Source organism: Dendrobates tinctorius, unplaced genomic scaffold (assembly GCF_039654945.1).
Source record: "Dendrobates tinctorius isolate UK_male_01 unplaced genomic scaffold, ASM3965494v1 ptg000250l, whole genome shotgun sequence".
Taxonomy (NCBI): Eukaryota; Metazoa; Chordata; class Amphibia; order Anura; family Dendrobatidae; genus Dendrobates; species Dendrobates tinctorius.
Genome location: NW_027361917.1, coordinates 45,346,032 through 45,418,120, shown reverse-complemented (window position 1 = coordinate 45,418,120; position 72,089 = coordinate 45,346,032).

Sequence of the window (72,089 nt, the reverse complement as noted above, 5' to 3'; positions counted from 1 at the left end):
ATTGTGACACGTCAGTGTTCCATTTAAAGAACAAGAGCCCATTGTGACATATCAGTGTTCCATTTAAAGAACAGGTGCACAATGGGACACTTCAGTTTTCCATTTAAAGAAAAAAAGACCATTGTGACACATCAGTGTTCCATATAAAGAACAAGAGCCCATTGTGACACATCAGTGGTCCATTTAAAGAACAAGAGCCCATTGTGACACCTCAGTGTTCCCTTTAATGAACAAGGGCCCATTGTGACACATCAGTGTTCCATTTAAAGAACAAGAGCCCATTGTGACACATGAGCATTCCATTTATTAAACAAGAGCCCATTGTGACACATGAGCGTTCCATTTAATAAACAAGAGTCCATTGTGACACCTCGGTTTTCCATATAAAAGCCAGAGCCCATTGTGACACGTCAGTGTTCCATTTAAATAACAAGAGCCCATTGTGACACATCAGTGTTCCATTTAATAAACAAGAGCCCATTGTGACACATCAGTGTTCCATTTAAAGAATAAGAGCCCATTGTGACACATGAGCGTTCCATTTAATAAACAAGAGCCCATTGTGACACCTCCATTTTCCATATAAAATCCAGAGCCCATTGTGACACGTCAGTGTTCCATTTAAAGTACAAGAGCCCATTGTGACACATCAGTGTTGCATATAAAAGCCAGAGCCCATTGTGACACATCAGTGTTCCATTTAAAGAACAAGAGCACAATGGGACACTTCAGTTTTCCATTTAATGAAAAAAAGTCTATTTTGACACCTCAGTGTTCCATACAAACAACAAGAGCCCTTTGAAACACATCAGTGTTCCATTTAAAGAACAAAAGCCCATTATAATACATTAATGTTTCATTTAAAGAAAAAGAGCCCATTTTGACACATCAGTGTTACATATAAAGAGCAAGAGCCCATTGTGACACATCAGTGTTCCATATAAAACCCAGAGCCCACTGTGACACGTCAGTGTTCCATTTAAAGAAAAAAGCCCATTGTGACACATTAGTGTTCCATATAAAAGCCAGAGCATATTGTGACACATCAGTGTTCCATTTAACGAAAAAGAGCCCATTGTGACACACCAATGTTCCATATAAACAACAAGAGCCCATTGTGACACATCAGTGGTCCATTTAAAGAACAAGAGCCCATTGTGACACATCAGTGTTCCATATAAAAGTCAGAGCTCATTGTGACACTTCAGTGTTCCATTTAACGAAAAAGAGCCCATTGTAACACCTCATTGTTCCATTTAAAGAAAAAGAGCCCATTGTGACACCTCAGTGTTCCATACAGACGACAAGAGCCCATTGTGACACATCAGTGTTCCATTTAAAGAACAAGGGCCCATTGTGACACCTCAGTGTTCCATACAAAAGTCAGAGCCCATTGTGACACATCAGTGTTCCATTTAAAGAACAAGAGCCCATTGTGACACCTCATTGTTCCATACAAACAACAAGAGCCCATTGTGACACATCAGTGTTCCATTTAAAGAACAAGAGTCCATTGTGACACATCAGTGTTCCATATAAAAGCAAGAGCATATTGTGACACATCAGTGTTCCATTTAACAAAAAAGAGCCCATTGTGACACATCAGTGTTCCATATAAAAGCCAGAGCCCATTGTGACACGTTAGTGTTCCATTTAAAGAACAAGAGCCCATTGTGAAACATCAGTGTTTCATTTAAAGAACAAGAGCCCATTGTGACACATGAGCGTTCCATTTAATAAACAAGAGCCCATTGTGACATATCCGTGTTCCATATAAAAACCAGAGCCCATTGTGACACGTCAGTGTTCCATTTAAAGAACAAGAGCCCATTGTGACACATCAGTGTTCCATTTAAAAAAGCCAGAGCCCATTGTGACACTTCAGTGTTCCATTTTAAGAACAAGAGTATATTGTGATACATCGGTGTTTCATTTAAAGGAAAAGAACCCATTATGACACCTCAGTGTTCCATACAAACAACAAGAGCCCATTGAAATACATCAGTGTTCCATTTAAAGAACAAAATCCCATTATGATACATCAGTGTTTCATTTAAAGAAAAAGAGCCCATTTTGACACCTCAGTGTTCCATACAGACAACAAGAGCCCATTGTAACACCTCATTGTTCCATTTAAAGAAAAAGAGCCCATTGTGACACCTCAGTGTTCCATACAGACAACAAGAGCCCATTGTGACACATCAGTGTTCCATTTAAAGAACAAGGGCCCATTGTGACACCTCAGTGTTCCATACAAAAGTCAGAGCCCATTGTGACACATCAGTGTTCCATTTAAAGAACAAGAGCCCATTGTGACACCTCATTGTTCCATACAAACAACAAGAGCCCATTGTGACACATCAGTGTTCCATTTCAAGAACAAGAGCCCATTGTGACACATCAGTGTTCCATATAAAAGCCAGAGCATATTGTGACACATCAGTGTTCCATTTAACGAAAAAGAGCCCATTGTGACACATCAGTGTTCCATATTAAAAACAAGAGCCCATTGTGACACATCAGTGGTCCATTTAAAGAACAAGAGCCCATTGTGACACATCAGTGTTTCATATAAAAGCCAGAGCCCTTTGTGACACGTTAGTGTTCCATTTATAGAACAAGAGCCCATTGTGAAACATCAGTGTTTCATTTAAAGAACAAGAGCCCATTGTGACACATGAGCGTTCCATTTAATAAACAAGAGCCCATTGTGACACATCCGTGTTCCATATAAAATCCAGAGCCCATTGTGACACGTCAGTGTTCCATTTAAAGAACAAGAGCCCATTGTGACACATCAGTGTTCCATTTAAAAAAGCCAGAGCCCATTGTGACACATCAGTGTTCCATTTAAAGAACAAGAGTATATTGTTATACATCGGTGTTTCATTTAAAGAAAAAGAACCCATTATAACACCTCAGTGTTCCATACAAACAACAAGAGCCCATTGAAACACATCAGTGTTCCATTTAAAGAACAAAATCCCATTATGATACATCAGTGTTTCATTTAAAGAAAAAGAGCCCATTTTGACACATCAGTGTTACATATAAAGAACAAGAGCCCATTGTGACACATCATTGTTCCAATCAAAGAACAAGAGCCCATTGTGACACATCAGTGTTCCATTTAACGAAAAAGAGCCCATTGTGACACATCAGTGTTCTATATAAAGAACAAGAGCCCATTGTGACACATCAGGGTTCCATACAAACAACAAGAGCCCTTTTTGACACATGAGTGTTTCATTTAATGAACAATAGGCCATTGTGACACCTCATTGTTCCATTTAAAGAACAAGAGCTCATTATGACTCATCAGTGTTCCATTTAAAGAACAAGAGCCCATTTTTACACTTCATTGTTCCATTTAAAGAACAAGAGCCCATTGTGAAAAGTCAGTGTTCCCTTTAAAGAGCAAGAGCCCAAATTAACAAATCAGTGTTCCATTAAAAGAACAAGAGCCCATTGTGACGCATCAGTGTTCCATTTAAAGAACAATAGCCCATTGTGACACATCAGTGTTCCATATAAAAGCCAGAGCCCATTGTGACACGTCAGTGATCCATTTAAAGAAGAAGAGCCCATTGTTACACGTCAGTGTAACATATAAAAGCCAGAGCCTATTGTGACACATCAGAGTTCCAGTTAAAGAACAAGAGCTCATTGTGACACGTCAGTGTTTCATATAAAAGCCAGAGCCCATTGTGACACGTCAGTGTTGCATTTGAAGAAGAAGAGCCCATTGTGACACGTCAGTGTAACATATAAAAGCCAGAGCCCATTGTGACAAATCAGTGTTCCATTTAAACAACAAGAGCACATTCTGATACATCAGTTTTTCATTTAAAGGAAAAGAGCCCATTGTGACACCTCAGTGTTCCATACAACAACAAGATCCCATTGTGACACATCAGTGTTCCATTTAAAGAACAAGGGCCCATTATGACATATCAGTGTTCCATACAAAATTCAGAGCCTATTGTGACACATGAGTGTTCCATTTAAAGAACAATAGCCCATTGTGACACCTCAGTATTCCATACAAACAACAAGAGACCATTGTGACACATCAGTGTTCCATTTAAAGAACAAGAGCCCATTGTGACATATCATTGTTCCATACAAAAGTCAGAGCCAATTGTGACACAACAGTGTTCCATTTAAAGAACAAGAGCCCATTGTGACACATCAGTGTTCCATTTAAAGAACAGGGGCCCATTGTGACATATCATTGTTCCATACAAAAGTCAGAGCCAATTGTGACACATCAGTGTTCCATTTAAAGAACAATAGCCCATTGTGACACATCAGTGTTCCATATAAAAGCCAGAGCCCATTGTGATACGTCAGTGTTCCATATACAAGCCAGAGCCCAATGTGACACGTCAGAGTTCCACTTAAAGAACAAGAGCCCATTGTGACACGTCAGTGTTCCATATAAAAGCCAGAGCCCATTGTGACACATCAGTGTTCCATTTAAAGAACAAGAGCACATTGTGATACATCAGTTTTTCATTTAAAGAAAAAGAGCCCATTGTGACACCTCAATGTTCCATTTAAACAACAAGAGCCCATTGTGACACATCAGTGTTCCATTTAAAGAACAAGGGCCCATTGTGACATATCAGTGTTCCATACAAAAGTCAGAGCCCACTGTGACACATCAGTGTTCCATTTAATGAAAAAGAGCCCATTGTGACACATCAGTGTTCCATATAAAGAACAAGAGCCCATTGTGACACATCAGTGTTCCATATAAAAGCCAAAGCACATTGTGACACGTTAGTGTTCCATTTAAAGAACAAGAGCACATTGTGATACATCAGTGTTTCATTTAAAGAAAAAGAGCCCATTATGACACATCAGTGTTACATATAAAGAACAAGAGCCGATTGAAACACATCAGTGTTCCATTTAAAGAAAAAAAGCCCATTATGATACATCAGTGTTTCATTTAAAGAAAAAGAGCCCATTTTGACACATCAGTGTTACATATAAAGAACAAGAGCCCATTGTGACACATCATTGTTCCAATCAAAGAACAAGAGACCATTGTGGCACATCAGTGTTCCATATAAAAGCCAGAGCATATTGTGACACATCAGTGTTCCTTTTAACAAAAAAGAGCCCTTTGTGAGACATTAGTGTTCCATATAAAGAACAAGATCCCATTGTGACACATCAGGGTTCCATACAAATAACAAGAGCCCATTGTGACAGATCAGAGTTCCACTTAAAGAACAAGAGCCCATTGTGACACGTCAGTGTTCCATATAAAAGCCAGATGCCTATTGTGACACATCAGAGTTCCATTTAAAGAACAGGAGCACATTGTGATACATCAGTTTTTCATTTAACGAAAAAGAGCCCATTGTGACACCTCAGTGTTCCATACAAACAACAAGAGCCCATTATGACACATCCGTGTTCCATTTAAAGAACAAGGGCCCATTGTGACAGATCAGTGTTCCATACAAGTCAGAGCCCATTGTGACACATCAGTGTTCCACTTAAAAAACAAGAGCCCATTGTGACATCTCAGTGTTCCAAACAAACAACAAGAGCCCATTGTGACACATCAGTGTTCCATTTAAAGAAAAAGAGCCCATTGTGACACATCAGTGTTCAATATAAAAGCCAGAGCATATTGTGACACATCAGTGTTCCATTTAACGAAAAAGAGCCCATTGTGACACATCAGTGTTCCATATAAAGAACAACAGCCCATTGTGACACATCAGTGGTCCATTTAAAGAACAAGAGCCTATTGTGACATATCAGTGTTCCATACAAAAGTCAGAGCCCATTGTGACACGTTAGTGTTCCATTTAAAGAACAAGAGCACATTGTGATACTTCAGTGTTTCATTTAAAGAAAAAGAGCCCATTATGACACCTCAGTGCTCCATACAAACAACAAGAGCCCATTGATACACATCAGTGTTCCATTTAAAGAACAAAAGCCCATTATGATACATCAGTGTTTCATTTAGCGAAAAAGAGCCCATTCTGACACATCAGTGTTCCATATAAAGAAGAAGAGCCCATTGTGACACATCAGGGTTCCATACAAACAACAAGAGCCCATTGTGACACGTCAGTGTTCCATATAAAAGCCAGAGCCCAATGTGACACGTCAGAGTTCCACTTAAAGAATAAGAGCCCATTGTGACACGTCAGTGTTCCATATAAAAGCCAGAGCCCATTGTGACACATTAGTGTTGCATATAAAAGCCAGAGCCCATTGTGACACATCAGTGTTCCATTTAAAGAAAAAGAGAACAATGGGACACTTCAGTTTTCCATTTAATGAAAAAAAGCCTATTATGACACCTCAGTGTTCCATACAAACAACAAGAGCCCTTTGAAACACATCAGTGTTCCATTTAAAGAACAAAAGCCCATTATAATACATTAGTCTTTCATTTAAAGAAAAAGATCCCATTTTGACACATCAGTGTTACACATAAAGAACAAGAGCCCATTGTGACACATCAGTGTTCCATATAAAACCCAGAGCCCACTGTGACACGTCAGTGTTCCATTTAAAGAAGAGCCCATTGTGACACGTCAGTGTTCCATATAAAAGCCAGAGCCCATTGTGACACATCAGTGTTCCATTTAAAGAACAAGAGCCCATTGTGATACATCAGTGTTACACTTAAAGAACAAGTGCCCATTGTGACACCTCAGTGTTCCATACAAACAACAAGAGCCCATTGTGACACCTCAGTGTTCCATTTAAAGAACAAGGGCCCATTGTGACATATCAGTGTTCCATTTAAAAAAGCCAGAGCCCATTGTGACACATCAGTGTTCCATTTAAAGAACAAGAGTATATTGTGATACATCGGTGTTTCATTTAAAGAAAAAGAACCCATTATGACACCTCAGTGTTCCATACAAACAACAAGAGCCCATTGAAACACATCAGTGTTCCATTTAAAGAACAAAATCCCATTATGATACATCAGTGTTTCATTTAAAGAAAAAGAGCCCATTTTGACACATCAGTGTTACATATAAAGAACAAGAGCCCATTGTGACACATCATTGTTCCAATCAAAGAACAAGAGCCCATTGTGACACATCAGTGTTCCATTTAACGAAAAAGAGCCCATTGTGAAAAGTCAGTGTTCCATTTAAAGAGCAAGAGCCCAAATTAACAAATCAGTGTTCCATTAAAAGAACAAGAGCCCATTGTGACGCATCAGTGTTCCATTTAAAGAACAATAGCCCATTGTGACGCATCAGTGTTCCATATAAAAGCCAGAGCCCATTGTGACACGTCAGTGATCCATTTAAAGAAGAAGAGCCCATGGTGACACGTCAGTGTAACATATAAAAGCCAGAGCCCATTGTGACACATCAGAGTTCCACTTAAAGAACAAGAGCTCATTGTGACACATCAGTGTTTCATATAAAAGCCAGAGCCCATTGTGACACGTCAGTGTTCCACTTAAAGAACAAGAGTCCATTGTGACACATCAGTGTTCCATATAAAATCCAGAGCCCATTGTGACACGTCAGTGTTCCATTTGAAGATGGAGAGCCCATTGTGACACGTCAGTGTAACATATAAAAGCCGGAGCCCATTGTGACACATCAGTGTTCCATTTAAACAACAAGAGCACATTCTGATACATCAGTTTTTCATTTAAAGGAAAAGAGGCCATTGTGACACCTCAGTGTTCCATACAACAACAAGATCCCATTGTGACACATCAGTGTTCCATTTAAAGAACAAGGGCCCATTGTGATATATCATTGTTACATACAAAAGTCAGAGCCAATTGTGACACAACAGTGTTCCATTTAAAGAACAAGAGCCCATTGTGACACATCAGTGTTCCATTTAAATTACAGGGGCCCATTGTGACATATCATTGTTCCATACAAAAGTCAGAGCCAATTGTGACACAACAGTGTTCCATTTAAAGAACAAGAGCCCATTGTGACACCTCAATGTTCCATACAAACAAGAGCCCATTGTGACACATAAGTGTTCCATTTAAAGATCAAGAGCCCAATGGAACTCTTCAGTTTTCCATTTAATGAAAAAGAGCTCATTGTAAAACATCAGTGTTCCATATAAAAGCCAGAGCCCATTGTGACACGTCAGTGTTCCATATACAAGCCAGAGCCCAATGTGACACGTCTGAGTTCCACTTAAAGAATAAGAGCCCATTGTGACACATCAGTGTTCCATTTAAAGAACAAGGGCCCATTGTGACATATCAGTGTTCCATACAAAAGTCAGAGCCCACTGTGACACATCAGTGTTCCATTTAATGAAAAAGAGCCCATTGTGACACATCAGTGTTCCATATAAAGAACAAGAGCCCATTGTGACACATCAGTGTTCCATATAAAAGCCAAAGCACATTGTGACACGTTAGTGTTCCATTTAAAGAACAAAAGCACATTGTGATACATCAGTGTTTCATTTAAAGAAAAAGAGCCCATTATGACACATCAGTGTTACATATAAAGAACAAGAGCCCATTGAAACACATCAGTGTTCCATTTAAAGAACAAAAGCCCATTATGATACATCAGTGTTACATACAGTGGGGAAAAAAAGTATTTAGTCAGTCAGCAATAGTGCAAGTTCCACCACTTAAAAAGATGAGAGGCGTCTGTAATTTACATCATAGGTAGACCTCAACTATGGGAGACAAACTGAGAAAAAAAAATCCAGAAAATCACATTGTCTGTTTTTTTTTCATTTTATTTGCATATTATGGTGGAAAATAAGTATTTGGTCAGAAACAAAATTTCATCTCAATACTTTGTGATATATCCTTTGTTGGCAATGACAGAGGTCAAGCGTTTTCTGTAAGTCTTCACAAGGTTGCCACACACTGTTGTTGGTATGTTGGCCCATTCCTCCATGCAGATCTCCTCTAGAGCAGTGATGTTTTTGGCTTTTCGCTTGGCAACACAGACTTTCAACTCCCTCCAAAGGTTTTCTATAGGGTTGAGATCTGGAGACTGGCTAGGCCACTCCAGGACCTTGAAATGCTTCTTACGAAGCCACTCCTTCGTTGCCCTGGCGGTGTGCTTTGGATCATTGTCATGTTGAAAGACCCAGCCACGTTTCATCTTCAATGCCCTTGCTGATGGAAGGAGGTTTGCACTCAAAATCTCACGATACATGGCCCCATTCATTCTTTCATGTACCCGGATCAGTCATCCTGGCCCCTTTGCAGAGAAACAGCCCCAAAGCATGATGTTTCCACCACCATGCTTTACAGTAGGTATGGTGTTTGATGGATGCAACTCAGTATTCTTTTTCCTCCAAACACGACAAGTTGTGTTTCTACCAAACAGTTCCAGTTTGGTTTCATCAGACCATAGGACATTCTCCCAAAACTCCTCTGGATCATCCAAATGCTCTCTAGCAAACTTCAGACGGGCCCGGACATGTACAGGCTTAAGCAGTGGGACACGTCTGGCACTGCAGGATCTGAGTCCATGGTGGCGTAGTGTGTTACTTATGGTAGGCCTTGTTACATTGGTCCCAGCTCTCTGCGGTTCATTCACTAGGTCCCCCCGCGTGGTTCTGGGATTTTTGCTCACCATTCTTGTGATCATTCTGACCCCACGGGGTGGGATTTTGCGTGGAGCACCAGATCGAGGGAGATTATCAGTGGTCTTGTATGTCTTCCATTTTCTAATTATTGCTCCCACAGTTGATTTCTTCACTCCAAGCTGGTTGGCTATTGCAGATTCAGTCTTCCCAGCCTGGTGCAGGGCTACAATTTTGTTTCTGGTGTCCTTTGACAGCTCTTTGGTCTTCACCATAGTGGAGTTTGGAGTCAGACTGTTTGAGGGTGTGCACAGGTGTCTTTTTATACTGATAACAAGTTTAAACAGGTGCCATTACTACAGGTAATGAGTGGAGGAAAGAGGAGACTCTTAAAGAAGAAGTTACAGGTCTGTGAGAGCCATAAATCTTGATTGCTTGTTTCTGACCAAATACTTATTTTCCACCATAATATGCAAATAAAATGAAAAAAAATCAGACAATGTGATTTTCTGGATTTTTTTTTCTCAGTTTGTCTCCCATAGTTGAGGTCTACCTATGATGTAAATTACAGACGCCTCTCATCTTTTTAAGTGGTGGAACTTGCACTATTGCTGACTGACTAAATACTTTTTTTCCCCACTGTATAAAGATCAAGAGCCCATTGTGACACGTCAGTGTTCCATATAAAGCCAGATGCCTATTGTGACACATCAGAGTTCCATTTAAAGAACAGGAGCACATTGTGATACATCAGTTTTTCATTTAACGAAAAAGAGCCCATTGTGACACCTCAATGTTCCATACAAACAACAAGAGCCCATTGTGACACATCAGTGTTCCATTTAAAGAACAAGGGCCCATTGTGACATATCAGTGTTCCATACAAAAGTCAGAGCCCATTGTGACACATCAGTGTTCCATTTAAAGAACAAGAGCCCATTGTGACACCTCAGTGTTCCATACAAACAACAAGAGCCCATTGTGACACATCCATGTTCCATTTAAAGAACAAGGGCCCATTGTGACAGATCAGTGTTCCATGCAAAAGTCAGAGCCCATTGTGACACATCAGTGTTCCATTTAAAGAACAAGAGCCCATTGTGACATCTCAGTGTTCCAAACAAACAAGAGCCCATTGTGACACATCAGTGTTCCATTTAAAGAAAAAGTGCTCAATGGGACACTTCAGTTTTCCATTTAAAGAAAAAGAGCCCATTGTGACACATCAGTGTTCAATATAAAAGCCAGAGCATATTGTGACACATCAGTGTTCCATTTAACGAAAAAGAGCCCATTGTGACACATCAGTGTTCCATATAAAGAACAACAGCCCATTGTGACACATCAGTGGTCCATTTAAAGAACAAGAGCCTATTGTGACATATAAGTGTTACATACAAAAGTCAGAGCCCATTGTGACACATCAGTGTTCCATTTAAAGAACAAGAGCCCATTGTATCACCTCAGTGTTCCATACAAACAACAAGAGCCCATTGTGACACATTAGTGTTCCATTTAAAGAACAAGAGCACAATGGTACACTTCAGTTTTCCATTTAACAAAAAACAGCCCATTGTGACACATCAGTGTTCCATATAAAGAACAAGAGCCCATTGTGACACATCAGTGGTCCATTTAAAGAACAAGAGCCCATTGTGACACCTCAGTGTTCCCTTTAAAGAACAAGGGCCCATTGTGACACATCAGTGTTCCATTTAAAGAACAAGAGCCCATTGTGACACATGAGCGTTCCATTTATTAAACAAGAGCCTATTGTGACACATCAGTGTTCCATTTAAAGAACCAGAGCCCATTGTGACACATGAGCGTTCCATTTAATAAACAAGAGCCCAATGTGACTCCTCCGTTTTCCATATAAAAGCCAGAGCCCATTGTGACACGTCAGTGTTCCATTTAAAGAACAAGAGCCCATTGTGACATATCAGTGTTCCATTTAAAGAACAGGTGCACAATGGGACACTTCAGTTTTCCATTTAAAGAAAAAAAGACCATTGTGACACATCAGTGTTCCATATAAAGAACAAGAGCCCATTGTGACACATCAGTGGTCCATTTAAAGAACAAGAGCCCATTGTGACACCTCAGTGTTCCCTTTAATGAACAAGGGCCCATTGTGACACATCAGTGTTCCATTTAAAGAACAAGAGCCCATTGTGACACATGAGCATTCCATTTATTAAACAAGAGCCCATTGTGACACATGAGCGTTCCATTTAATAAAAAAGAGTCCATTGTGACACCTCGGTTTTCCATATAAAAGCCAGAGCCCATTGTGACACGTCAGTGTTCCATTTAAATAACAAGAGCCCATTGTGACACATCAGTGTTCCATTTAATAAACAAGAGCCCATTGTGACACATCAGTGTTCCATTTAAAGAATAAGAGCCCATTGTGACACATGAGCGTTCCATTTAATAAACAAGAGCCCATTGTGACACCTCCATTTTCCATATAAAATCCAGAGCCCATTGTGACACGTCAGTGTTCCATTTAAAGTACAAGAGCCCATTGTGACACATCAGTGTTGCATATAAAAGCCAGAGCCCATTGTGACACATCAGTGTTCCATTTAAAGAACAAGAGCACAATGGGACACTTCAGTTTTCCATTTAATGAAAAAAAGCCTATTTTGACACCTCAGTGTTCCATACAAACAACAAGAGCCCTTTGAAACACATCAGTGTTCCATTTAAAGAACAAAAGCCCATTATAATACATTAATGTTTCATTTAAAGAAAAAGAGCCCATTTTGACACATCAGTGTTACATATAAAGAGCAAGAGCCCATTGTGACACATCAGTGTTCCATATAAAACCCAGAGCCCACTGTGACACGTCAGTGTTCCATTTAAAGAAAAAAGCCCATTGTGACACATTAGTGTTCCATATAAAAGCCAGAGCATATTGTGACACATCAGTGTTCCATTTAACGAAAAAGAGCCCATTGTGACACACCAATGTTCCATATAAACAACAAGAGCCCATTGTGACACATCAGTGGTCCATTTAAAGAACAAGAGCCCATTGTGACACATCAGTGTTCCATATAAAAGTCAGAGCTCATTGTGACACTTCAGTGTTCCATTTAACGAAAAAGAGCCCATTGTAACACCTCATTGTTCCATTTAAAGAAAAAGAGCCCATTGTGACACCTCAGTGTTCCATACAGACGACAAGAGCCCATTGTGACACATCAGTGTTCCATTTAAAGAACAAGGGCCCATTGTGACACCTCAGTGTTCCATACAAAAGTCAGAGCCCATTGTGACACATCAGTGTTCCATTTAAAGAACAAGAGCCCATTGTGACACCTCATTGTTCCATACAAACAACAAGAGCCCATTGTGACACATCAGTGTTCCATTTAAAGAACAAGAGTCCATTGTGACACATCAGTGTTCCATATAAAAGCAAGAGCATATTGTGACACATCAGTGTTCCATTTAACAAAAAAGAGCCCATTGTGACACATCAGTGTTCCATATAAAAGCCAGAGCCCATTGTGACACGTTAGTGTTCCATTTAAAGAACAAGAGCCCATTGTGAAACATCAGTGTTTCATTTAAAGAACAAGAGCCCATTGTGACACATGAGCGTTCCATTTAATAAACAAGAGCCCATTGTGACATATCCGTGTTCCATATAAAAACCAGAGCCCATTGTGACACGTCAGTGTTCCATTTAAAGAACAAGAGCCCATTGTGACACATCAGTGTTCCATTTAAAAAAGCCAGAGCCCATTGTGACACTTCAGTGTTCCATTTTAAGAACAAGAGTATATTGTGATACATCGGTGTTTCATTTAAAGGAAAAGAACCCATTATGACACCTCAGTGTTCCATACAAACAACAAGAGCCCATTGAAATACATCAGTGTTCCATTTAAAGAACAAAATCCCATTATGATACATCAGTGTTTCATTTAAAGAAAAAGAGCCCATTTTGACACCTCAGTGTTCCATACAGACAACAAGAGCCCATTGTAACACCTCATTGTTCCATTTAAAGAAAAAGAGCCCATTGTGACACCTCAGTGTTCCATACAGACAACAAGAGCCCATTGTGACACATCAGTGTTCCATTTAAAGAACAAGGGCCCATTGTGACACCTCAGTGTTCCATACAAAAGTCAGAGCCCATTGTGACACATCAGTGTTCCATTTAAAGAACAAGAGCCCATTGTGACACCTCATTGTTCCATACAAACAACAAGAGCCCATTGTGACACATCAGTGTTCCATTTCAAGAACAAGAGCCCATTGTGACACATCAGTGTTCCATATAAAAGCCAGAGCATATTGTGACACATCAGTGTTCCATTTAACGAAAAAGAGCCCATTGTGACACATCAGTGTTCCATATTAAAAACAAGAGCCCATTGTGACACATCAGTGGTCCATTTAAAGAACAAGAGCCCATTGTGACACATCAGTGTTTCATATAAAAGCCAGAGCCCTTTGTGACACGTTAGTGTTCCATTTATAGAACAAGAGCCCATTGTGAAACATCAGTGTTTCATTTAAAGAACAAGAGCCCATTGTGACACATGAGCGTTCCATTTAATAAACAAGAGCCCATTGTGACACATCCGTGTTCCATATAAAATCCAGAGCCCATTGTGACACGTCAGTGTTCCATTTAAAGAACAAGAGCCCATTGTGACACATCAGTGTTCCATTTAAAAAAGCCAGAGCCCATTGTGACACATCAGTGTTCCATTTAAAGAACAAGATTATATTGTTATACATCGGTGTTTCATTTAAAGAAAAAGAACCCATTATAACACCTCAGTGTTCCATACAAACAACAAGAGCCCATTGAAACACATCAGTGTTCCATTTAAAGAACAAAATCCCATTATGATACATCAGTGTTTCATTTAAAGAAAAAGAGCCCATTTTGACACATCAGTGTTACATATAAAGAACAAGAGCCCATTGTGACACATCATTGTTCCAATCAAAGAACAAGAGCCCATTGTGACACATCAGTGTTCCATTTAACGAAAAAGAGCCCATTGTGACACATCAGTGTTCTATATAAAGAACAAGAGCCCATTGTGACACATCAGGGTTCCATACAAACAACAAGAGCCCTTTTTGACACATGAGTGTTTCATTTAATGAACAATAGGCCATTGTGACACCTCATTGTTCCATTTAAAGAACAAGAGCTCATTATGACTCATCAGTGTTCCATTTAAAGAACAAGAGCCCATTTTTACACTTCATTGTTCCATTTAAAGAACAAGAGCCCATTGTGAAAAGTCAGTGTTCCCTTTAAAGAGCAAGAGCCCAAATTAACAAATCAGTGTTCCATTAAAAGAACAAGAGCCCATTGTGACGCATCAGTGTTCCATTTAAAGAACAATAGCCCATTGTGACACATCAGTGTTCCATATAAAAGCCAGAGCCCATTGTGACACGTCAGTGATCCATTTAAAGAAGAAGAGCCCATTGTTACACGTCAGTGTAACATATAAAAGCCAGAGCCTATTGTGACACATCAGAGTTCCAGTTAAAGAACAAGAGCTCATTGTGACACGTCAGTGTTTCATATAAAAGCCAGAGCCCATTGTGACACGTCAGTGTTGCATTTGAAGAAGAAGAGCCCATTGTGACACGTCAGTGTAACATATAAAAGCCAGAGCCCATTGTGACAAATCAGTGTTCCATTTAAACAACAAGAGCACATTCTGATACATCAGTTTTTCATTTAAAGGAAAAGAGCCCATTGTGACACCTCAGTGTTCCATACAACAACAAGATCCCATTGTGACACATCAGTGTTCCATTTAAAGAACAAGGGCCCATTATGACATATCAGTGTTCCATACAAAATTCAGAGCCTATTGTGACACATGAGTGTTCCATTTAAAGAACAATAGCCCATTGTGACACCTCAGTATTCCATACAAACAACAAGAGACCATTGTGACACATCAGTGTTCCATTTAAAGAACAAGAGCCCATTGTGACATATCATTGTTCCATACAAAAGTCAGAGCCAATTGTGACACAACAGTGTTCCATTTAAAGAACAAGAGCCCATTGTGACACATCAGTGTTCCATTTAAAGAACAGGGGCCCATTGTGACATATCATTGTTCCATACAAAAGTCAGAGCCAATTGTGACACATCAGTGTTCCATTTAAAGAACAATAGCCCATTGTGACACCTCAGTGTTCCATACAAACAACAAGAGCCCATTGAGACACATAAGTGTTCCATTTAAAGAACAAGAGCCCATTGTGACACATTAGTTGTCCATTTAAAGAACAAGAGCCCATTGTGACACATTAGTGGTACATTTAAAGAACAAGAGCCCATTGTGACACATCAGTGTTCCATATAAAAGCCAGAGCCCATTGTGATACGTCAGTGTTCCATATAAAAGCAAGAGCCCATTGTGACACGTCAGTGTTCCATTTAAAGAACAAGAGCACATTATGATACATCAGTTTTTCATTTAAAGAAAAAGAGCCCATTGTGACACCTCAATGTTCCATTTAAACAACAAGAGCCCATTGTGACACATCACTGTTCCATTTAAAGAACAAGGGCCCATTGTGATATATCAGTGTTCCATACAAAAGTCAGAGCCCACTGTGACACATCAGTGTTCCATTTAATGAAAAAGAGCCCATTTTGACACATCAGTGTTCCATATAAAGAACAAGAGCCCATTGTGACATGTTAGTGTTCCATTTAAAGAACAAGAGCACATTGTGATACATCAGTGTTTCATTTAAAGAAAAAGAGCCCATTATGACACCTCAGTGCTCCATACAAACAACAAGAGCCCATTGAAACACATCAGTGTTCCATTTAAAGAACAAAAGCCCATTATGATACATCAGTGTTTTATTTAAAGAAAAAGAGCCCATTGTGACACCTCAATGTTCCATACAAACAACAAGAGCCCATTGTGACACATCAGTGTTCCATTTAAAGAACAAGGGCCCATTGAGACAGATCAGTGTTCCATACAAAAGTCAGAGCCCATTGTGACACATCAGTGTTCCATTTAAAGAAGAAGAGCCCATTGTGACACCTCAGTGTTCCATACAAACAACAAGAGCCCATTGTGACACATCCGTGTTCCATTTAAAGAACAAGGGCCCATTGTGACAGATCAGTGTTCCATACAAAAGTCAGAGCCCATTGTGATACGTTAGTGTTCCATTTAAAGAACAAGAGCACATTGTGATACTTCAGTGTTTCATTTAAAGAAAAAGAGCCCATTATGACACCTCAGTGTTCCATACAAACAACAAGAGCCCATTGATACACATCAGTGTTCCATTTAAAGAACAAAAGCCCATTATGATACATCAGTGTTTCATTTAACGAAAAAGAGCCCATTCTGACACATCAGTGTTCCATATAAAGAAGAAGAGCCCATTGTGACACATCAGGGTTCCATACAAACAACAAGAGCCCATTGTGACACGTCAGTGTTCCATATAAAAGCCAGACCCCAATGTTACACATCAGTGTTCCATTTAAAGAACAAGAGCCCATTGTGACACGTCAGTGTTCCATATAAAAGCCAGAGCCCATTGTGACACATCAGTGTTCCATTTAAAGAACAAGAGCAAATTGTGATACATCAGTTTTTCCTTTAAAGAAAAAAGAGCCCATTGTGACACCTCAGTGTTCCATACAAACAACAAGAGCCCATTTTGACACATAAGTGTTCCATTTAAAGAACAAGGGCCGAATGTGACTTATTAGTGTTCCATACTAAAGTCAGAGCCCATTGTGACACATCAGCGTTCCATTTAAAGAACAAGAGCCCATTGTGACACCTCAGTGTTCCATACAAACAACAAGAGCCCATTGTGACACATCAGTGTTCCATTTAAAGAACAAGGGCCCATTGTGACATATCAGGGTTCCATACAAAAGTCAGAGCCCATTGTGACACATCAGTGTTCCATTTAATGAACAAGAGCCCATTGTGACACATCAGTGTTCCATATAAAAGCAAGAGCATATTGTGACACATCAGTGTTCCATTTAACGAAAAAGAGCCCATTGTGACACATCAGTGTTCCATATAAAAGCCAGAGCCCATTGTGACACGTTAGTGTTCCATTTAAAGAACAAGAGCCCATTGTGAAACATCAGTGTTTCATTTAAAGAACAAGAGCCCATTGTGAAACATCAGTGTTTCATTTAAAGAACAAGAGCCCATTGTGACACATGAGCGTTCCATTTAATAAACAAGAGCCCATTGTGACATATCCGTGTTCCATATAAAAACCAGAGCCCATTGTGACATGTCAGTGTTCCATTTAAAGAACAAGAGCCCATTGAGACACATCAGTGTTCCATTTAAAAAAGCCAGAGCCCATTGTGACACTTCAGTGTTCCATTTTAAGAACAAGAGTATATTGTGATACATCGGTGTTTCATTTAAAGGAAAAGAACCCATTATGACACCTCAGTGTTCCATACAAACAACAAGAGCCCATTGAAACACATCAGTGTTCCATTTAAAGAACAAAATCCCATTATGATACATCAGTGTTTCATTTAAAGAAAAAGAGCCCATTTTGACACCTCAGTGTTCCATACAGACAACAAGAGCCCATTGTAACACCTCATTGTTCCATTTAAAGAAAAAGAGCCCATTGTGACACCTCAGTGTTCCATACAGACAACAAGAGCCCATTGTGACACATCAGTGTTCCATTTAAAGAACAAGGGCCCATTGTGACACCTCAGTGTTCCATACAAAAGTCAGAGCCCATTGTGACACATCAGTGTTCCATTTAAAGAACAAGAGCCCATTGTGACACCTCATTGTTCCATACAAACAACAAGAGCCCATTGTGACACATCAGTGTTCCATTTCAAGAACAAGAGCCCATTGTGACACATCAGTGTTCCATATAAAAGCCAGAGCATATTGTGACACATCAGTGTTCCATTTAACGAAAAAGAGCCCATTGTGACACATCAGTGTTCCATATTAAAAACAAGAGCCCATTGTGACACATCAGTGGTCCATTTAAAGAACAAGAGCCCATTGTGACACATCAGTGTTCCATATAAAAGCCAGAGCCCTTTGTGACACGTTAGTGTTCCATTTATAGAACAAGAGCCCATTGTGAAACATCAGTGTTTCATTTAAAGAACAAGAGCCCATTGTGACACATGAGCGTTCCATTTAATAAACAAGAGCCCATTGTGACACATCCGTGTTCCATATAAAATCCAGAGCCCATTGTGACACGTCAGTGTTCCATTTAAAGAACAAGAGCCCATTGTGACACATCAGTGTTCCATTTAAAAAAGCCAGAGCCCATTGTGACACATCAGTGTTCCATTTAAAGAACAAGAGTATATTGTTATACATCGGTGTTTCATTTAAAGAAAAAGAACCCATTATGACACCTCAGTGTTCCATACAAACAACAAGAGCCCATTGAAACACATCAGTGTTCCATTTAAAGAACAAAATCCCATTATGATGCATCAGTGTTTCATTTAAAGAAAAAGAGCCCATTTTGACACATCAGTGTTACATATAAAGAACAAGAGCCCATTGTGACACATCATTGTTCCAATCAAAGAACAAGAGCCCATTGTGACACATCAGTGTTCCATTTAACGAAAAAGAGCCCATTGTGACACATCAGTGTTCTATATAAAGAACAAGAGCCCATTGTGACACATAAGGGTTCCATACAAACAACAAGAGCCCTTTTTGACACATGAGTGTTTCATTTAATGAACAATAGGCCATTGTGACACCTCATTGTTCCATTTAAAGAACAAGAGCTCATTATGACTCATCAGTGTTCCATTTAAAGAAAAAGAGCCCATTTTTACACTTCATTGTTCCATTTAAAGAACAAGAGCCCATTGTGAAAAGTCAGTGTTCCCTTTAAAGAGCAAGAGCCCAAATTAACAAATCAGTGTTCCATTAAAAGAACAAGAGCCCATTGTGACGCATCAGTGTTCCATTTAAAGAACAATAGCCCATTGTGACACGTCAGTGATCCATTTAAAGAAGAAGAGCCCATTGTTACACGTCAGTGTAACATATAAAAGCCAGAGCCTATTGTGACACATCAGAGTTCCACTTAAAGAACAAGAGCTCATTGTGACACGTCAGTGTTTCATATAAAAGCCAGAGCCCATTGTGACACGTCAGTGTAACATATAAAAGCCAGAGCCCATTGTGACAAATCAGTGTTCCATTTAAACAACAAGAGCACATTCTGATACATCAGTTTTTCATTTAAAGGAAAAGAGCCCATTGTGACACCTCAGTGTTCCATACAACAACAAGATCCCATTGTGACACATCAGTGTTCCATTTAAAGAACAAGGGCCCATTATGACATATCAGTGTTCCATACAAAAGTCAGAGCCAATTGTGACACAACAGTGTTCCATTTAAAGAACAAGAGCCCATTGTGACACCTCAGTATTCCATACAAACATCAAGAGACCATTGTGACACATCAGTGTTCCATTTAAAGAACAAGAGCCCATTGTGACATATCATTGTTCCATACAAAAGTCAGAGCCAATTGTGACACAACAGTGTTCCATTTAAAGAACAAGAGCCCATTGTGACACATCAGTGTTCCATTTAAAGAACAGGGGCCCATTGTGACATATCATTGTTCCATACAAAAGTCAGAGCCAATTGTGACACCTCAGTGTTCCATACAAACAACAAGAGCCCATTGAGACACATAAGTGTTCCATTTAAAGAACAAGAGCCCATTGTGACACATTAGTGGTCCATTTAAAGAACAAGAGCCCATTGTGACACATTAGTGGTACATTTAAAGAACAAGAGCCCATTGTGACACATCAGTGTTCCATATAAAAGCCAGAGCCCATTGTGATACGTCAGTGTTCCATATAAAAGCCAGAGCCCAATGTGACACGTCAGTGTTCCATTTAAAGAACAAGAGCACATTGTGATACATCAGTTTTTCATTTAAAGAAAAAGAGCCCATTGTGACACCTCAATGTTCCATTTAAACAACAAGAGCCCATTGTGACACATCACTGTTCCATTTAAAGAACAAGGGCCCATTGTGATATATCAGTGTTCCATACAAAAGTCAGAGCCCACTGTGATACATCAGTGTTTCATTTAAAGAAAAAGAGCCCATTATGACACCTCAGTGCTCCATACAAACAACAAGAGCCCATTGAAACACATCAGTGTTCCATTTAAAGAACAAAAGCCCATTATGATACATCAGTGTTTCATTTAAAGAAAAAGAGCCCATTGTGACACCTCAATGTTCCATACAAACAACAAGAGCCCATTGTGACACATCAGTGTTCCATTTAAAGAACAAGGGCCCATTGAGACAGATCAGTGTTCCATACAAAAGTCAGAGCCCATTGTGACACATCAGTGTTCCATTTAAAGAAGAAGAGCCCATTGTGACACCTCAGTGTTCCATACAAACAACAAGAGCCCATTGTGACACATCCGTGTTCCATTTAAAGAACAAGTGCCCATTGTGACAGATCAGTGTTCCATACAAAAGTCAGAGCCCATTGTGACACATCAGTGTTCCATTTAAAGAACAAGAGCCCATTGTGACATCTCAGTGTTCCAAACAAACAACAAGAGCCCATTGTGACACATCAGTGTTCAATATAAAAGCCAGAGCATATTGTGACACATCAGTGTTCCATTTAACGAAAAAGAGCCCATTGTGACACATCAGTGTTCCATATAAAGAACAACAGCCCATTGTGACACATCAGTGGTCCATTTAAAGAACAAGAGCCTATTGTGACATATCAGTGTTCCATACAAAAGTCAGAGCCCATTGTGATACGTTAGTGTTCCATTTAAAGAACAAGAGCACATTGTGATACTTCAGTGTTTCATTTAAAGAAAAAGAGCCCATTATGACACCTCAGTGTTCCATACAAACAACAAGAGCCCATTGATACACATCAGTGTTCCATTTAAAGAACAAAAGCCCATTATGATACATCAGTGTTTCATTTAACGAAAAAGAGCCCATTCTGACACATCAGTGTTCCATATAAAGAAGAAGAGCCCATTGTGACACATCAGGGTTCCATACAAACAACAAGAGCCCATTGTGACACGTCAGTGTTCCATATAAAAGCCAGAGCCCAATGTTACACATCAGTGTTCCATTTAAAGAACAAGAGCCCATTGTGACACGTCAGTGTTCCATATAAAAGCCAGAGCCCATTGTGACACATCAGTGTTCCATTTAAAGAACAAGAGCAAATTGTGATACATCAGTTTTTCCTTTAAAGAAAAAAGAGCCCATTGTGACACCTCAGTGTTCCATACAAACAACAAGAGCCCATTTTGACACATAAGTGTTCCATTTAAAGAACAAGGGCCGAATGTGACTTATTAGTGTTCCATACTAAAGTCAGAGCCCATTGTGACACATCAGCGTTCCATTTAAAGAACAAGAGCCCATTGTGACACCTCAGTGTTCCATACAAACAACAAGAGCCCATTGTGACACATCAGTGTTCCATTTAAAGAACAAGGGCCCATTGTGACATATCAGTGTTCCATACAAAAGTCAGAGCCCATTGTGACACATCAGTGTTCCATTTAAAGAACAAGAGCCCATTGTATCACCTCAGTGTTCCATACAAACAACAAGAGCCCATTGTGACACATTAGTGTTCCATTTAAAGAACAAGAGCACAATGGGACACTTCAGTTTTCCATTTAAAGAAAAGAGCCCATTGTGACACATCAGTGTTCCATATAAAAGCCAGAGCATATTGTGACACATCAGTGCTCCATTTAACGAAAAACAGCCCATTGTGACACATCAGTGTTCCATATAAAGAACAAGAGCCCATTGTGACACATCAGTGGTCCATTTAAAGAACAAGAGCCCATTGTGACACCTCAGTGTTCCCTTTAAAGAACTAGGGCCCATTGTGACACATCAGTGTTCCATTTAAAGAACAAGAGCCCATTGTGACACATGAGCGTTCCATTTAATAAACAAGAGCCCATTGTGACACCTCCGTTTTCCATATAAAAGCCAGAGCCCATTGTGACACGTCAGTGTTCCATTTAAAGAACAAGAGCCCATTGTTACACATCAGTGTTGCATATAAAAGCCAGAGCCCATTGTGACACATCAGTGTTCCATTTAAAGAACAAGAGCACAATGGGACACTTCAGTTTTCCATTTAATGAAAAAAAGCCTATTATGACACCTCAGTGTTCCATACAAACAACAAGAGCCCTTTGAAGCACCTCAGTGTTCCATTTAAAGAACAAAAGCCCATTATAATACATTAGTGTTTCATTTAAAGAAAAAGAGCCCATTTTGACACATCAGTGTTACATATAAAGAACAAGAGCCCATTGTGACACATCAGTGTTCCATATAAAACCCAGAGCCCACTGTGACATGTCAGTGTTCCATTTAAAGAAGGGCCCATTGTGACACGTCAGTGTTCCATATAAAAGCCAGAGCCCATTGTGACACATCAGTGTTCCATTTAAAGAACAAGAGCACATTGTGATACATCAGTTTTTCATTTAAAGAAAAAGAGCCCACTGTGACACCTCAGTGTTCCGTACAAACAACAAGAGCCCATTATGATACATCAGTGTTCCATTTAAAGAACAAGGGCTCATTGTGACTTATCAGTGTTCCATACAAAATTTAGAGCCCATTGTGACACATCAGTGTTCCATTTAAAGAACAAGAGCCTATTGTGACACCTCAGTGTTCCATGCAAACAACAAGAGCCCATTGTGACACATCAGTGTTCCATTTAAAGAACAAGGGCCCATTGTGACATATCAGTGTTCCATACAAAAGTTAGATCCATTGTGGCACATCAGTGTTTCATTTAAAGAACAAGAGCCCATTGTGTCACCTGATTGTTCCATACAAACAACAAGAGCCCATTGTGACACATCAGTGTTCCATTTAAAGAACAGGAGCACAATGGGACACTTCAGTTTTCCATTTAAAGAAAAAAAGCCCATTGTGACACATCAGTGTTCCATATAAAAGCCAGAGCATATTGTGACACATCAGTGCTCCATTTAACGAAAAACAGCCCATTGTGACACATCAGTGTTCTATATAAAGAACAAGAGCCCATTGTGACACATCAGTGGTCCATTTAAAGAACAAGAGCCCATTGTGACACCTCAGTGTTCCCTTTAATGAACAAGGGCCCATTGTGACACATCAGTGTTCCATTTAAAGAACAAGAGCCCATTGTGACACATGAGCGTTCCATTTATTAAACAAGAGCCCATTGTGACACATGAGCGTTCTATTTAATAAACAAGAGTCCATTGTGACACCTCCATTTTCCATATAAAAGCCAGAGCCCATTGTGACACGTCAGTGTTCCATTTAAAGAACAAGAGCCCATTGTGACACATGAGCGTTCCATTTAAAGAACAAGAGCCCATTGTGACACATGAGCGTTCCATTTAATAAACAAGAGCCCATTGTGACACCTCCGTTTTCCATATAAAAGCCAGAGCCCATTGTGACACATCAGTGTTGCATATAAAAGCCAGAGCCCATTGTGACACATCACTGTTCCATTTAAAGAACAAGAGCACAATGGGACACTTCAGTTTTCCATTTAATGAAAAAAAGCCTATTATGACACCTCAGTGTTCCATGCAAACAACAAGAGCCCTTTGAAACACATCAGTGTTCCATTTAAAGAACAAAAGCCCATTATAATACATTAGTGTTTCATTTAAAGAAAAAGAGCCCATTTTGACACATCAGTGTTACATAAAAAGAGCAAGAGCCCATTGTGACACATCAGTGTTCCATATAAAACCCAGAGCCCACTGTGACACGTCAGTGTTCCATTTAAAGAAGAGCCCATTGTGACATGTCAGTGTTCCATATAAAAGCCAGAGCCCATTGTGACACATCAGTGTTCCATTTAAAGAACAAGAGCACATTGTGATACATCAGTTTTTCATTTAAAGAAAAAGAGCCCACTGTGACACCTCAGTGTTCCATACAAACAACAAGAGCCCATTGTGATACATCAGTGTTCCATTTAAAGAACAAGAGCCTATTGTGACACCTCAGTGTTCCATGCAAACAACAAGAGCCCATTGTGACACATCAGTGTTCCATTTAAAGAACAAGGGCCCATTGTGACATATCAGTGTTCCATACAAAAGTTAGATCCATTGTGGCACATCAGTGTTTCATTTAAAGAACAAGAGCCCATTGTGTCACCTGAGTGTTCCATACAAACAACAAGAGCCCATTGTGACACATCCGTGTTCCATTTAAAGAACAGGAGCACAATGGGACACTTCAGTTTTCCATTTAAAGAAAAAAAGCCCATTGTGACACCTCAGTGTTCCATATAAAGAACAAGAGCCCATTGTGACACATCAGTGCTCCATTTAACGAAAAACAGCCCATTGTGACACATCAGTGTTCCATATAAAGAACAAGAGCCCATTGTGACACATCAGTGGTCCATTTAAAGAACAAGAGCCCATTGTGACACCTCAGTGTTCCCTTTAATGAACAAGTGCCCATTGTGACACATCAGTGTTCCATTTAAAGAACAAGAGCCCATTGTGACACATGAGCGTTCCATTTATTAAACAAGAGCCCATTGTGACACATAAGCGTTCCATTTAATAAACAAGAGTCCATTGTGACACCTCCGTTTTCCATATAAAAGCCAGAGCCCATTGTGACACGTCAGTGTTCCATTTAAAGTACAAGAGCCCATTGTGACACATCAGTGTTGCATATAAAAGCCAGAGCCCATTGTGACACATCACTGTTCAATTTAAAGAACAATAGCACAATGGGACACTTCAGTTTTCCATTTAATGAAAAAAAGCCTATTATGACACCTCAGTGTTCCATACAAACAACAAGAGCCCTTTGAAACACATCAGTGTTCCATTTAAAGAACAAAAGCCCATTATAATACATTAGTGTTTCATTTAAAGAAAAAGAGCCCATTTTGACACATCAGTGTTACATATAAAGAGCAAGAGCCCATTGTGACACATCAGTGTTCCATATAAAACCCAGACCCCACTGTGACACGTCAGTGTTCCATTTAAAGAAGAGCCCATTGTGACACATTAGTGTTCCATATAAAAGCCAGAGCCCATTGTGACACATCAGTGTTCCATTTAAAGATCAAGAGCACATTGTGATACATCAGTTTTTCATTTAAAGAAAAAGAGCCCACTGTGACACCTCAGTGTTCCATACAAACAACAAGAGCCCATTGTGATACATCAGTGTTCCATTTAAAGAACAAGGGCCCATTGTGACGTATCAGTGTTCCATACAAAATTTAGAGCCCATTGTGACACATCAGTGTTACATTTAAAGAACAAGTGCCCATTGTGACACCTCAGTATTCCATACAAACAACAAGAGCCCATTGTGACACATCAGTGTTCCATTTAAAGAACAAGGGCCCATTGTGTCACCTGAGTGTTCCATACAAACAACAAGAGCCCATTGTGACACATCAGTGATCCATTTAAAGAACAGGAGCACAATGGGACACTTCAGTTTTCCATTTAAAGAAAAAAAGCCCATTGTGACACATCAGTGTTCCATATAAAAGCCAGAGCATATTGTGACACATCAGTGTTCCATTTAACGAAAAAGAGCCCATTGTGACACATCAGTGTTCCATATAAAGAACAAGAGCCCATTGTGACACATCAGTGGTCCATTTAAAGAACAAGAGCCCATTGTGACACATCAGTTTTCCATATAAAAGTCAGAGCTCATTGTGACACATCAGTGTTCCATTTAATGAAAAAGAGCCCATTGTAACACCTCATTGTTCCATTTAAAGAAAAAGAGCCCATTGTGACACCTCAGTGTTCCCTACAGACAACAAGAGCTCATTGTGACACATCAGTGTTCCATTTAAAGAACAAGGGCCCATTGTGACACCTCAGTGTTCCATACAAAAGTCAGAGCCCATTGTGACACATCAGTGTTCCATTTAAAGAACAAGAGCCCATTGTGACACCTCATTGTTCCATACAAACAACAAGAGCCCATAGTGACACATCAGTGTTCCATTTAAAGAACAAGAGCCCATTGTGACACATCAGTGTTCCATATAAAAGCCAGAGCATATTGTGACACATCAGTGTTCCATTTAACGAAAAAGAGCCCATTGTGACACATCAGTGTTCCATATTAAAAACAAGAGCCCATTGTGACACATCAGTGGTCCATTTAAAGAGCCAGAGCCCATTGTGAAACATCAGTGTTTCATTTAAAGAACAAGAGCCCATTGTGACACATGAGCGTGCCATTTAATAAACAAGAGCCCATTGTGACACATCCGTGTTCCATATAAAAGCCAGAGCCCATTGTGACACGTCAGTGTTCCATTTAAAGAACAAGAGCCCATTGTGACACATCAGTGTTCCATTTAAAAAAGCCAGAGCCCATTGTGACACATCAGTGTTCCATTTAAAGAACAAGAGTATATTGTGATACATCGGTGTTTCATTTAAAGAAAAGGAACCCATTATGACACCTCAGTGTTCCATACAAACAACAAGAGCCCATTGAAACACATCAGTGTTCCATTTAAAGAACAAAATTCCATTATGATACATCAGTGTTTCATTTAAAGAAAAAGAGCCCATTTTGACACATCAGTGTTACATATAAAGAACAAGAGCCCATTGTGACACATCATTGTTCCAATCAAAGAACAAGAGCCCATTGTGACACATCAGTGTTCCATTTAACGAAAAAGAGCCCATTGTGACACATCAGTGTTCCATATAAAGAACAATAGCCCATTGTGACACATCAGGGTTCCATACAAACAACAAGAGCCCTTTGTGACACATGAGTGTTTCATTTAATGAACAAGAGGCCATTGTGACACCTCATTGTTCCATTTAAAGAACAAGAGCTCATTATGACTCATCAGTGTTCCATTTAAAGAACAAGAGCCCATTTTTACACTTCATTGTTCCATTTAAAGAACAAGAGCCCATTGTGAAAAGTCAGTGTTCCCTTTAAAGAGCAAGAGCCCAAATTAACAAATCAGTGTTCCATTAAAAGAACAAGAGCCCATTGTGACGCATCAGTGTTCCATTTAAAGAACAATAGCCCATTGTGACACATCAGTGTTCCATATAAAAGCCAGAGCCCATTGTGACACGTCAGTGATCCATTTAAAGAAGAAGAATCCATTGTGATACGTCAGTGTAACATATAAAAGCCAGAGCCCATTGTGACACATCAGAGTTCCACTTAAAGAACAAGAGCTCATTGTGACACGACAGTGTTTCATATAAAAGCCAGAGCCCATTGTGACACGTCAGTGTTCCACTTAAAGAACAAGAGCCCATTGTGACACGTCAGTGTTCCATATAAAAGCCAGAGCCCATTGTGACATGTCAGTGTTCCATTTGAAGAAGAGCCCATTGTGACACGTCAGTGTAACATAAAAGCCAGAGCCCATTGTGACACATCAGTGTTCCATTTAAACAACAAGAGCACATTCTGATACATCAGTTTTTCATTTAAATGAAAAGATCCCATTGTGACACATCAGTGTTCCATTTAAAGAACAAGGGCCCATTGTGACATATCAGTGTTCCATACAAAATTCAGAGCCTATTGTGACACATGAGTATTCCATTTAAAGAACAAGAGCCCATTGTGACACCTCAGTATTCCATACAAACAACAAGAGCCCATTGTGACACATCAGTGTTCCATTTAAAGAACAAGGGCCCATTGTGACATATCATTGTTCCATACAAAAGTCAGAGCCAATTGTGACACAACAGTGTTCCATTTAAAGAACAAGAGCCCATTGTGACACCTCAGTGTTCCTTACAAACAACAAGAGCCCATTGTGACACATCAGTGTTCCATTTAAAGAACAAGAGCCCAATGGAACTCTTCAGTTTTCCATTTAATGAAAAAGAGCTCATTGTGAAACATCAGTGTTCCATATAAAAGCCAGAGCCCATTGTGACACGTCAGTGTTCCATTTAAAGAACAAGATCCCATTGTGACACATTAGTGGTCCATTTAAAGAACAAGAGCCCATTGTGATACGTCAGTGTTCCATATAAAAGCCAGAGCCCAATTTGACACGTCAGAGTTCCACTTAAAGAACAAGAGCCCATTATGACACGTCAGTGTTCCATATAAAAGCCAGAGCCCATTGTGACACATCAGTGTTCCATTTAAAGAACAAGAGCACATTGTGATACATCAGTTTTTCATTTAAAGAAAAAGAGCCCATTGTGACACATCAATGTTCCATTTAAACAACAAGAGCCCATTGTGACACATCAGTGTTCCATTTAAAGAACAAGGGCCCATTGTGACATATCAGTGTTCCATACAAAAGTCAGAGCCCACTGTGACACATCAGTGTTCCATTTAATGAAAAGAGCCCATTGTGACACATCAGTGTTCCATATAAAGAACAAGAGCCCATTGTGACACATCAGTGTTCCATATAAAAGCCAAAGCACATTGTGACACGTTAGTGTTCCATTTAAAGAACAAGAGCACATTGTGATACATCAGTGTTTCATTTAAAGAAAAAGAGCCCATTATGACACCTCAGTGCTCCATACAAACAAGTGCCCATTGAAACACATCAGTGTTCCATTTAAAGAACAAAAGCCCATTATGATACATCAGTGTTTCAGTTAAAGAAAAAGAGCCCATTTTGACACATCAGTGTTACATATAAAGAACAAGAGCCCATTGTGACACCTCAATGTTCCATACAAACAACAAGAGCCCATTGTGACACATCAGTGTTCCATTTAAAGAACAATGGCCCATTGTGACATATCAGTGTTCCATACAAAAGTCAGAGCCCATTGTGACACATCAGTGTTCCATTTAAAGAACAAGAGCCCATTGTGACACCTCAGTGTTCCATACAAACAACAAGAGCCCATTGTGACATATCCGTGTTCCATTTAAAGAACAAGGGCCCATTGTGACAGATCAGTGTTCCATACAAAAGTCAGAGCCCATTGTGACACATCAGTGTTCCATTTAAAGAACAAGAGCCCATTGTGACATCTCAGTGTTCCAAACAAACAACAAGAGCCCATTGTGACACATCAGTGTTCCATTTAAAGAAAAAGAGCTCAATGGGACACTTCAATTTTCCATTGAAAGAAAAAGAGCCCATTGTGACACATCAGTGTTCAATATAAAAGCCAGAGCATATTGTGACACATCAGTGTTCCATTTAACGAAAAAGAGCCCATTGTGACACATCAGTGTTCCATATAAAGAACAACAGCCCATTGTGACACATCAGTGGTCCATTTAAAGAACAAGAGCCTATTGTGACATATCAGTGTTCCATACAAAAGTCAGAGCCCATTGTGACACGTTAGTGTTCCATTTAAAGAACAAGAGCACATTGTGATACTTCAGTGTTTCATTTAAAGAAAAAGAGCCCATTATGACACCTCAGTGCTCCATACAAACGACAAGAGCCCATTGATACACATCAGTGTTCCATTTAAAGAACAAAAGCCCATTATGATACATCAGTGTTTCATTTAACGAAAAAGAGCCCATTCTGACACATCAGTGTTCCATATAAAGAAGAAGAGCCCATTGTGACACATCAGGGTTCCATACAAACAACAAGAGCCCATTGTGACACATCAGTGGTCCATTTAAAGAACAAGAGCCCATTGTGACACCTCAGTGTTCCCTTTAAAGAACAAGGGCCCATTGTGACACATCAGTGTTCCATTTAAAGAACAGGAGCCCATTGTGACACATGAGCGTTCCATTTAATAAACAAGAGCCCATTGTGACACCTCCGTTTTCCATATACAGTGGGGCAAAAAAGTATTTAGTCAGTCAGCAATAGTGCAAGTTCCACCACTTAAAAAGATGAGAGGCATCTGTAATTTACATCATAGGTAGACCTCAACTATGGGAGACAAACTGAGAAAAAAAAATCCAGAAAATCACATTGTCTGTTTTTTTTTCATTTTATTTGCATATTATGGTGGAAAATAAGTATTTGGTCAGAAACAAACAATCAAGATTTCTGGCTCTCACAGACCTGTAACTTCTTCTTTAAGAGTCTCCTCTTTCCTCCACTCATTACCTGTAGTAATGGCACCTGTTTAAACTTGTTATCAGTATAAAGACACCTGTGCACACCCTCAAACAGTCTGACTCCAAACTCCACTATGGTGAAGACGAAAGAGCTGTCAAAGGACACCAGAAACAAAATTGTAGCCCTGCACCAGGCTGGGAAGACTGAATCTGCAATAGCCAACCAGCTTGGAGTGAAGAAATCAACTGTGGGAGCAATAATTAGAAAATGGAAGACATACAAGACCACTGATAATCTCCCTCGATCTGGTGCTCCACGCAAAATCCCACCCCGTGGGGTCAGAATGATCACAAGAACGGTGAGCAAAAATCCCAGAACCACGCGGAGGGACCTAGTGAATGAACTGCAGAGAGTAGGGACCAATGTAACAAGGCCTACCATAAGTAACACACTACGCCACCATGGACTCAGATCCTGCAGTGCCAGACGTGTCCCACTGCTTAAGCCTGTACATGTCCGGGCCCGTCTGAAGTTTGCTAGAGAGCATTTGGATGATCAAGAGGAGTTTTGGGAGAATGTCCTATGGTCTGATGAAACCAAACTGGAACTGTTTGGTAGAAACACAACTTGTCGTGTTTGGAGGAAAAAGAATACTGAGTTGCATCCATCAAACACCATACCTACTGTAAAGCATGGTGGTGGAAACATCATGCTTTGGGGCTGTTTCTCTGCAAAGGGGCCAGGACGACTGATCCGGGTACATGAAAGAATGAATGGGGCCATGTATCGTGAGATTTTGAGTGCAAACCTCCTTCCATCAGCAAGGGCATTGATGATGAAACGTGGCTGGGCCTTTCAACATGACAATGATCCAAAGCACACCGCCAGGGCAACGAAGGAGTGGCTTCGTAAGAAGCATTTCAAGGTCCTGGAGTGGCCTAGCCAGTCTACAGATCTCAACCCTATAGAAAACCTTTGGAGGGAGTTGAAAGTCCGTGTTGCCAAGCGAAAAGCCAAAAACATCACTGCTCTAGAGGAGATCTGCATGAAAGAATGGGCCAACATACCAACAACAGTGTGTGGCAACCTTGTGAAGACTTACAGAAAACGTTTGACTTCTGTCATTGCCAACAAAGGATATATCACAAAGTATTGAGATGAAATTTTGTTTCTGACCAAATACTTATTTTCCACCATAATATGCAAATAAAATGAAAAAAAAAACAGACAATGTGATTTTCTGGATTTTTTTTTCTCAGTTTGTCTCCCATAGTTGAGGTCTACCTATGATGTAAATTACAGACGCCTCTCATCTTTTTAAGTGGTGGAACTTGCACTATTGCTGACTGACTAAATACTTTTTTGCCCCACTGTAAAAGCCAGAGCTCATTGTGACACGTCAGTGTTCCATTTAAAGAACAAGAGCCCATTGTGACACATGAGCGTTCCATTTAATAAACAAGAGCCCATTGTGACACATCAGTGTTCCATTTAAAGAACAAGAGACCATTGTGACACCTCCGTTTTCCATATAAAAGCCAGAGCCCATTGTGACACGTCAGTGTTCCATTTAAAGAACAAGAGCCCATTGTGACACATCAGTGTTGCATATAAAAGCCAGAGCCCATTGTGACACATCAGTGTTCCATTTAAAGAACAAGAGCACAATGGGACACTTCAGTTTTCCATTTAATGAAAAAAAGCCTATTATGACACCTCAGTGTTCCATACAAACAACAAGAGCCCTTTGAAGCACCTCAGTGTTCCATTTAAAGAACAAAAGCCCATTATAATACATTAGTGTTTCATTTAAAGAAAAAGAGCCCATTTTGACACATCAGTGTTACATATAAAGAACAAGAGCCCATTGTGACACATCAGTGTTCCATATAAAACCCAGAGCCCACTGTGACACGTCAGTGTTCCATTTAAAGAAGAGCCCATTATGACACGTCAGTGTTCCATATAAAAGCCAGAGCCCATTGTGACACATCAGTTTTTCATTTAAAGAAAGAGCCCACTGTGACACCTCAGTGTTCCGTACAAACAAGAGCCCATTATGATACATCAGTGTTCCATTTAAAGAACAAGGGCCCATTGTGACGTATCAGTGTTCCATACAAAATTTAGAGCCCATTGTGACACATCAGTGTTCCATTTAAAGAACAAGAGCCTATTGTGACACCTCAGTGTTCCATGCAAACAACAAGAGCCCATTGTGACACATCAGTGTTCCATTTAAAGAACAAGGGCCCATTGTGACATATCAGTGTTCCATACAAAAGTTAGATCCATTGTGGCACATCAGTGTTTCATTTAAAGAACAAGAGCCCATTGTGTCACCTGAGTGTTCCATACAAACAACAAGAGCACATTGTGACACATCAGTGTTCCATTTAAAGAAAAAGAGCTCAATGGGACATTTCAGTTTTCCATTTAAAGAAAAAAAGCCCATTGTGACACATCAGTGTTCCATATAAAGAACAAGAGCCCATTGTGACACATCAGTGTTCCATATAAAAGCCAGATGCCTATTGTGACACATCAGAGTTCCATTTAAAGAACAGGAGCACATTGTGATACATCAGTTTTTCATTTAACGAAAAAGAGCCCATTGTGACACCTCAATGTTCCATACAAACAACAAGAGCCCATTGTGACACATCAGTGTTCCATTTAAAGAACAAGGGCCCATTGTGACATATCAGTGTTCCATACAAAAGTCAGAGCCCATTGTGACACATCAGTGTTCCATTTAAAGAACAAGAGCCCATTGTGACACCTCAGTGTTCCATACAAACAACAAGAGCCCATTGTGACACATCCGTGTTCCATTTAAAGAACAAGGGCCCATTGTGACAGATCAGTGTTCCATACAAAAGTCAGAGCCCATTGTGACACATCAGTGTTCCATTTAAAGAACAAGAGCCCATTGTGACACATCAGTGTTCCAAACAAACAACAAGAGCCCATTGTGACACATCAGTGTTCCATTTAAAGAAAAAGAGCTCAATGGGACACTTCAGTTTTCCATTTAAAGAAAAAGAGCCCATTGTGACACATCTGTGTTCAATATAAAAGCCAGAGCATATTGTGACACCTCAGTGTTCCATTTAACGAAAAAGCCCATTGTGACACATCAGTGTTCCATATAAAGAACAACAGCCCATTGTGACACATCAGTGGTCCATTTAAAGAACAAGAGCCAATTGTGACATATCAGTGTTCCATACAAAAGTCAGAGCCCATTGTGACACGTTAATGTTCCATTTAAAGAACAAGAGCACATTGTGATACTTCAGTGTTTCATTTAAAGAAAAAGAGCCCATTATGACACCTCAGTGCTCCATACAAACAACAAGAGCCCATTGATACACATCAGTGTTCCATTTAAAGAACAAAAGCCCATTATGATACATCAGTGTTTCATTTAACGAACAAGAGCCCATTCTGACACATCAGTGTTCCATATAAAGAAGAAGAGCCCATTGTGACACATCAGGGTTCCATACAAACAACAAGAGCCCATTGTGACACATCAGTGGTCCATTTAAAGAACAAGGGCCCATTGTGACACATCAGTGTTCCATATAAAAGCCAGAGCCCATTGTGACACGTCAGTGTTCCATATAAAAGCCAGAGCCCAATGTGACACGTCAGAGTTCCACTTAAAGAACAAGAGCCCATTGTGACAAGTCAGTGTTCCATATAAAAGCCAGAGCCCATTGTGGCACATCAGTGTTCCATTTAAAAAACAAGAGCAAATTGTGATACATCAGTTTTTCATTTAAAGAAAAAGAGCCCATTGTGACACCTCAGTGTTCCATACAAACAACAAGAGCCCATTGTGACACATAAGTGTTCCATTTAAAGAACAAGGGCCCATTGTGACTTATCAGTGTTCCATACTAAAGTCAGAGCCCATTGTGACACATCAGTGTTCCATTTAAAGAACAAGAGCCCATTGTGACACATCCGTGTTCCATTTAAAGAACAAGAGCACAATGGGACACTTCAGTTTTCCATTTAAAGAAAAGAGCCCATTGTGGCACATCAGTGTTCCATATAAAAGCCAGAGCATATTGTGACACATCAGTGCTCCATTTAACGAAAAACAGCCCATTGTGACACATCAGTGTTCCATATAAAGAACAAGAGCCCATTGTGACACATCAGTGGTCCATTTAAAGAACAAGAGCCCATTGTGACACCTCAGTGTTCCCTTTAAAGAACAAGGGCCCATTGTGACACATCAGTGTTCCATTTAAAGAACAAGAGCCCATTGTGACACATGAGCGTTCCATTTATTAAACAAGAGCCTATTGTGACACATCAGTGTTCCATTTAAAGAACAAGAGCCCATTTTGACAAGTCAGTGTTCCATTTAAAGAACAAGAGCCCATTGTGACACATCAGTGTTGCATATAAAAGCCAGAGCCCATTGTGACACATCAGTGTTCCATTTAAAGGACAAGAGCACAATGGGACCCTTCAGTTTTCCATTTAATGAAAAAAAGCCTATTATGACACCTCAGTGTTCCATACAAACAACAAGAGCCCTTTGAAACACCTCAGTGTTCCATTTAAAGAACAAAAGCCCATTATAATACATTAGTGTTTCATTTAAAGAAAAAGAGCCCATTTTGACACATCAGTGTTATATATAAAGAACAAGAGCCCATTGTGACACATCAGTGTTCCATATAAAACCCAGAGCCCACTGTGACATGTCAGTGTTCCATTTAAAGAAGAGCCCATTGTGACACGTCAGTGTTCCATATAAAAGCCAGAGCCCAATGTGACACATCAGTGTTCCATTTAAAGAACAAGAGCACATTGTGATACATCAGTTTTTCATTTAAAGAAAAAGAGCCCACTGTGACACCTCAGTGTTCCATACAAACAACAAGAGCCCATTGTGATACATCAGTGTTCCTTTTAAAGAACAAGGGCCCATTGTGACGTATCAGTGTTCCATACAAAATTTAGAGCCCATTGTGACACATCAGTGTTCCATTTAAAGAACAAGAGCCCATTGTGACACCTCAGTGTTCGATACAAACAACAAGAGCCCATTGTGACACATCAGTGTTCCATTTAAAGGACAAGAGCACAATGGGACCCTTCAGTTTTCCATTTAATGAAAAAAAGCCTATTATGACACCTCAGTGTTCCATACAAACAACAAGAGCCCTTTGAAACACCTCAGTGTTCCATTTAAAGAACAAAAGCCCATTATAATACATTAGTGTTTCATTTAAAGAAAAAGAGCCCATTTTGACACATCAGTGTTATATATAAAGAACAAGAGCCCATTGTGACACATCAGTGTTCCATATAAAACCCAGAGCCCACTGTGACATGTCAGTGTTCCATTTAAAGAAAAGCCCATTGTGACACGTCAGTGTTCCATATAAAAGCCAGAGCCCATTGTGACACATCAGTGTTCCATTTAAAGAACAAGAGCACATTGTGATACATCAGTTTTTCATTTAAAGAAAAAGAGCCCACTGTGACACCTCAGTGTTCCATACAAACAACAAGAGCCCATTGTGATACATCAGTGTTCCTTTTAAAGAACAAGGGCCCATTGTGACGTATCAGTGTTCCATACAAAATTTAGAGCCCATTGTGACACATCAGTGTTCCATTTAAAGAACAAGAGCCCATTGTGACACCTCAGTGTTCCATACAAACAACAAGAGCCCATTGTGACACATCAGTGTTCCATTTAAAGAACAAGGGCCCATTGTGACACCTCAGTGTTCCATACAAAAGTCAGAGCCCATTGTGACACATCAGTGTTGCATTTAAAGAACAAGAGCCCATTGTGACACCTCATTGTTCCATACCAACAACAAGAGCCCATTGTGACACATCAGTGTTCCATTTAAAGAACAAGAGCCCATTGTGACACATCAGTGTTCCATATAAAAGCCAGAGCCCATTGTGACACATCAGTGTTCCACTTAAAGGACAATAGCCCATTTTGACATGACAGTGTTCCATATAAAAGCCACAGCCCACTGTAACACATCAGTGCTCCATTTAAAGAACAAGAGCCCATTGTGACACATCAGTGTTCCATATAAAAGCCAGAGCATATTGTGACACATCAGTGTTCCATTTAACGAAAAAGAGCCCATTGTGACACATCAGTGTTCCATATTAGAAGCAAGAGCCCATTGTGACACATCAGTGGTCCATTTAAAGAACAAGAGCCCATTGTGACACGTCAGTGTTCCATATAAAATCCAGAGCCCATTGTGACACGTTAGTGTTCCATTTAAAGAACAAGAGCCCATTGTGACACATCAGTGTTCCATTTAAAGAACAAGAGCCCATTGTGACACATGAGCGTTCCATTTAATAAACAAGAGCCCATTGTGACACATCCGTGTTCCATATAAAAGCCAGAGCCCATTGTGACACGTCAGTGTTCCATTTAAAGAAGAAGAGCCCATTGTGACACATCAGTGTTCCATATAAAAAAGCCAGAGCCCATTGTGACACATCAGTGTTCCATTTAAAGAACAAGAGTACATTGTGATACATCGGTGTTTCATTTAAAGAAAAAGAACCCATTATGACACCTCAGTGTTCCATACAAACAACAAGAGCCCATTGAAACACATCAGTGTTCCATTTAAAGAACAAAATCCCATTATGATACATCAGTGTTTCATTTAAAGAAAAAGAGCCCATTTTGACACATCAGTGTTACATATAAAGACCAAGAGCCCATTGTGACACATCATTGTTCCAATCAAAGAACAAGAGACCATTGTGACACATCAGTGTTCCATATAAAAGCCAGAACATATTGTGACACATCAGTGTTCCATTTAACGAAAAAGAGCCCATTGTGACACATCAGGGTTCCATACAAACAACAAGAGCCCTTTGTGACACATGACTGTTTCATTTAAAGAACAAGAGGCCATTGTGACACCTCATTGTTCCATTTAAAGAACAAGAGCTCATTATGACTCATCAGTGTTCCATTTACAGAACAAGAGCTCATTTTTACACTTCATTGTTCCATTTAAAGAACAAGAGGCCATTGTGAAAAGTCAGTGTTCCCTTTAAAGAGCAAGAGCCTAAATTAACAAATCAGTGTTCCATTAAAAGAACAAGAGCCCATTGTGACGCATCAGTGTTCCATTTAAAGAACAATAGCCCATTGTGACACATCAGTGTTCCATTTAATGAACAAGAGCCCATTGTGACACATCAGTGTTCCATATAAAAGCCAGAGCCCATTGTGACATGTCAGTGATCCATTTAACCCCTTCACGACCTTTGACGCCACGTAGGCGTCATGAAAAGTCGTCCCAGAACGACCCATGATGCCTATGTGGCGTCATGACTTTAAAGCCCCCCTGCGGGTCGGGTGACCTAGGTCACTGAAAGGTCACCCGACCCGCAGATACAGGGGGCTTTATTCTTCGCTACAGGGGGCGTGGCTTCGCCCCCACGTGGCTACAATCGCTCCGATTGGCTGTTTCACTTTTAACAGCCAATCAGAGCGATAGTAATATTTCATCAATGAAAATTGATGAAATATTACAATCCAACCATGGCCGATGCTGCTGTAGCATCGGACATGGCTGGAGACACCGATTCCACCCCCCCACCGGCGATCGCCCCCCCCGCAACTGAATGACAGCGGCGATCTGCCGCCGCTGTCATCATCTGCCCCCTCCCATTCCCTCTGCTCCCCTCCAGCTTCCGATAACCCCCTCACCCCCTGTCACCTCCCCCGGCACCTTCTAAGTCCCCCTGTCGCTCCCGGTGTCCGGCGGGTCCGGTTCATGGGCGCCACCATCTTAGAAAATGGCGGGCGCATGCGCAGTGCCCCCGCCCAAATCTGCCGGCTGCAGATTCCATTCTTTCATTTTGATCACTCTCACAGTGATCAAAATGAAAGAAAAAGTAAATAAACCCCCCGATTATCACCCCATAGGTAGGCACAACTAATAAAGTAAAGAAAATATTTTTATTTTTATTTTTCCGTTAGGGTTAGGGTTGAAAAGAGGGTTAGGGTTGGAAAGAGGGTTAGGGTTGGAAAGAGGGCTAGGGTTAGGGTTGGAAAGAGGGTTAAGGTTAGGGTTGGAAAGAGGGTTAGGGTTGGAAAGAGGGTTAGGGTTAGTGTTGGAAAGAGGGTTAGGGTTAGGATTGGAAAGAGGGTTAGGGTTAGGATTGGAAAGAGGGTTAGGGTTGGAAAGAGGGTTAGGGTTGGAAAGAGGGTTAGGGTTGAATTAGGGTTAGGGTTGGAATTAGGGTTAGGGTTGGAATTAGGGTTAGGGTTGGAATTAGGGTTAGGGTTGGAATTAGGGTTGGAATTAGGGTTAGGGTTGGAATTAGGGTTAGCGTTGGAATTAGGGTTAGCGTTGGAATTAGGGTTAGGCTTGTGGTTAGGGATGTGTTAGGGTTAGGGCTGTGGTTAGGGGTGTGTTGGGGTTAGGGTTGGAGTTAGAATTGAGGGGTTTCCACTGTTTAAGCACATCAGGGGGTCTCCAAACGCGACATGGTGCAACCATTGATTCCAGCCAATTTTGCGTTCAAAAAGTCAAATGGTGCACCCTCCCTTCCAAGCCCTGACATGTGCCCAAACAGTGGTTTACCCCAACATATGGGGTATCAGCATACTCAGGAAAAATTGCACAACAACTTTTGGAGACTAATTTCTCGTGTTACCCTTGGGAAAATAAAAAATTGGGGGCTAAAAAATTATTTTTGTGGAAAAAAATGATTTTTTCATTTTCACGTCTCTGCATTATAAACTTCTGTGAAGCACTTGGGGGTTCAAAGTGCTCACATCACATCTTACATACGTTCCTTGGAAGGTCTAGTTTCCAAAATGGGGTCACTTGTGGGGGGTTTCCACAGTTTAGGCACATCAGGGGCTCTGCAAACGTAATGACGACCGCAGACTATTCCATCAAAGTCTGCATTTCAAAACGTCACTACTTCCATTCCGAGCCCTGACGTGTGCCCAAACAATGGTTCCCCCCACATATGGGGTACCAGCGTACTCAGGACAAACTGGACACCAACTTTTGGGGTCCAATTTCTCCTGTTACCCTTGTGAAAATAAAAATTGCGAGCTAAAAAAATCATTTTTTGAGGAAAAAATAATTATTTTTTGTTTTCATGGCTCTGCGTTATAATCTTCTGTGAAGCACTTGGGGGTTCAATGTGCTCACCACACATCTAGGCAACTTCCTTATGGGGTCTAGTTTCCAAAATGGGGTCACTTGTGGGGGGTTTCCACAGTTTAGGTACATCAAGGGCTCTGCAAATGTAACATGATGCCCGCAGACCATGCCATCAAAGTCAGCATTTCAAAATGTCACTACTTCCCTTCCGAGCCCTGACGTGTGCCCAAACAGTGGTTCCCCCCCACATATGGGGTACCAGCGTACTCAGGACAAACTGTACAACAACTTTTGGGGTCCAATTCATCCTATTACTCTTGTGAAAAAAAATTGCGGGCTAAAAATCTTTTTTTTTTTGAGGAAAAAAAATGATTTTTTATTTTCACGGCTCTGCGTTATAAACTTCTGTGAAGCACTTGGGGGTTCAAGGTGCTCACCACACATCTAGATAAGTTCCTTGGGGGGTCTAGTTTCCAAAACGAGGTCACATGTGGGGGGTTTATACTGTTTAGGCACACAGGGGCTCTGCAAATGTAACATGACACCCTCAGACCATGCTATCAAAGTCAGCATTTCAAAATGTCACTACCTTCCTGCTGAGCCCCGACGTGTGCCCAAACAGTGGTCCCCCCCCACATATGGGGTACCATTGTACTAAAGACTAACTGTACAACAACTTTTGGGGTCCAATTTATCCTGGTACCCCTGTGAAAATAAAAAATTGCGGACTAAAAATATTATTTTTAAGAAACATTTTTTTTTTTTATTTTCACGGCTCTACGTTATAAACTTCTGTGAAGCACCTGGGGGTTCAAAGTGCTCACTATGCATCTAGATAAGTTCCTTAGGGGGTCTAGTTTCTATAATGGGGTCATTTGTGGGGGAGCTCCAAAGTTTAGGCACACAGGGGCTCTCCAAACACGACATGGTGTCCGCTAACGATTGGAGCTAATTTTCATTTCAAAAAGTCAAATGGCACTCCTTCCCTTCTGAGCCCTGCCGTGCGCCCAAACAGTGGTTCCCCCCCACATATGGGGTACCAGCATACTCGGGACAAACTGGACAACAACTTTTGTGGTCCAATTTCTCCTATCACCCTTGTGAAAATAAAAAATAGCGTGCTAAAAAATCATTTTTGAGGAAAAAAATGATTTTTTATTTTCACTGCTCTACGTTATAAACTTTTGTGAAGCACTTGGGGGTTCAAAGTGCTCCCTACACATCTAGATAAGTTCCTTAAGGGGTCTAGTTTCCAAAATGGTGTCACTTGTGGGGGAGCTCCAATGATTAGGTACACAGGGGCTCTCCAAACGCGACATGGTGTCCTATAACGATTGGAGCAAATTTTCCATTCAAAAAGTCAAATGGTGCTCCTTCCCTTCCGGGCCCTGCCGTGCGCCCAAACAGTGGTTTATGACCACATATGAGGTATTGGAGTACTCAGGAGAAATTGTCCAACAAATTTTAGGATCCATTTTATCCTGTTGCCCACGTGAAAATGAAAAAACTGAGGCTAAAAGATAATTTTTGTGAAAAAAAAGTACTTTTTTTTTTTTTTACGGATCAATTTGTGAAGCACCTGGTGGTTCAAAGTGATCACTATGCATCTAGATAAGTTTCTTGGGGGGGTCTAGTTTCCAAAATGGGATCACTTGTGGGGAAGCTCCAGTGCTTAGGCGCACAGCGACTCTCCAAACGCGACATGGCAAGCGCTAAATATTCCAGCATATTTTCAATTCAAAAAGTCAAATGTGCTCCTTCCCTTCCGAGCCCTGCCGTGCGCCCAAACAGTGGTTTATGTCCACATATGAGGTATCGGTGTACTCAGGAGAAATTGCCCAACAAATTTTAGGATCCATTTTATCCTGTAGCCCATGTGAAAATGAAAAAAATTAATGATAAAAGAAAATTTGTGGTGCAAAAAATAAAATATCCATTTTTTCCTTCCACGTTGCTTTAGTTCCTGTGAAGCACCTGAAGGGTTAATAATCTCCTAGAATGTAGTTTTGAGTAGCTTGAGGGGTGCAGTTTTTAGAATGGTGTCACTTTTGGGTATTTTCTGCCATATAGACCCCTCAAAGTGACTTCAAATGTGAGGTGGTCCCTAAAAAAAATGGTTTTGTAAATATTGTTGTAAAAATGAGAAATCGCTGGTAAACTTTTAACCCTTATAACTTCCTAACAAAAAAAATTGTTTCCAAAATTGTGCTGATGTAAAGTAGACATGTGGGAAACGTTATTTAGTAACTATTTTGTATCACATCACTCTCTGGTTTAACAGAATTAAAGTTCAAAATTTGAAAATTGCGAAATTTTCAAAATTTTCACCAAATTTCTGTTTTTTTCACAAATAAACGCAAAAATTATCGACCTAAGTTTACCACTAACATGAAGCCCAATATGTCACAAAAAACAATCTCAGAATCGCTAAGATGCGTTGAAGCGTTCCAGAGTTATTACCTCATAAAGGGACACTGGTCAGAATTGCAAAAAATGGCCAGGTCATTAAGGTCAAAATAGGCTGGGTCATGAAGGGGTTAAAGAAGAAGAGCCCATTGTGACACGTCAGTGTTCCATATAAAAGCCAGAGCCCATTGTGAAACATCAGTGTTCCATACAAACAACAAGAGCCCATTGTGACACATCAGTGTTCCATTTAAAGAACAAGGGCCTATTGTGACATATCAGTGTTCCATACAAAAGTCAGAGCCCATTATGACACATCAGTGTTTCATTTAATAAAGAAGAGCCCATTGTGACACGTCAGTGTTCCATATAAAAGCCAGAGTCCATTGTGACACATCAGTGTTCCACTTAAAGAACAAGAGCCCATTGTGACACGTCAGTGTTCCATATAAAAGCCAGAGCCCATTGTGACACGTCAGTGTTCCATTTGAAGAAGAAGAGCCCATTGTGACACGTCAGTGTAACATAAAATCCAGAGTCCATTGTGACACATCAGTGTTCCATTTAAACAACAAGAGCACATTCTGATACATCAGTTTTTCATTTAAAGGAAAAGAGCCCATTGTGACACGTCAGTGTTCCATTTGAAGAAGAAGAGCCCATTGTGACACGTCAGTGTTCCATACAACAACAAGATCCCATTGTGACACATCAGTGTTCCATTTAAAGAACAAGGGCCCATTGTGACATATCAGTGTTCCATACAAAATTCAGAGCCTATTTTGACACATCAGTGTTCCATTTAAAGAACAAGAGCCCATTGTGACACCTCAGTATTCCATACAAACAACAAGAGCCCATTGTGACACATCAGTGTTCCATTTAAAGAACAAGGGCCCATTGTGACATATCATTGTTCCATACAAAAGTCAGAGCCAATTGTGACACAACAGTGTTCCATTTAAAGAACAAGAGCCCATTGTGACACCTCAGTGTTCCATTTAAAGAACAAGGGCCCATTGTGACATATCATTGTTCCATACAAAAGTTAGAGCCAATTGTGACACACCAGTGTTCCATTTAAAGAACAAGAGCCCATTGTGACACCTCAGTGTTCCATACAAACAACAAGAGCCCATTGTGACACATCAGTGTTCCATTTAAAGAACAAGAGCCCAATGGAACTCTTCAGTTTTCCATTTAATGAAAAAGAGCTCATTGTGAAAAGTCAGTGTTCCACATAAAAGCCAGAGCCCATTGTGACACGTCAGTGTTCCATTTAAAGAACAAGAGCCCATTGTGACACATCAGTGTTCCAAATAAAAGCCAGAGCCCATTGTGACACATCATTGTTCCACTTAAAGAACAAGGGCCCATTGTGACATATCAGTGTTCCATTTAAAGAACAAGAGCCCATTGTGACACCTCAGTGTTCCATACAAACAAGAGCCCATTGTGACACATCAGTGTTCCATTTAAAGAACAAGAGCACAATGGGACACTTCAGTTTTTCATTTAAAGAAAAAGAGTCCATTGTGAAACATCAGTGGCCCATTTAAAGAACAAGAGCCCATTGTGAAACAACAGTGTTCCATATAAAAGCCAGAGCCCATTGTGACACGTTAGTGTTCCATTTAAAAAACAAGAGCCCACTGTGACACATCCGTGTTTCATTTAAAGAACAAGAGCCCATTGTGACACGTTAGTGTTCCATTTAAAAAACAAGAGCCCATTGTGACACATCCGTGTTTCTTTTAAAGAACAAGAGCCCATTGTGACACAACAGCGTTCCATTTAATAAACAAGAGCCCATTGTGACACATCCGTGTTCCATATAAAAGCCAGAGCCCATTGTGACACGTCAGTGTTCCATTTAAAGAACAAGAGCCCATTGTGACACATGAGCGTTCCATTTAATAAACAAGAGCCCATTGTGACACATCAGTGTTTCATTTAAAGAAAAAGAGCCTAAAAATGACACATCAGTGTTCCATACAAACAACAAGAGCCCATGGAAACACATCAGTGTCCCATTTAAAGAACAAAAGCCCATTATGATACATCAGTGTTTCATTTAAAGAAAAAGAGCCCATTTTGACACATCAGTGTTACATATAAAGAACAAGAGCCCATTGTGACACATCATTGTTCCAATCAAAGAACAAGAGACCATTGTGACACATGAGTATTCCATATAAAAGCCAGAGCATATTGTGACACATCAATGTTCCATTTAATGATAAAGAGCCCATTGTGACACATCAGTGTTACATATAAAGAACAAGAGCCCATTGTGACACATCAGTGTTCCATTTAAAGAACAAGGGCCCATTGTGACATATCAGTGTTCCATACAAAAGTCAGAGCCCATTGTGACACATCAGTGTTCCATTTAAAGAACAAGAGCCCATTGTGACACCTCAGTGTTCCATACAAACAACAAGAGCCCAGTGTGACACATCAATGTTCCATTTAAAGAAAAAGAGCCCATAGTGAAACATCAGTGTTTCATTTAAAAGCCAGAGCCCATTGTGACACATCAGTGTTCCATTTAAAGAACAAGAGCACATTGTGATACATCAGTGTTTCATTTAAAGAAAAAGAGCCCATTAAGACAGCTTAGTGTTCCATACTAACAACAAGAGCCCATTGAAACACATCAGTGTTCCATTTAAAGAACAAGAGCCCATTGTGACACATGAGCGTTCCATTTAATAAACAAGAGCCCATTGTGACACATACATGTTCCATATAAAAGCCAGAGCCCATTGTGACACGTCAGTGTTCCATTTTGAAGAACAAGAGCCCATTGTGACACATCAGTGTTCCATATAAAAGCCAGAGCCCATTGTGACACATCAGTGTTCCATTTAAAGAACAAGAGCACATTGTGATACATCAGTGTTTCATTTAAAGAAAAAGAGCCCATTTTGACACATCAGTGTTACATATAAAGAACAAGAGCCCATTGTGACACGTCATTGTTCCAATCAAAGAAAAAGAGACCATTGTGACACATCAGTGTTCCATATAAAAGCGAGAGCATATTGTGACACATCAGTGTTCCATTTAACGAAAAAGAGCCCATTGTGACACATCAGTATTCCATATAAAGAACAAGAGCCCATTGTGAAAAGTCAGTGTTCCAGTTAAAAAACAAGAGCCCATTCTGACACATCATTGTTCCAATCAAAGAACAAGAGACCATTATGACACATCAGTGTTCCATATAAAAGCCAGAGCCCAATGTGACACAACAGTGTTCCATTTAAAGAACAAAAGCCCATTTTGACATGTCAAAGTTCCATATAAAAGCCAGAGTCCATTGTAACACATCAGTGCTCCATTTAAAGAAAAAAGAGCACATTGTGATACATCAGTGTTTCATTTAAAGAAAAGGAGCCCATTATGACACCTCTGTGTTCCATACAAACAGCAAGAGCCCATTGAAACACATCAGTGTTCCATATAAAGAACAAGAGCCCATTGTGACACCTCAGTGTTCCATACAAACAACAAGAGCCCATTGTGACACATCAGTGTTCCATTTAAAGAACAAGAGCCCATTGTGACACATCCATGTTCCATATAAAAGCCAGAGCCCATTGTGACACATCACAGATCCAATCAAAGAACAAGAGACCATTGTGACACATCAGTGTTCCATATAAAAGCCAGAGCATATTGTGACACATCAGTGTTCCATTTAACGAAAAAGAGCCCATTGTGACACATCAGTGTTCCATATAAAAGCCAGAGTCCATTGTGACACGTCAGTGTTCCATTTAAAGAACAAGAGCCCATTGTGACACACGAGTGTTTCATTTAAAGAACAAGAGGCCATTGTGACACCTCAGTGTTCCATACAAACAACAAGAGCCCATTATGATACATCAGTGTTTTATTTAAAGAAAAAGAGCCCATTGCAACACGTCAGCATTCCATTTAAAAGCCAGAACCCATTGTGACACATCAGTGTTCCATATAAAGAACAGGAGCCCATTGTGAGACATCAGGGTTCCATTTAAAGAACAAGAGCCCATTGCAACACGTCAGCATTCCATTTAAAAGCCAGAACCCATTGTGACACATCAGTGTTCCATTTAAAGAGCAAGAGCCCATTGTGATACATCAGTGTTCCATATAAAAGCCAAAGCCCATTGTGACACGTCAGAGTTCCATTTAAAGAACAAGAGCCCATTGTGACACGTCAGCGTTCCATTTAAAAGCCAGAACCCATTGTGATACATCAGTGTTCCATATAAAAGTCAGAGCCCATTGCTACCCGTCAGTGGTCCATTTAAAGATCAAGAAACCATTATGATACATCAATGTTTCATTTAAAGAAAAAGAGCCCATTGTGACACATAAGTGTTCCACTTAATGAAAAAGAACCCATTGTGACATATCAGTGTTTCATTTAAAGAACAAATGCCTATTGTGACACGTCAGTTTTCCATACAAAAGCCAGAGCCCATTGTGACACATATGTGTTCCATTTAACGAACAAGGGCACTTTGGGAAACGTCAGTGTTCCATTTAAAGAACAAGAACCCATTATGACACATCAGTGTTCCATTTAAAGAACAAGGTCCCATTGTGACACAACAGTGTTTCATATTAAAGCCAGAGCCCATTGTGACACATCAGTGTTCCATATAAAAGCCAGAGCACATTGTGACACGTTAGTGTTCCATTTAAAGAACAAGAGCCCATTGTGACACATGAGCGTTCCATTTAATAAACTAGAGCCCATTGTGACACATCCGTCTTCCATATAAAAGCCAGAGCCCATTGTGACACATCAGTGTTCCATTTAAAGAACAAGAGCACATTGTGATACATCAGTGTTTCATTTAAAGAAAAAGAGCCCATTAAGACAGCTTAGTGTTCCATACAAACAACAAGAGCCCATTGAAACACATCAGTGTTCCATTTAAAGAACAGAAGCTCATTATGATACATCTGTGTTCCACTTAAAGAACAAGAGCCCATTGTGACACATGAGCGTTCCATTTAATAAACAAGAGCCCATTGTGACACATACATGTTCCATATAAAAGCCAGAGCCCATTGTGACACGTCAGTGTTCCATTTAAAGAACAAGAGCCCATTGTGACACATCAGTGTTCCATATAAAAGCCAGAGCCCATTGTGACACATCAGTTGTCCATTTAATGAACAAGAGCACATTGTGATACATCAGTGTTTCATTTAACGAAAAAGAGCCCATTGTGACACATCAGTATTCCATATAAAGAACAAGAGCCCATTGTGAAAAGTCAGTGTTCCATTTAAAAAACAAGAGCCCATTCTGACACATCATTGTTCCAATCAAAGAACAAGAGACCATTGTGACACATCAGTGTTCCATATAAAAGCCAGAGTCCATTGTAACACATCAGTGCTCCATTTAAAGAAAAAAGAGCACATTGTGATACATCAGTGTTTCATTTAAAGAAAAGGAGCCGATTATGACACCTCTGTGTTCCATACAAACAGCAAGAGCCCATTGAAACACATCAGTGTTCCATATAAAGAACAAGAGCCCATTGTGACATATCAGGGTTCCATACAAACAAAAAGAGCCCATTGTAACACATCAGTGTTCCATTTAAAGAACAAGAGCCATTATGATACATCAGTGTATCATTAAAGAAAAAGAGCCCATTTTGACACATCAGTGTTCCATATAAAGAACAAGAGCCCATTGTGACACATCAGGGTTCCATACAAACAGCAAGAGCCCATTGAAACACATCAGTGTTCCATATAAAGAACAAGAGCCCATTGTGACATATCAGGGTTCCATACAAACAGCAAGAGCCCATTGAAACACATCAGTGTTCCATATAAAGAACAAGAGCCCATTGTGACAGATCAGTGTTCCATTTAAACAAAAAGAGCCCATTGTGACACATCAGTGTTCCATATAAAGAATAAGAGCGCATTGTGACACATCAGGGTTCCATTTAAAGAACAAGAGAACATTGTGATACATCAGTTTTTCAATTAAAGAAAAATAGCCCATTGTGACACATCAGTTTTCCATTTAAAGAACAAGAACACATTGTGACACATCAGTGTTCCATATAAAAGCCAGAGCATATTGTGACACATCAGTGTTCCATTTAACAAAAAAGAGCCCATTGTGACACATCAGTGTTCCATTTAAAGAACAAGAGCCCATTGTGACACATGAGTGGTCCATTTAAAGAACAAGAGCCCATTGTGAAACAACAGTGTTCCATATAAAAGCCAGAGCCCATTGTGACACGTTAGTGTTCCATTTAAAAAAACAAGAGCCCATTGTGACACATCCGTGTTTCATTTAAAGAACAAGAGCCCATTGTAACACATCAGCGTTCCATTTAATAAACAAGAGCCCATTGTGACACATCCGTGTTCCATATAAAAGCCAGAGCCCATTGTGACACATCCGTGTTCCATATAAAAGCCAGAGCCCATTGTGACACGTCAGTGTTCCATTTAAAGAACAAGAGCCCATTGTGACACATCAGTGTTTCATTTAAAGAAAAAGAGCCCAAAAATGACACATCAGTGTTCCATACAAACATCAAGAGCCCATGGAAACACATCAGTGTTCCATTTAAAGAACAAAAGCCCATTATGATACATCAGTGTTTCATATAAAGAAAAAGAGACCATTTTGACACATCAATGTTACATATAAAGAACAAGAGCCCATTGTGACACATCATTGTTCCAATCAAAGAACAAGAGACCATTATGACACATGAGTGTTCCATATAACAGCCAGAGCATATTGTGACACATCAATGTTCCATTTAACGATAAAGAGCCCATTGTGACACATCAGTGTTACATGTAAAGAACAAGAGCCAATTGTGACACATCAGTGTTCCATTTAAAGAACAAGAGCCCATTGTGAAACATCAGTGTTCCATTTAAAAGCCAGAGCCCATTGTGACACATCAGTGTTCCATTTAAAGAACAAGAGCCCATTGTGACACATCCATGTTCCATATAAAAGCCAGAGCCCATTGTGACACGTCAGTTTTCCATTTAATGAACAAAAGCCCATTGTGACACGTCAGTGTTCCATATAAAAGCCAGAGCCCATTGTGACACATCAGTGTTCCATTAAAAGAGCAAAAGCCCATTATGATACATCAGTGTTTCATTTAAAGAAAAAGAGCCCATTTTGACACATCAGCGTTACATATAAAGAACAAGAGCCCATTGTGACACATCACAGATCCAATCAAAGAACAAGAGACCATTGTGACACATCAGTGTTCCATATAAAAGCCAGAGCCCATTTTGACACATCAGTGTTTCATTTAAAGAACAAGAGGCCATTGTGACACCTCAGTGTTCCATACAAACAACAAGAGCCCATTATGATACATCAGTGTTCCATTTAAACAAAAAGAGCCCATTGTGACACATCAGTGTTCCATTTAAAGAACAAGAGCCCATTGTGAGACATCAGGGTTCCATTTAAAGAACAAGAGCCCATTGCCACATGTCAGCGTTCCATTTAAAAGCCAGAACCCATTGTGATACATCAGTGTTCCATTTAAAGAGCAAGAGCCCATTGTGATACATCAGTGTTCCATATAAAAGCCAGAGCCCATTGTGACACGTCAGTGTTCCAATTAAAGTACAAGAGGCCATTGTGACACGTCAGCATTCTTTTAAAAGCCAGAACCCATTGTGATACATCAGTGTTCCATATAAAAGTCAGAGCCCATTGCTACCCGTCAGTGTTCCATTTAAAGATCAAGAAACCATTATGATACATCAATGTTTCATTTAAAGAAAAAGAGCTCATTGTGACACATAAGTGTTCCATTTAAAGAAAAAGAGCCCATTGTGACAGGTCAGTGTTCCACTTAATGAAAAAGAACCCATTGTGACATATCAGTGTTTCATTTAAAGAACAAATGCCTATTGTGACACATCAGTGTTCCATTTAAAGAACAAGGTCCCATTGTGACACAACAGTGTTTCATATTAAAGCCAGAGCCCATTGTGACACATCAGTGTTCCATATAAAAGCCAGAGCACATTGTGACACGTTAGTGTTCCATTTAATAAACAAGAGCCCATTCTGACACATCCGTGTTCCATATAAAAGCCAGAGCCCATTGTGACACATCAGTGTTCCATATAAAAAAAGAGCCCATTGTGACACATCAGCATTCCATTTAATAAACAAGAGCCCATTGTGACACATCCGTGTTCCATATAATAGCCAGAGCCCATTGTGACACGTCAGTGTACCATTTAAAGAACAAGAGCCCATTGTGACACAACAGTGTTCCATATAAAAGCCAGAGCCCATTGTGACACATCAGTGTTCCATTTAAAGAACAAGAGCCCATTATGATACATCAGTGTTTCATTTAAAGAAAAAGAGCCCATTTTGACACATCAGTGTTACATATAAAGAGCAAGAGCCCATTGTTTTACATCATTGTTCCAATCAAAGAACAAGAGACCATTGTGACACATCTGTGTTCCATTTAAAGAACAACAGCCCATTTTGTCATGTCAGCTTTTCATATAAAAGCCAGTGCCAATTGTAACACATCAGTGCTCCATTTAAAGAACAAGAGCCCATTGTGACACATCAGTGCTCCATATAAAAAAAGAGCCCATTGTGACACATCAGCATTCCATTTAATAAACAAGAGCCCATTGTGACACATCCGTGTTCCATATAATAGCCAGAGCCCATTGTGACACGTCAGTGTACCATTTAAAGAACAAGAGCCCATTGTGACACAACAGTGTTCCATATAAAAGCCAGAGCCCATTGTGACACATCAGTGTTCCATTTAAAGAACAAGAGCCCATTATGATACATCAGTGTTTCATTTAAAGAAAAAGAGCCCATTTTGACACATCAGTGTTACATATAAAGAGCAAGAGCCCATTGTGACACATCATTGTTCCAATCAAAGAACAAGAGACCATTGTGACACATCAGTGTTCCATATTAAAGCCAGAGCATATTGTGACACATCAGTGTTCCATTTAACGAAAAAAGCCCATTGTGACACATCAGTTTTCCATATAAAGAACAAGAGCCCATTGGGACACATGAGTGTTTCATTTAAAGAACAAGAGGCCATTGTGACACCTCAGTGTTCCATACAAACAACATGAGCTCATTATGATACATCAGTGTTTCATTTAAAGAAAAAGAGCACATTTTGACACATCAGTGTTAAATATAAAAGCAAGAGCCCATTGTGACACATCAGTGTTCCATATAAAGAACAAGAGCCCATTGTGAAACATCAGTGTTCCATAAAAAGAACAAGAGCCTATTGTGACACGTCAGCGTTCCATATAAAAGCAAGAGCCCATTGTGACACGTCAGGGTTCCATCTAAATAACAAGAGCCCATTGTGACACGTCAGCGTTCCATTTAAAAGCCAGAACCCATTGTGACACGTCATTGTTCCATTTAAAGAGCAAGAGGCCATTGTGATACATCAGTGTTCCATATAAAAGTCAGAGCCCATTGCTACACATCACTGTTCCATTTAAGGAACTAGAAACCATTGTGATACATCAATTTTTCATTTAAAGAAAAAGAGCCCATTGTGACACATAAGTGTTCCATTTAAAGAAAAAGAGCCCATTGTGACAGGTCAGTGTTCCACTTATTGAAAAAGAGCCCATTGTGACATATCAGTGTTTCATTTAAAGAACAAACGCCTATTGTGACACGTCAGTTTTACATGCAAAAGCCAGAGCCCATTGTGACACATCAGTGTTCCATTTAATGAACAAGGGCACATTGGGAAACGTCAGTGTTCCATTTAAAGAACAAGAACCCATTATGTCACCTCAGTGTTCCATACAAACAACAAGAGCCCATTGCAACACATCAGTGTTCCATTTAAAGAGCAAGGTCCCATTGTTACACATCAGTGTTCCATTTAAAGAACAAGAGCCCATTGTGACATGTCAGTGATCCGTTTAATGAACAAGAGCCCATTGTGACACCTCTGTGTTTCATACAAACAACAAGAGCCCATTGTAACACATCAGTGTTCCACTTAAAGAACAAGAGCCCATTATGATACATCAGTGTTTCATTTAAAGAAAAAGAGCCCATTTTGACACATCAGTGTTACATATAAAGAACAAGAGCACACTGTGACACATCAGTTTTACATTTAAAGAACAAGAGCCCATTGTGACACATCAGCGGTCCATTTAAAGAGCAAAAGCCCATTGTGAACCATCATTGTTCCATATAAAAGCCAGAGCCCATTGTGACACATCAGTGTTCCATTTAAAGAACAAGAGCCCATTGTGACACATGAGCGTTCCATTTAATAAACAAGAGCCCATTGTGACAGATCCGTGTTCCATATAAAAGCCAGAGCCCGTTGTGACACATCAGTGTTCCTTATAAAAGCCAGGGCCCATTGTGACACATCAGTGTTCCATTTAAAGAACAAGAGCACATTGTGATACATCAGTGTTTCATTTAAAGAAAAAGAGCCCATTATGACACCTCAGTGTTCCATACAAACAACAAGAGCCCATTGAAACACATCAGTGTTCCATTTAAAGAACAAAAGCCCATTATGATACATCAGTGTTTCATTTAAAGAAAATGAGCCCATTTTGACACATCAGTGATACATATAAAGAACAAGAGCCCATTGTGACACATCATTGTTCCAATCAAAGAACAAGAGACCATTGTGACACATCAGTGTTCCATATAAAAGCCAGAGCCCATTGTGACACATCAGTGTTCCATATAAAGAACAAGAGCCCATTGTGACACATCAGGGTTCCATACAAACAACAAGAGCCCATTGTGACACATGAGTGTTTCAGAACAAGAGGCCATTGTGACACCTCAGTGTTCCATACAAACAACAAGAGCAATAGGAAAAAGCAATTAGTTCCAGCTGCGTGTAAAAAATTTCTTCTTTATTTCAACATTAAAATTATGTCATCTTCATAGTAAGTGCCATACACACGGACACGGCAACGCGTTTCGATCTGTAAGATCTTTGTCAGAGCCATAGAGATACACTGATCTCAGCTGCATATATACTACATTTGATCCAATGACATGCACAAATACAATCACATGACAATTAACTCATTAAAATTACATAGCAATGTACAAAATAAATTAAAACACATGTTGCAAAAGAGAAATATTTATCTTTTCAACAATAATGAAGCATTAGGTCATTTCGTTTATTTAAACCATTCGGGGATCGGACATCTAGGTGATTAATCCAAAAAGTCTCTCTTGTTAACAGGCGTCGCTTTGAATCTCCGCCGCGGAAAGGAATTTTAACCTGTTCTATTCCTTGCACTTTAAAACTCGAGGTATTTCTAGCATGGTGCCTAATGAAATGCTGCAACACAGCTGATATATTACGATTCATGTTATTCGTATTCTCAATATCATGTAGATGTTCCCTAATGCGCATCTTCATTTTTCTAGATGTGCACCCTATATATGATAATTTGCAAATAGTGCAATCTATCTTGTATATTACATTAGTTGAATTACAATTGATATATTGTTTTATGGTATATTGCACTTTATTTGCCGCATCAGAAAATTTTTTTGTGACATTTGCATATCTACATGTTTTGCATTTTGTAGCTCCACATCTGAAAAAACCATTGCAGGTTAACCATGTTTTATTAGTTTTATTATTGAGAGAAAATAAATTAGGTGATAATTTGTCTCCCAATGTAGGAGCTCTTCTCGATACTATATTAATACCTGGCTTTAATATATCTGCCAATTTACTATCTTCATATAAAATGGGCAAATATCTATTAATGATTCCCTTGATTTGTGGAAATTGGCGACTAAACTGAAAACAAATATACGGTTTTTTTACAATAACTGTCTCATTTGCATTGCCACCAGAAAAAATCATTTTATTACGTTTTTTATTTTTTACTATTTGTTGTGCTCGATTTAAAGACCAATCCGGATACATGCGATTTTTTAATTTTTTCTTTACATGTTCCAGTTCACTATCTAGATTACTCTCTTCACTACAATTGCGTTTAACCCTTGTGAGTTCTCCTACTGGTATTGCTTTGAGGGTATGTTTATTGTGACTGCTAGTCGCATGTAAGATGGTATTCCCACTATAGGGTTTATGATGTGTTTTCGTAGAGATTATTTCCCCCTCAACACCAAATAAATCCAAATCCAAAAAAGATATATGTTCCATATTATGTTCATGCGTAAATTTAATATTGTATTGGTTAGAGTTTAGATATAGCATAAAGGCAGGTATGGCAGATACATCTCCATCCCAAATTAATAGGGTATCATCGATATATCTGCCATACCATTCCACCTGTCCATAAAAAGGATTGGAATCTGAGAAAATAAATTCATATTCCCAATACGACATAACCAGATTTGCAAGGGACGGTGAAAATTTGGCTCCCATGGCTACTCCCTTCAACTGTAAATAATAACACTGGTTGAAGGAGAAAAAATTATGTGACATCAAAAATATTACTACTTGCAAAATATAATTAATTAGATCCATAGAGTAGTTACTAAACCTTTTTAAATGAAATTGCAAAGCACTTATTGCTAAATCATGAGGGATACATGTATATAATGATACTACATCACAACTAAGCCATGAATATGATGACAGCCACATCTTGTTAGAAAACATTTGTAACACCTGTTTGGAATCTCTAATATAGCCAGGCATCCTCTGTACAAGGGGTTGCAACAATGTGTCAACCCATTGTGACAAATGCTCATGTGCTGAACCGATGCCCTAGACAATCGGTCGCATAGGAGGAATGCCACAGCCTTTGTGTATTTTGGGTACTCCATATATAATTGGAAGCACCGTTTTTTTCACTTGCAGATATTCTGCCTGTTTTTTAGTAATGACTCCTAACTCCAAACCTTCCATGATAATTTGATTAGTTTTATCCCTAAATTGTTCTAAAGGGTTATAATCCAGTTTCCTGTATGTCAATTCATCTGACAATAACATTTCAGTTTTCCATTTAAAGAAAAAGAGCCCATTGTGAAACATCAGTGGTCCATTTAAAGAACAAGAGCCCATTGTGACACATCAGTGTTCCATTTAATAAACAAGAGCCCATTGTGACACATCGGTGTTTCATTTAAAGAGCAAGAGCCTATTGTGACACATTGTTCCAATCAAAGAACAAGAGACCATTGTGACACATCAGTGTTCCATATAAAAGCCAAAGCCCATTGTGACACGTCAGTGTTCCATTTAAAGAGCAAGAGCCCATTTTGACACATTGTTCCAATCAAAGAACAAGAGACCATTGTGACAAATCAGTGTTCCATATAAAAGCCAGAACCCATTGTGACACATCAGTGTTCCATTTAAAGAACAACAGCCCGTTTTGACACGTCAACGTTCCATATAAAAGCCAGAGCCCATTGTAACACATCAGTGCTTCATTTAAAGAACAAGAGCCCATTGTGTCATATCAGTGTTCCATATAAAAGCCAGAGCATATTGTGACACATCAGTGTTCCACTTAACGAAAAGGAGCCCATTGTGACACATCAGTGTTCCATATAAAGAACAAGAGCCCATTGTTACACATCAGTGGTCCATTTAAAGAACAAGAGCCCATTGTGACACATCAGTGTTCCATATAAAAGCCCGAGCCCATTGTGACATGTTAGTGTTCCATTTAAAGAACAAGAGCCCATTGTGACACATCAGTGTTCCATTTAAAGAACAAGAGCCCATTGTGACACATAAGCGTTCCATTTAATAAACAAGAGCCCATTGTGACACATCTGTGTTCCATATAAAAGCCAGAGCTCATTGTGACACATCAGTGTTCCATTTAAAGAACAAGAGACCATAATCATACATCAGTGTTTCATTTAAAGAAAAATAGCCCATTTTGACACATCAGTGTTACATTTAAAGAACAAGAGCCTATTGTGACACATCATTGTTCCAATCAAAGAACAGGAGACCATTGTGACACCTCAGTGTTCCATATAAAAGCCAGAGCCCATTGTGATACATCAGTGTTCCATTTAATGAAAAAGAGCCCATTGTGACACATCAGTGTTCCATATAAAGAACAAGAGCCCATTGTGACACATCAGGGTTCCATACAAACAACAAGAGCCCATTGTGACACATGAGTGTTTCAGAACAAGAGGCCATTGTGACACCTCAGTGTTCCATACAAACAACAAGAGCCCATTGCAACACATCAGTGTTCCATTTAAAGAGCAAGGTCCCATTGTGACACAACAGTGTTTCATATTAAAGCCAGAGCCCATTGTTACACATCAGTGTTCCATTTAAAGAACAAGAGCCCATTGTGACACGTGAGCGTTCCATTTAATAAACAAGAGCCCATTGTGACACATCCGTGTTCCATATAAAAGCCAGAGCCCATTGTGACACATCAGTGTTCCTTATAAAAGCCAGGGCCCATTGTGACACATCAGTGTTCCATTTAAAGAACAAGAGCACATTGTGATACATCAGTGTTTCATTTAAAGAAAATGAGCCCATTATGACACCTCAGTGTTCCATACAAACTACAAGAGCCCATTGAAACACATCAGTGTTCCATTTAAAGAACAAAAGCCCATTATGGTACATCAATGTTTCATTTAAAGAAAAAGAGCCCATTTTGACACATCAGTGATACATATAAAGAACAAGAGCCGATTGTGACACATCATTGTTCCAATCAAAGAACAAGAGACCATTGTGACACATCAGTGTTCCATATAAAAGCCAGAGCCCATTGTGACACATCAGTGTTCCATATAAAGAACAAGAGCCCACTGTGACACATCAGTGTTCCATATAAAGAACAAGAGCCCATTGTGACACATCAGGGTTCCTTACAAACAACAAGAGCCCATTTTGACACATGAGTGCTTCAGAACAAGAGGCCATTGTGACACCTCAGTGTTCCATACAAACAACAAGAGCCCATTGTAACACATCAGTGTTCCATTTAATAACAAGAGCCCATTATGATACATCAGTGTTTCATTTAAAGAAAAAGAGCCCATTTTGACACATCAGTGTTACATATAAAGAACAAGAGCCTATTGTGACACATCATTGTTCGAATCAAAGAACAGGAGACCATTGTGACACATCAGTGTTCCATATAAAAGCCAGAGCCCATTGTGATACATCAGTGTTCCATTTAACGAAAAAGAGCCCATTGTGACACATCAGGGTTCCATACAAACAACAAGAGCCCATTGTGACACATGAGTGTTTCAGAACAAGAGGCCATTGTGACACCTCAGTGTTCCATACAAACAAGAGCCCATTGTAACACATCAGTGTACTATTTAAAGAACAACAGCCCATTATGATACATCAGTGTTTCATTTAAAGAAAAATAGCCCATTGTGTCATATCAGTGTTCCATATAAAAGCCAGAGCATATTGTGACACATCAGTGTTCCACTTAACGAAAAGGAGCCCATTGTGACACATCAGTGTTCCATATAAAGAACAAGAGCCCATTGTGACACATCAGTGGTCCATTTAAAGAACAAGAGCCCATTGTGACACATCAGTGTTCCATATAAAAGCCCGAGCCCATTGTGACACGTTAGTGTTCCATTTAAAGAACAAGAGCCCATTGTGACACATCAGTGTTCCATTTAAAGAACAAGAGCCCATTGTGACACATAAGCGTTCCATTTAATAAACAAGAGCCCATTGTGACACATCTGTGTTCCATATAAAAGCCAGAGCTCATTGTGACACATCAGTGTTCCATTTAAAGAACAAGAGCCCATTGTGACACATCAGTGTTCCATATAAAAGCCATAGCCGATCGTGACACATCAGTGTTCCATTTAAAGAACAAGCGCACATTGTGATACATCAGTGTTTCATTTAAAGAAAAAGAGCCCATTATGACACCTCAGTGTTCCATACAAACAACAAGAGCCCATTGAAACACATCTGTGTTCCATTTAAAGAACAAAAGCCCATTTTGACACATCAGTGTTACATATAAAGAACAAGAGCACACTGTGACACATCAGTGTTACATATAAAAGCCAGATCCCATTGTGACAGATCCATGTTCCTTTTAAAGAACAAGAGCCCATTGTGACACATCAGGGTTTCATTTAAAGAACAAGAGCCCATTGTGACACGTCAGCGTTCCATATAAAAGCCAGAGCCTATTGAGCCACGTCAGTGTTCCATTTATAGAAAAAGAGCCCATTGTGACACATCAGTGTTCCATATAAAAGTCAGAGCCCATTGTTACACATCAGTGTTCCATTTAAAGAACAAGAAACCATTGTGATACATCAATGTTTCATTTAAAGAAAAAGAGCTCATTGTGACACATAAGTGTTCCATTTAATGAAAAAGAGCCCATTGTGACATATCAGTGTTTTATTTAAAGAACAAAAGCCTATTGTGACACGTCAGTTTTCTGTCATGATACCAATGCTGGGTGACCGGCACTTCTGGGATTAATGTCCTGATCGTAGTTCAGACTCTCACCTGCACACCTGGGACCTATTAGGGTGGCCTCTCATTAGTTCTGGGGAGGCTTCTTAAAGCCTCAGGAAGCTCCCATCCCTCGTCAGTTATACTTTCGCCCTTGGCATTGTGTGGTGACCCCTGAGTGTGTTAGTGCTGTGTTCTGGTTGCTTGTTTCCCTGTGTAGGACTCTGTCTGTTCTCTGGATATTGTTTTGGATTCTGCTTGGTACCTTCTATGTACTTTTGGTTTTTGATCTCTGCTTGGCCATGACTGTCCGTTCTGTCTCATCCCTGGTACTGTATTGATATCTTGTGTATGACCTTTGGCTTTGTCTGACCTCCTGTCTGTTTATCCCTCCTGTACCTCGCTTGCCTGTATTGTGCCTGACCTCTGCTTTGCCCGACTCTGAGTTTTCTTCCTCCTCTGAAAGCAGGATGCTAAGCCCCACCCCCTTGCAGTCACATGACCGTAGGTCCTGTGGCGGCTTTCTAATCTTCTACATTCAGGTCCCGTGCATCTTTATTGTCTGGCTGTTCTTGTCCCCAGGGGTCCCTACGGTGCGGGTGAGTCCCTGCTTAGCGGAGGCTGTACGCCGGCGCTGTCAGGACCCTGACATTTTCCATACAAAAGCCAGAGCCCATTGTGACACATCAGTGTTCCATTTAACGAACAAGGGCACATTGGGAAATGTCAGTGTTCCATTTAAAGAACAAGAGCCCATTGTGACACATCTGTGTTCCATTTAAAGAACAAGGTCCCATTGTGACACATCAGTGTTTCATATTAAAGCCAGAGCCCATTGTGACACATCAGTGTTCCATTTAAAGAACAAGAGCCCATTGTGACACATCAGTGTTCCGTTTAAAGAACAAAATCCCATTGTGACACATCAGTGTTCCATAGAAAAGCCAGAGCCCATTGTGACACATCAGTGTTCCATTTAAAGAACAAGAGCCCATTGTGACACATCAGTGTTCAACAGCACAGGTGTAAAGCATGTCCCTGAAAATGTCATTGATGAACTCTTGGAAATCAGCGGGTGCATTCCTTAGACCAAATGGCATTACCAGGTACTCGTAGTGGCCATTACGGGTGTTGAAGGCTGTGTTCCATTCGTCTCCATCTCTGATTCGGATTAAATTGTAAGCACCTCTGAGATACAGCTTGGTGAAGATCCTGGCCCCTCGGAGATGGTCAAACAGTTCAGAAAATAGAGGCAAAGGGTAACTGTTTTTTACCCATGATCTGGATCCGCCCTCGGTAGTCGATACAGGGCCGCAGAGATCCGTCCTTTTTCTTCACGAAGAAGAAGCCTGCTCCTGCCGGTGACGATGATTTTCGGATAAACCCTCTGGCCAAGTTCTCCTGGATGTAGTCCAACATAGCCTGAGTCTCTGCGTGGGAAAGAGGGTAAACTCTCCCACGGGGAGATGTTCCAGGAAGAAGGTCTATTGGACAGTCATACGACCTGGGGGGGGAAGTTTTTCAGCCTCCTTTTTCCCGAAGACATCCGAGAAGGACCAGTAAGTGGATGGTAATACAGGCAGGGTAGCAGGTTGGACTGGGGGTGAAGCTGGTTCAATCCGGGTTAACAACGGTCCGAGCAGGAGTCTCCCCAATGTAGAATTTCACCTGTTCTCCAATTAAGGACTGGTTCATGTTTCTGAAACCAAGGCAAACCTAGAAGCAAGGGGTGAGACAAACCAGGGTATACATAAAAACAGATTATTTCAGAATGCATAAGACCTACCCGGTGTTCCACAGGCTCAGTCTGGAACTGGACGGGTTCAGTCAGAGGCTGGCCATCGACAGCGGTTACTCACAACGGGTTGGGAAGAGCCTGAACTGGTAAGTGGTAACGATCCACAAGCGTCTGCTGGATAAAGCTTCCGGCGGCTCTGGAGTCCAAGAGACAGAGTCCAGAAAATTTTATTGCTCCACAGGTCACGGAGACTGAGATCTGCAAAGAAGGAGAGGAAAGTTCTCTACCTAGGGTGGCCTCTCCTACCGAGCCTAGGCACAGGAGTTTTCCGACTTCTTTGGACAGGAGCGGATCAGGTGTTTGGAACTACCACAGTACAGACAGCTTCCGTCTTTGCGACGCGCCTCCTGGCGGCGGCTGGCCAGACTTACTCGATCTACCTCCATAGCTTCAGGAGAAGAAGATGAGGTAGACGTTTTGGAAGAATTAGAGTCCAGGTGGTAGGTCCTCCTGTCACACTTAATCTCCATGGAACGCTCCTGAAAACGCAGGTCAATCCGGGTCGCCAAGGAAATCAGGTCATCCAAGATGCTGGGCCTGTCCCGTCCTGCCAGCTCATCCTTAATTTTTCCAGATAGGCCCTCCCAGAAGGTAGCCAGCAAGGCCTCATCATTCCAGGATAGCTCAGACGAGAGGGTGCGGAACTGAACAGCATACTGAGCCACCGTGAGGGTTTCTTGGCGTAAGCAAAGCAGGGCAGAAGCGGTTGACGTGACCCGGCCGGGTTCATCAAAGGTCCTGCGAAAAGTCTCTAGGAAAGATTGAAGATCATTAACCAGCGGGTCTCCTCTTTCCCATAACGGATTTAACCAGGCGAGTGCCTCTCCTGCTAGATGTGACATAATGAAGCCCACTTTGGCACGGTCAGAAGTAAACATATGTCCCAAGATTTCGAAGTGCAGGGTACACTGATTGAGAAAACCCCAACACTGAGTGGGATCCCCATGGAAGCGGGTAGGAGCCGCCAGGCGGGGGCCCTTGCTTGTCATGACAGCAGGTACCTGGGTGTTGCTAGATGAATCAGGAGCAGCCAGGTTCTGCAGGGAATCCATGCGGGTGGACAGGTTACGTAGATACGTCGTGATCTTATCCTGTTGATCTCTTAAACAGGTCACCTCTTGGCACAACTCCAACGTCGGAGGTCTCTGGGGTCCAGCAGATTCCATGGCCGGAGCAATCTGTAACGAATGGAAGTGGAGGCAGAGATGGTGAATTTCACATTCGTTTTTATTTTTTAAGTGGAACCTCGGGACCATGGTCCGGGGGGCTCCGAAGGGGCCGTGACTAGTGAGCCCCGGGCACCCTTAGTAAAGCCCCTCAGGCAGGGCCAGAATGGAATACCTGGAGGACACAGGTGCTACCTCCAGTTAGACCCTGAACACGTGGCAGCTGTCCCAGTGGGACCAAAGGTGATAACAAAAGTTACAGCAGAGTCCGTAATACGCTGGGTCCTGGATCCGGTTAGTTGGTAAGGTGTCGGGTCCAGTGACCTTCACACAGTCCTTGGACTCGGATGGCTGTAGGTGGAACGGGATGGCTTAGGCCCAGATGGTTGCTGATATAACCAGGTAACACAGGATACTGATATGCTGTGGAAACAGAGAGCTTTAGACAATGCACAGAGACTGCAGATGCAGCGCAGACAGGTTAGCATGAGAACCGGATGTAGCAATGATAGATACTCATTGCTCCGGCGCTCTCCCTATGGAGGAGAGGCCAGAAATAGCAGCCAGTGAGCTGCCATTGGTTAATTGTATTTTTTGAATAATGCACGCCGCCCCTTTAAGAAGACAAGAGAGCCGGCGGGCGTGCCCTAATAGTCTTAGCTACTGATCTCCTCACAGGGCGCCAGGAGGATGAGGCAGGAGGGAGGACAGAACGCTGAGCAGCAGCATGAGATCCAGAGGGGGCCAGCTGCTGCCTATGTGAGGCTCGAGGTGAGCGCCACGAATGCAGAGCAGCGGCAGGCCTGAAGGCAGCGCCAGGACGGGGGCTAGGTGTAACAGCGGCAGACCTGGACCCAGCGCCAGGACGGGGACCGGGTGTAACAGCTACCTGTTGCAACAAAACAATAACCTCGGCAAGACAATTTTCAATCACATTAGTACCAAGGGACATCATTGGATTACTTTCTCTACTGTCAGTTCATCACTCGGGCTGCGAGTAAGTTCAGAGTCGGCCCAATACCGCTTGTAAAGGATATATGGTATAGTTGTCACCTGAGAGCCAGTGTCCAGCAAAGCATTCATGGGGATGCCGTCAATCACCACTGGGAGGACCGGTCGCCCTCCAACATACTTGGCTCGCCAGTTCCTTGGGCCTTGTGGTCCTACTCCTGGGGGTTGGCCCTCTGCCCCAGGGGTTGCTCATTTAAATAACAGAACCTTGCAATGTGGCCTGCCTTGTGGCAGTGACGACAGATGGGACGTCCGTCCGGGTCATAGCGATCGTTGTCTCTCCCTCGGCGTGGCGGGATCCTCTTCTTCCGTAGCCATGGTACATCCTCTGGACTGGAGGCCAGCTGGATCTTCTCCTTTGATGACACCTGCAGGGACTGCACAGTTTTGGCAAGTGCAGCCATAATTTTGGTCAGCTCCTGGACCTGAAGACGCAGTTAGGCAGATGGGTCTTTGTCCAGAGTCTGTGCATCAGCCTCCACAGGGCTGAGAGGGAAAGATGCTGCTTCTTGATGGTATGTGATCGCTGGACGTCTAGGGGGCGCTGGACGGCTGACATTTGATTCATGCAGCACCCGAATAGCCCTGTCTTTGAAGTCTGCAAAGTCTAGATCAGGGTTCTGTAGGGTTATGATGCGCAGCTGTGCTCTGTGGGTACTGGATAGGAGTCCCTCAATAAACTGCTCCTTTAGCAGTCTGTCTCCATCTTTCACACTGTCTGGATCAATCTGCTTGATGGCTCGCAGTGCCTCCTGCAGGTTAAGAGCATAGTCCCGTATACTGTACTGCGCTCTTTCCTTATACCCAAAGAATCTCATTTTTATTTCAGCTGCAGTGTGGGTGTCAAAGGTGCTTCTTAGCTTACCCAGGATTTTTTTAACAGTCACTTTATCAATGTCCTGCCAGGCTTTTACTTCTCTTTGCGCTGCACCAGTTAACTGCCCAATAAGGATGTTCACTTTATGGCTTTTAGACAGAGAGGATACACCTCAAACAAACTGCACAGTCTCTCTTTAAATTCACTCAGGGTATGTGACTCCCCTGAGTACTGCGGTAGCCAGGCCGCTCCCGGTATATAGGGCATGGACAGCGGCATTATGGGGACCGCTGCGGTGGGTGCTGATTCTTGTGGCGCTGTGGAGGCAGCGACTCTATGGGAGCCGCAGCTGCGCTGGGCCCTGCAGCTTGCGGCACTGTGGTGTTTGCAGTGGCGTCCGCCGCTGCGTCTGCTCTGGCTTCAGACATTCTCTTCCCCCCCAGTTAACGTTTGCCAGGCCCTGGGTTGCGCTGGCTTACCGGTTACCACCGATCAGGGGACGCCGGGACTGCAGGCCTCAGCTTCTCACTTCTCGCGCGCTGGCCTTTTCCTGCGCGGCACTTCTCTTTTTCGCACTCTCCGGCTGGCTCCGCCCACGATAGCCTGCCCCTTCGGCTTCCCGCGCGCGCCAAGCAGCGGGGTAATGGTGGCAATTGCACAAATAGTCTATGGCACAAAACACAGCCTCTGGCACACAGGACCCGGGGACACCGGGCTCCGTAAATCCTGTTCGTGACGCCAAAATGGGTCACCCCCCCAAGGGCTGTGGAGTAGACGGTACCGGGCCGGTCTCTCAAAGGGGAATGTCACAGCAGCGGTGACCCGGTCCATGGCCCTGGGCACCCATGTAATAGGGATTAAGTGATGGAATAAAGTTTATGAGTGAATGATTCATGGCGCTACCTGTGGTCTTCGGCAATGAAGATGTTAAGCCGACGCTGCAGACAGATCCTCTGGGACAGATGGTGGGGTGCAGCAATGATGGTGTAGCCCTTCACAGGCAGGGCTGTAGTCCCAGGGCAGAGTAGATGAAGAGGGAAGGTGTTGAGGAAGAGGGTGTAGTGTTTGGCACAGAGATGTAGCAGTGCTGGAGGGTTTGCACGAAAAAGACAAGGACACAACAGGGTGCAGTTTCTTTACCTTTACTTTGCTTGGCAAATGCAGTCCAGGGTCCAGATTACAGATGGCACAGGAGCTGGCTAGCCAGGGAGCAACTTAGGAATCTCTCTAGGCAGATGGGTTGTGTAGTCTCCTTCCTAGCCCTTAGTTTTAGGTACTTGCAGTACTGTGTTACACTGAAGTTCCACTTGCTAATCCTCTTTAGATCTCCCTCGTATGGCATACAGCTGTAGCCTTCTTCTTCTTGCTCACACGTCGCTGTTGTGCCTCTGAGTCTTATGTGGGAATAGAGCATTTACAGCTTCCTATTCCTCCGGTTTCTGTTGCAGGAACATCAGTATCCATACAACTTTGGATACCGGGCTCCAAATCATGCGCTATAGCTGGGAATGAGCCTGGACTCTCTGCTCAATCTCCCAGCTCTTCTCCTCACGTCCACACACGTTGCCCTCCTCACACGAACTCCTAATTCTCCCTTCCTGGCCCGCAGAGAGCAGCTCCTCCCCGTTTTTGGGTTCAGAACTCACTCTGCTGACCTGGAATGGAACTGTGTTGTGGTTAACTGCCAGAGAGATCCTTTATTGCTTCCAAGCATGACATCACACTCCCTAGGAGGAAGGTAATGCCACTGTGGCGACCATACTCCTGGGGCGGTCACACCCATATATGTACAAGCCATCCCGCCCTCTTTCTGAGCTGGGAAAGCCATCCAGTCTGGCCTAAGCTGTTACTAGTGGTTCAGCCACTCGATCCTTATTCACATTCACGTCACTTGGCAAGTGAAAAGGTTTTAAATACTAGAGTAAGGACTGTCCCACAAGGGTTGCCGTGACGTGGCGGGATGGCTTGTACATTATTTTGATCAAAATTATGTTTACTAAATACCCTTATTATTATTATTACCTTTTTGCATTATTTGCAGTATATTTTTTACTTTTTAGTTCAGGACATTTGTGTTTTTTGCTTTTTGTTTTCTTTGGTTAATGGTCATGTGTTAATATGCACTTACGTGCATACTCATTAACTTAATTTTCTCAGTTCAGATTTGTTTTTTATTCATTTCATTGTGCATTCAGTACATATATGGGTGTGACTGCCCTCTTTCTGAGCTGGGAAAGCCATCCAGTCTGGCCTAAGCTGTTACTAGTGGTTCAGCGGCTCGATCCTTATTCACATTCACGTCACTTGGCAAGTGAAAAGGTTTTAAATACTAGAGAAGGGACTGTCCCACAAGGGTTGCCGTGACGTGGCGGGATGGCTTGTACATTATTTTGATCAAAATTATGTTTACTAAATACCCTTATTATTATTATTACCTTTTTGCATTATTTGCAGTATATTTTTTACTTTTTAGTTCAGGACATTTGTGTTTTTTGCTTTTTGTTTTGTTTGGTTAATGGTCATGTGTTAATATGCATTTACATTGTGCATACACATTAACTTACTTTTCTCAGTTCAGATTTGTTTTTTAGGCAGCGCACCTAGCTGCCACAAGCCACTAGAATACTCTCATACAGGTGAACGTAGGCCGAACATTCAATTAACACGCCAGAAAAATTGTTTCTTTTTTATTGAATTCAAATAAATATACACAAATATGTATATATATATATATATATATATAAATTCAAAATTTGGGTGCATAACAAAAGCACAGTTCAGCTGCTTTTTTCTTTTCCCTGGACTCCATGCGGTTTTAATCTGCATAGGCCCACCCATTTTAGGCCACCCTCCCCTCTCGTTCAAACGCGCTTCAGTGCCAGGAAAGAAGCCAGAGGAACATTGCTCCTACACCCCTCTACCCTCCCTAAAAGAAAGGTCTTCCTTTCACTCTCTTGATGCTGGGTATTGTAACCAACGAGCATGCATACACCCCCCACCTGTCTGCTGAGGCTCCCTCAGCAGACTGAAGCTGGCTACTACTGCGCAGCTTGTATAGACTCTGGACTGCCCATTGTGACATGTGGTCCAATTGTTCCATTGATCCATTGCAACACGTCAAAATGTTCCATGAATACAACACATCCTGTCACAGTGTTCTATGAATGGAACACATCCTATCATAGTGTTCCATGAATTGAACACATCCTATTTACTGCAGGCAGGCAGCGCATCTAACTGCTACAAGCTACTAGAATACTCTCAGACAGGTGAACGCAGGCCAAAAATTCAATTAACACGCCAGATAAATTGTTTCTTTTTTATTGAATTCATATAAATATGCACAAATATATGAATATTTACACACACACATATATATATATATATATATATATATATACAGTTGTGGCCAAAAGTATTGACACCCATGCAATTCTGTCAGCTAGTACTCAGTTTCTTCCTGAAAATGATTGCAAACACAAATTCTTTGGTATTGTTATCTTCATTTAATTTGTCTGAAATGAAAAAAACACAAAAGAGAATGAAGCAAAAAGCAAAACATTGATCATTTCACACAAAACTCCAAAAATGGGCCAGACAAAAGTATTGGCACCCTCAGCCTAATACTTTGTTGCACAACCTTTAGCCAAAATAACTGCGACCATCCGCTTCCGGTAACCATCAATGAGTTTCTTACAATGCTCTGCTGGAATTTTAAACCATTCTTCTTTGGCAAACTGCTCCAGGTCCCAGATATTTGAAGGGTGCCTTCTCCAAACTGCCATTTATAGATCTCTCCACAGGTGTTCTATGGGATTCAGGTCTGGACTCATTGCTGGTCACCTTAGAAGTCTCCAGTGCTTTCTCTCAAACCATTTTCTAGTGCTTTTTGAAGTGTGTTTTGGGTCATTGTCCTGCTGGAAGACCCATGACCTCTGAGGGAGACCCAGCTTTCTCACACTGGGCCCTACATTATGCTGCAAAATTTGTTGGTAGTCTTCAGACTTCATAATGACATGCACACGGTCAAGCAGTCAAGTGCCAGAGGCAGCAAAGCAACCCTAAAACATCAGGGAACCTCCGCCATGTTTGACTGTAGGGACGTATTCTTTTCTTTGAATGCTTCTTTTTTTCTCCTGTAAACTCTATGTTGATGCCTTTGCCCAAAAAGCTCTACTTTTGTCTCATCTGACCAGAGAAAATTCTTCCAAAACGTTTTAGGCTTTTTCAGGTAAGTTTTGGCAAACTCCAGCCTGGCTTTTTTGTCTTGGGGTAAGAAGTGGGGTCTTCCTGGGTCTCCTACTATACAGTCCCTTTTCATTCAGACGCCGACGGATAGTACAGGTTGACACTGTTGTACCCTCGGACTGCAGGGCAGCTTGAACTTGTTTGGATGTTAGTCGAGGTTCTTTATCCAACATCCGCACAATCTTGCGTTGAAATCTCTTGTCAATTTTTCTTTTCCGTCCACATCTAGGGAGGTTAGCCACAGTGCCATGGGCTTTAAACGTCTTGATGACACTGCGCACGGTAGACACAGGAACATTCAGGTCTTTGGAGATGGACTTGTAGCCTTGAGATTGCTCATGCTTCCTCACAATTTGGTTTCTCAAGTCCTCAGACAGTTCTTTGGTCTTCTTTCTTTTCTCCATGCTCAATGTGGTACACACAAGGACACAGGACAGAGGTTGAGTCAACTTTAATCCATGTCAACTGGCTGCAAGTGTGAATCAGTTATTGCCAACACCTGTTAGGTGCCACAGGTAAGTAACAGGTGCTGTTAATTACACAAATTAGAGAACCATCACATGATTTTTCGAACAGTGCCAATACTTTTGTCCACCCTCGTTTTTATGTTTGGTGTGGAATTATATCCAATTTGGCTTTAGGACAATTTTTTCATTTAAGATAAATTAAATGAAGATAATAATACCAAAGAATTTGTGTTTGCAATCATTTTCAGGAAGAAACAGTATTATCTGACAGAATTGCAGGGGTGTCAATACTTTTGGCCACAACTGTGTGTGTATATATATATATATATATATATATATATATATATATATATATATATATACATATATATATGAATTTAAAAGTAAATTTCAAAATTTAAAAGTTGGCAGACCACAAGAGGATCACAATGTTTCAAAAGAGGCATCACTGAGTCAGGGATGTGATAGAAATTGAATAACTTAACTACACATGGGATACTTGAATTAAGATGGGAAGTAATGAGGGCAATGGGCTGCAGGTCTTGTAGCAGGTGGGTACGCAGAAATGTATCTATCCAAAGCGAAACACATTACTGCAGCTTATCACACCTGTACCAACCAAGCAGCAAAGGCCGAGATAGATCATTATTTAAATTACAGATTGAATACAATACAATGCCTTCCATATAGAGGTGAATAATACTTGATGTAGCAGAGTTGGTCATGATAAATCAAGCCAAAGGAATTTGAAATGTGCAACGTGGACCAAGAAAAAACTAATGCAAAGCAACCAAAGTTGAAAAAAGCATTCAAATATTGCTTTGAAAAGACAACTTGCTTTTGTTTCAATTCAATTCAGTCTGTTTTTGGAAACCGGTTTAGAGAGAGCGCACCATCCCTGAAGATAATGCAATGAATAGAGCAAGCTCTTTTTCCATCTCCCTGTTCTAAAAATCCATTTAATATATGGTCCCCAGATAGGATAAGAACACATTTTTTTTATATTTGAAGCAACATCCAAGGCACTGAAAAATGAGACCAAAGTCACACAAAAACAGCGCACAAGGCGAGGATTCATGTGGACCCTTCCTGGAGGAGAGGATCCCCAAAAAACCATCCCCGTCCCTCCGAGCCAGAAGGCCACAGCAAGGGTCAGGTCAGGGATCTTCGATGCTCTCCCTAGACGAGGCCGGGGGAGAGCCGTTTTCGTGCTCCCAGCATCCAACCAAACTCTCACTCTAGTGGAGCTGGGAGCCCTGTTTCATGTTGGTTTCTCAGCCCAAAGCTGATCGGACCTTCAACCGGGTTTATAAAAATTCCCCTTCCTAACCCTAAGGCCAGGAATAGTGGTAGGGTGCTCAAGAAAGCATGAAAGGCTTGATGCAGCGTGCTACGGAGTCCAAGAATTACCCAGGTTCCCACTCCAAGCAAGCTCTGACTCCCACCAGGTCGCCACTCCTGGGGCCCATTGCACCGTAAGCCCTCACACTTACGCAGCCCAGTGACTTCAATCCTGGGGGGCCATGGTTTCCACCACATGGATATATCAGCCACCTGGCGTACTAGCAAGCGCACCAACCCAGTGTGTATTTGTGTATCAATGTACTAGGGTGGTTGGAGCAAGCCACCTTTTCGAAAGAAACTACACTTGATATTAGTCAAAAGGCCGAGAAGCAATAACCAGAAATGGTTTTGCCGCTTGCAATGCCACATGGCCTAAGAAAGACACCAGTTGTGGAGAACGAGCCATAGACTGCACTCAAGAATACATTTGAACCAACTCTGGGCGCATAACAAAAGCACAGTTCAGCTGGTTTTTTCTTTTCCCTGGACTCCATGCGCTTTTAATCTGCATAGGCCCAACCATTTTAGGCCACCCTCCCCTCTCGTTCAAACGCGCTTCAGTACCAGGAAAGAGGCCAGAGGAACATTGCTCCTGCACTCCTCAACACTCCCTAAAAGAAAGGTCTTCGTTTCACTCTCCTGATGCTGGGTATTGTAACCAACGAGCGCGCATACCCGCCCACCTGTTTGCTGCTGAGGCTCTCTCAGCAGACTGAAGCTGGCTACTACCACACAGCTGGTATAGACTCTGGGCTGCCCATTGTGACACGTGGTCCCATTGTTCCATTGATCCATTGCAACACGTCAAAGTGTTCCTTGAATAGAACACATCCTATCATAGTGTTCAATGAATGGAACACATCCTATCATAGTGTTCCATGAATGGAACACATCCTATTTACTTCAGGCAGGCAGCACACCTAGCTGCTACAAGCCACTAGAATACTCTCATACAGGTGAACATAGGCCGAACATTCAAGTAACACCCCAGAAAAATCGTTTCTTTTTTATTGAATTCAAATAAATATACACAAATACATGAATATATATATATATATATATATATATATATATATATATATATATATTTTCAAAATTTAAAAGTAAATATCAAGATTTAAAAGTTGGCAGGCCAGAAGAGGGTGACAATGTTTCAAAATAGCCATCATTGAGTCAGGAATGTGTTAGAAATTGAATAACTTAACTAAACATGGGATACTTGAATTAAGGTGGGAAGTAATGAGGGCAAGGGGCTGCAGGCCATGTAGCAGGTGGGTGTGCAGAAATGTATCTGTCTAAAGCGAAACACATTACTGCAGCTTATCACACCTGTACCTACTGTAAGGTAGCACTGTCATTCAGGTTGGGGACACTCGCTTGGCAGCCAAATAATCAGATCCGGCACGGGTTTTCCATAAAACAATAACAGTCCATGCGGTTTATTCAGGCATCATAAACCCACAGCAGCAACATAAAGTTCATATCAAACAGCATAGCGTCCATGACAGAGCTCCACTCTGTTTATCCTGTGATCACACAGGTTGTGCAATGTCCAATACGCAGGCTTTCTAGCCTCACAGTTATATCCCCTGTCAGGGTCACCTCATGGCTGCTTCTCCGTGCAGACGTTCATTCCCTCTCCCTGGGAACTCTCAGGCATATGCAGCCATTATACACAGCCTCTCCAAGAGCTTTCAAGAAGGCAGCCATGTCAGCCCAGATGAGACCTTCCATACGGACCAACCGGGTACAAGCATTCACTCATGTGACCTACGCTGGCCACCTTATATGGTCTGTAGCCACGCCCACCAGGTCACATGGCTATGACCTCATCACAGGTTCTTCAACCACTCATACACACTTTACAATGACGTTCTTAAGCACACCCCTGGGTAGAATTGTAGGTAGCTGGTTCCGCCTGTCTCTCCAGCTACCTGAATACTTCCCTAAGACATTGACACGGAACCTCAGCAGTATCACTGCTGATCAACACATACATAAGTCTTCATCTCAAGGCCACCCACCTTGAGATACATTATGATCATTCAGCATCCTACTCCTATCAGGACACTGGAAATGCTTATACGCCTGTCCTGGGACACCCACACAGCACCCCCTAGCGGACACTAGTTGTCATTTCACCACATACCTCCTCCCTTTGTTCAAACTTGTAGGGTTGAACACATAACCCCGGGATCTTGAGACCGGGCACTCATTACACCTTGCGCCACAGGTTGAGAGAACCTCTCCATCTGTCATCCGGCCTCATCCCTAGGTTAGGCCTCCCCTGCCCCCAGCTGTCAGAATAACGGCCTTGGTCTTTGGCCCTCCAGTCAAAGTCCATCAGCGTGACCAGAAACTCTTTAGTCTCCACCTGTCTGCAGTGCGCTTCGTCACCTGAACTTTCTCTCACTGACTGGCTCTCCCAGTTGGTGTGGTCATAAGTCTTAGTCGAGCCTATTGTCTGGCCTGAGTCTGACCCATTCAGCGTCTCACAGGAACTAAGGTCTCTCAGCCTCGTACGGCCCATCA